We start from the raw sequence: 72,089 nt of genomic DNA on the forward strand, positions 1-72,089 counted from the left end.
ACCTTCAAGAGCAGGGCATGGATACCAGGCACTCCTTCCAGCTCAGCCATGCTCCCCAGCCTCTGTAGAAATCCACATTATTTGTATTCTGTAACCTTTATTTCCTGATAACCTGGCACTGCCAGGGAGATTTAAGCACAGCTCCACGTGGAGTGTGTGGTGAGTGCAGGTCATTGCTAAAATTGCACTTCTTATTAGCACCTGCTCTGCTGGCTGGGCTGAGTGGGAGATGGGATCCTCCTGAGCTGGTCCCAGGTAGTAAAGCCTGTGCAAAGAGCAATTTGATGCAATGAGGTCCCTGTTCCCCATTTTCTCACCTAATGGGCAAAGCAGGGTACTGCTGTCAGCTACAGGAGCAGACACCTCCTGAGGAAGCAGTGGGGCAACTAGATGTCCAGCTCCATGCACTGACCTGTGTATCTACCCTTTTCACTATAGGGAAATGGTTAAAAAATTGCAGGAGTGAAGCCAGGCTCTAAGGCAGGGTGACATCTTCTAAGCGGTGCTGCTCAGGGACTGCAAAAGCAAGAACTGGTGGGGTGTATATCTCTCATAATGCTGTTCCTGGCAGTGCCTGAGGTGTGTGACTTCGCACCAAACTTCCCCAATGACTGCCAGTCCCCTGTGTGTGTTCTGCCTCACCGGGATATTTAGGAACAGCATCTCTTGAGAGGTAGGATCTCTATGGGTGAGGCTGTTTGGCTTGTGTTTCTTGGTATGTGAGGAGACACAAATGTATTGCATACAACTTCTGCTTCCACTGAGGGCCAAATACCAGATCAAATGGCCTTTCAGATGGCAGGAAACGCAAGATGTGGGGCAACGCATGGTAAAATATCTATTTCGCAAAGGAAAATTCCAGCACTCAGAAGGCCATGGTTTTGTTTTATTTCTCCATGGAATTTTTGACTGGCACATGAGCATTGCCTCTGTGTTGGGCAATGCAACCATTGCTTGCAGCAAAAGTTAAAGTTACCGGGTTTTTCAGTTGAATTTTGTCACAAGGGAGAAAAAAATATGTAAAAAGTAAGATAAAACTTTAGTCTATAATAGGATAAATGGGACAATGCTTAGATTAAACCATATTACCGAAGCAGCATTGATTCTGAGTGGGGGAACTGCATGCAGTTGCAGAGCTCAGCAATAGGCAGGCAGCTGTGATGCCTTCGGTTAATGAATACATTCCTGCTGTCATCAGCCCAGGCACTGTCTTTACACTACCCAACTAATAAGGGAGAATAAGGTTGCATAGTTCCTACCTAATGTGTTGCTTCTGAGTTTGGCTTTGAGCGTCAGGTATTTTTCTAGCCTCAGAAGAAAACCATGGGGTTTTGAAGCCATTCCTGCATGGGTAAAAGAGGCCATTAGCGGAGTCTTGTATGGGAGCTGGCATTCACACAGGGTGGTGGCATTCTGCTCATTGTGATGCTGTGAGATCTGGCAAGATAAATCATTTTAATCACAGAGTCAGCAGAGAATGTTGCTTTCTCCCCTCAGATTTCCAGATGACCCAGGTGTAACAATGAAGGAAATAATCCCTTGAAAGGACTTGTAGCTGCTTCAGCAGCAAGATTTAATACACCATAGGATGGAAATATATGGGAAGCATCTGTCAATGTGTCGGCGTTTGAAAACAAGGAGAGGGGAAAAATAAATAACAACCAACAAAGAAACCCCAAGTGGACAAAATGGAGGCTGGCTGAGAAAGACCGTCCAGAAAGTACATTGCTTTGCTTTTGCTTAGATTTGTCAAGCCATAAACATGCTTTGTTGTCCTCTTGTTTTGTGCTAACACCTCAGTGCTTCCAGGAGACTCCGCCCTAGATGTCAGAGGTCAATTTACAGCAGGGCAATTCCAGCAGGCTTTGTAGGAAACCCTGAAAGTGCCCTGGTGGGTTTCGGGTACTTCAATTATTTTCCTAGGTGAGGCAGCTCTCTGTGGAGAAAAGCTGAGCTGAAGTGGTGCTGTGTAAGAAGGCACAGAGGGATTGATAGTAGTCCACAGCTGATGTGCTGTGCACCTCTGGGGAGCCCAGGCACTCGGCAGACACTGTCCCCCATTTTCAAGGATCCTTGCCCACGTAGTGGTGCCAGAGTGAGATCACTGGGAAGGGAGCCCAGCATCCAAATTGTGTAAAATGCTTCCAAGTTTGTGTAGATGGTTGACTTTCTGGGTGAACGTGGGCTGCCTTTCTATAGGAAAAAGCTGGTGGGGGGAAGCTCTTCCCAACAGGTCCACCACTCCTCCTCCCAACCTGGGGCTTGGATCTCTGGTGAAAGGCTTCCTTGATCAAAGGGATGATGTCCCATGAAAGTGCATACAAACCTGTTAAGAAGTTAATAGACCAGAGTACAGCCAGTTACTTCTCCTTTGAGTACATGCAGAGTAACCTGTATCCCTGTAGTATCTATATACCAGCTACTCATCTCTTGGGCATGGCGGTTGCTGGCATTTCTGGAGAATCTTTCCTTTTCCTAAGCTTTTCTAGATGATTTCGTCTGAAGTGAGCAGGATGCAGGTGACCAGCCTCAGGGCTGAGAAACAAGATCCTTTGGGGATCAGCCAAGGAAAAGGACTTTGGTTTCTGGTCAGAAGTTAGTGTGGTCTGGACACCACCAGACGGTTTTCTGCTTGAATTGCATTTAGGCAGTGAAACTCAGCATTGTCAACAGAGAAGCTCTGAGGCCTGCCTGACTTCCCAGAGTTTTCTCCAGTTGTTCTCTATCGGCACATAGATCTCAAAATTGATGGCCTGTGCAGTAAGAGATTTTATTCGATTCAAGTACAGGCAAAAGGGGAGTAAGAAAGGATGTATGTGTGACACAGGCATGCATAGGCAGTGTCCAGGGAGCCATCTGTGGGCCACCTGAGCCAAGGGGAGGATGCTTTTGCTCAGGTGCAGCTCCTGGGAGAGTGTGCCCAAGTAGCTTGCAGGCTGAACCTGGCTGGTATGTCACCAGGTTATTGCTCTGCATTGGCCAAAACTAAGCATACCTTGACTGTCACGCCAGCTTACTGTGAGGTGACATTTAGCACGACCAGTGCCTGTGCTCCATGCTGCATAAAAATGTCAGCATGCCATTTGGCTATTTTGGAGCTGGAGGATCAGGCCCTATGCCTGGGAGATGTAATATATTTGATTTATTTAGCACCTGCACTCTTGCTTTTAAATTTTTTACACTGGTAACTTGTAATGAGTTGAATGAGTTAAAATCAGATTTTCAAGGGTGGCTCTTCACTGCCAGCAAAAGGGAAAAAAATTCATCAAGAGTTTCTTGTCTACTGCTAGAAAATACTTTCCATCACCCCTAGGGAACTATGCCTACTGGAGACTGTGAGTGATTCTGGAAGCAGCAGGCAGGCAAATCACTTATTTTATTAGCTATATTTTGCAGCCCAGTATGTTTGTACAGTAAATAATATTTTGCATAAAGTCAATGGCTGATGCTGTGCTTTTTATCATGGACTGCTATTTTTTACAGCTGCTCTTTTAAGTGTCAGCACTGAGCATTTGTTGGTGTCATCATCTGCACTTTACACTGCTATGTACGGTGATATAACAGTTTCAAAGCTTTGTACTGTGACAGGGGTGTCACAGTTATTTGGGAGAGGTGGAACCACACTTTAAGCATTTTTCACTCTTTGCATGGCCACACTTATGGCGTTTGTAAAATTCTATGCAATTTTATGGTGTTTGTAAAATAGCGTCATTTTACAGCAGTTGGGAAGTGCTGTGATTTAAATGAAAAATGGACTACACTGGTTTCAGTGGGAGAGTTTTCCAATGCCACCGAGGGATGAAAAACACACCCAAACTTTCTGAGCATAGCAGAAAACTCTTCTAAGGACAGCAGCAATTAAAGTGTTTTCTGCCTTTGGCATGTAAGTGATTATTCTTTTTGTGGTAAACAGTACTTGCTGCTTTGCATGATATGTATGAGAAAAGAGTGCAGCAAGAAAACCTCTGTAGTTAAGAATTTTAATAAAACAGTACCTCAAGGAAATTATATATATGTAAAGGAGTAATCACATTCAAAGGCTGCCAAGTCCCTTACATCAATAATGGTAAAATTTAGCTTTGTGCAAAAGGCCAGAGAAGGGGCTTTGGGGCTTGTCTCTGCTCAGTATCCTCCACATTAATTTGTCCCTATTTGCAGGATGATAATGCTCCTGCTTGTCAGAATTAAACAGGAGTGTTATTAAATACTGCAGTCATTTTATTCTTTGCAGCTGTGTAACCTTCAGTAACTATGGACAATGCCTCCCACCTCACCTGCCCTTCTTGCAGGCTTCACTCTTACCCATAATTGGAGAAAAATCTGGAGAGGGGCTGGAGGTGAGGTTTGTTAGAGCTGCTAATTAGCCGATGCCATCACATCAGAATTACAATCCAATTCCTTGGAGAACCCTAGAGCCTTTTCTCGCCAGCTCTGAGACACATGCAGAATTTACCCTCAGAAAAAAGGGGCAGATGATTAGTGCTGATACCCTACAGTTCCCTCACTGAACAGTCTGGCACAGCGTGGTTGGCTTAAGAGCCTTGGCTGGAATTAAAAAGGTCTTTTTTTTTTTTTGTAGTTTTTTTTTGTAGTTTAAAAAAAATTATTATTATTAAAAAGATTCCCAGACTAATTTAACTGAATGTGAAATTTGATGAGGGAAATTTCCTCTTCAGAGCTTCTCATTTTGGGAGGAATGGAAAAACAACAGCAGCTCTGCTGACCATAAAATTCAATTAGAGTTGAACTACCATTGTTTGTTTTGATTTAATTTGTGTTTATCTTTTAATTAAGCTATCCTCATCTGATTTTTAATTTTTTAAGAAGATTTTTTTGTCCTTTTTCTTTATGTGTGATTCAGGAGCAGGTGTTCTGTGAGCCTGAATGAAAAGGTATAGAGCTGCCCCCCTTGCTTACCATGCTGATGGTGAAGACAGCCTTCTAAGAAGATAGGTATTGTTAAGATGTATATTTTACACTGAGGACAGTATCCAGACCACACCTGCTATAGGCATTGCGGAGCCATAGTTGTGTGGCCACATCTGGGCTGCCTGAAATTAGGTAGTCTCCCTATAGACTTTATGGAGAGATTTAGGCAAGCTTGATGTTCAAGAGCCCCTGCCACTTAAACATGGTACATACTCCATCTCAGAGGTGGGAGCAGCCAGCATTGCTGAGGGTATCTGCCACCACCAGCACTGAGGGTGTGATATTTGCTACTGCTGCAGTTGCCAGGCAAAAAGCCATGGCTGGACCTCAGGCCTATTGATGACAGCTTTTATTCACAAGGATCTGTACCGTAAGTTTTCTCTGCCTGGAGGAAGATGGGAAGCACAGCTCTGGTATGGGGTATGAGGGTAATCCCTTTTCAGGCTGGGTCACGGTGCAGGCAGGAATGCAAAGGCTGTGTGGCCAGGAGAGCAAATATCAAAGAGCCCAACCAGGACCTAGTGGTCAGGGTATTCTGCTGGGAGAAGGAGGGCTGGGGTTTGTGTCCCTGGATCAGCATCCTCTCCATGGAAAATGAAAGCACAAGATTAATTTTGCTTCTAGTAAATACTTATACTAAGAACAGTTATTGCATAACAGTGCAATAAAACATTTCTTTGGCTAGTGCTCTGTGCTGCAACAGATCCTACAAGTGCTGAGAAGACTTGGCTTCCCAAAAGAGGAGAGAGGAGTGTGGGAAAATAAGGGAAGACTGGGGGAGGAGGACTGTAAACACACTCAAGTCACGTGCAGCTGGCGTGTAGGGAAACACATATATCATACTAATCGTTGTTTAGTCCTGTGTGCTTGACAACTAGAACATCTGTATTTAGGTAACATGGGCCTGTGATAGACTCAAGCAACCTATTGAACATGCTTGAGACTCCTGCCCTGCTGTGGGAAAGATCAAAGCACAGCGGTAAACTGCGCTTGCGTGAATCCCCAATATACAGGTGAAAACAGCAGGTTTGGCAATTGTCTATCAAGGACCAAGCCCCACAGTGCCTGCATCTCCGCTTGTGTGCCTCTGCCCGGGTGCTGCTTTGGGGGAGCCCCTGGTTTGTGAGGTAACAAAAATAAATTTACTCTTTGAATTTCATCTGTGGTTTTGTGGTTGTTCCTGCGCCCTGCCTCTGTTGGCTCACACATTTGGCATAGTCAGTAGGATCCAGGAACAGCCATGCCATGGCTGGCAAAAAAGTCGGGGACTGAGGAAGCCACAATGGTGGCTCCCTCTATTTGGGGATGGCCCAGTACTGAGCACTGGACCCCCATGGCCACTTTCCCAGCTACATTGGCTCAGCCTAAAATAGATGATGGTGTGTTGGTTACACCCCAGACAATTGAAATGACTATGTGCAGATTGCCATGGAAAGTGGCATCAGGTTCTTCTTGTGAGTTAGTGGGGACATGGGGATGGTTATTAGTTGCTGGTCTTAGAGCTCTCGGCCATGAAGTTGTTGCATTGTGGAGTAAAATAAGAGGATTGGGAAAAGAAGTCAGGACTTTAAAGGTGCAAAGGTGATCATGCAAGAAGTAATTACTACTCAGGCAGATGGTGCCATGGGCTGCAAGATAGAATGGTTGATAGCGTGTATTGCTAATAAACAGGGCAGGGGGGAGTGAGCGAGCGGCTGTGTGGTGCTTTGTTGCCAGCCAGGATTAAACTGTGTCAGTCCTTTTTGGTGCCCTACATGGGGCCTGAAGGGTTTGAGATAACGACAGATTTAATTGATATGTGCTAGATTGAATTTATAGCTGTTATTGCTGTTTAGCTATTAATCAGCAGGCTTCTGTGCTTGCCACAGGGCTTGCTTGCCTTACTGTATGTTAGTCCAGTGCTTGCTAGTGGCTGCTTTTTGCTTTTCCTACTTGCTGTACTGCTGGTCATCTTACTCTGCTGTGCCTGGGAACATTCTGATGGCAGCAATGGCTCACGCGTTGGTTACGGGATCCATCCCGGACAGGGCAACAGGAACGAGAACTATCAACATGCAGTTTTTGAGAGGAGTGCCTGCTCCACTAAAACCCTTGATTATACCAGCACTGACAAACACTATGGGTAACATAGGTGCCCTAACAAATACCTTGAGGGAAATTGGGGCTGTAATTTTGGGACCATCTGTGCGGGTGGTGAATAAAGTAAAGCCGGCAAAACCAAAAGAAGTTACAGCACGGGTATGAGGAAATAAATGTGAAATGATCTTGTACGAGCCAGTGTCCCATGATGAGAAATAAATGATATTACAACCTCAGAAATGTTTCGCCAACGGCAAAAGTTAGTGCCTACGCAAAAAGGCAGGCCGCCCCCGGCCCCACCACCAACTCCGAGCCCACCCTCTCCTCCAGCCGAGAGGCCAGGTCCTGTGCCTTCCCCTCGGCCTCGGGTTCCCGCTGGAAGCCCGGCTGCTCTGGGCAGAGGGCCGCTCCCCGGGGGCAACCACCGGCGTGGGGCGGGGCGGGGCGGTGGGGCGCCGGGGCGGGCGGGACCTGGGCGGGAGGGGGCGGGCTCACAGCCGGCGGGGGCGGGTCTCAGTGGCAGGGCGGGGTCTCCTCCGCCTCAGCCCCGCCCACCTGCTCCTCCCCGCAGGGCGGGGGTCTCGGCGGGCACCATTTGGGGTCCTCCCTGGCCTGGCGGGGGGTTGGAGCACTCCAGCCCGTGTTTGGAATTGAAGTTGTCGAGGTGGTGGTCGGGGCCCAGGAACTGGCTCCCTCTATCTTGCTGTGAAACTTCACCCCTCGTGGGGCTTTGGTAGTAGGTGTTGCAGGTGGCACCAGATTTTTGGCAGGACCCCTGCCCCTGCCAGCCTGCCCCAGGGGGGGCGGCCGCGAGGGGTGGGTGGGGCAGGGCCACAATCTCTTAGTCTGGACATGAAGATTCATGTAATAACCCCTGAGAATGGCGTACAGTCCCATACCCAAGCTGCTCCTCTTCTTTTACATCCTTTGTTGATGTCAGATTCTGAGTTCTTGTATTTCAGGTATCTGCAATGTGTGCCTTACGTGGAGGAGATGGCATTGGAACAGTGGTGTTGCTGCTGTCGCAAACCAAACATCAAAGTTCAGTTTGAAAAAGCACAAGCCGTAGCTCTCCAATCTGTGTGGGCAATTACCCCACATCAAGTTTATCAAACCCAGAGAACGCTGGCTGAAGGAGCTGGAGCAATGGTGATGTATTACTGGAAGGAGATGACCACTCCAGTTTTCCTCCCCTATCCCAGGTTGGCTTGTTGTGCTTTGTAGTCTTGTGCTACAAACACATGCCCTGGATACAATTCCACAAGATCAGTGTGTAAATATTTGGATTTGGTTAGCTTCTACTGTAACTAACTCATCTGCCTTTTTTATTAACAGAAGATTAACAGCTGGAGATCTTTTGACAACGTATTTTATTGGCATGCCAACCCCAGTAGCTGTATTACAGAATTATACTATGCTAAGTGCTTTTGATATTGGTGTTTCTCATTGCTATGTTTTCTCAGTAGGTAATGGCTGTAATGCCAGTGAACATTCCAAAATTGATTGGTGGTGGGCTGTTGCCTCCTTCAACACCATAAACGCTGCTTCAGTTTTGAAGGCATGTGTTGCTTCAACATAACTGATGAATCAGCCGGTGTAGATGACGACATTCAACATTTCCAGGACTTATTGCATCAAATGAAACAATCTCCTGGTGGTGCCTGGCTGGCTGAGTGGTTTAATTTCCCGACAGGATGAATGGGACACCTGGTTCAAAGCATTATTCTAGAGATAAGTTTATTCCTTTTTCCATATGTGTTTATTGTGCGCATCTGTAAATTACTCTGCGCTACACCCTGCAAGCTCAAATGGACACATCCAGCTTTGCCAGCCCCAGTAGAAGTGGTCTCTTGAGCAAGGGGATGGAATGTGGGAAAATAAGGGAAGACTGGGGAGGAGGACTGTAAACACACTCAAGTCACGTGCAGCTGGCGTGTAGGGAAACACATATATCATACTAATCGTTGTTTAGTCCTGTGTGCTTGACAACTAGAACATCTGTATTTAGGTAACATGGGCCTGTGATAGACTCAGGCAACCTATTGAACATGCTTGAGACTCCTGCCCTGCTGTGGGAAAGATCAAAGCACAGCGGTAAACTGCGCTTGCGTGAATCCCCGATATACAGGTGAACACAGCAGGTTTGGCAATCGTCTATCAAGGACCAAGCCCCACAGTGCCTGCATCTCCGCTTGTGTGCCTCTGCCCGGGTGCTGCTTTGGGGGAGCCCCTGGTTTGTGAGGTAACAAAAATAAATTTACTCTTTGAATTTCATCTGTGGTTTTGTGGTTGTTCCTGCGTCAGCTCATACAAGGAGGAACTAATTTTCATAGTTCCTTCAGAACTATCATTCATTGCAACATGAGTACAAATTCAGCTTTATTAAAGCAGCATTTCTAAGGTAGCTCGTCTAAACACAGAAAATAAGAGATGCAACCATGCGCTCTTCTTTTCTTGACAACAGCTTTAATACTGGAAAGCAATAAATTGCCTAGAATGATGTTAAATTGTGCAACGCTGTGCTAATGCTGGTCTGCACTTGAGTAGTGTAAGGAAGCAACTCCCAGTGTACCATCGATGGGCTTCTGGCTGTAGTTTTGTTCAGTGAGTAGGTGTTAGAGTTTTTAGAGTTTTGGGGTTCTGGTTTGGTTTGGGGTTTTTTTTTGTTATTCCCCCCACCTCCCCCCCAGCATAGACTGATCTCTGGTTGTGCCAAAGACAATGGATGTTTTCCTATTTTCCTGCTGATAACAAGAGGGACTGAAACAGACTCCCACAGCCAGACTCACCATCCTCCCTGGAGCTGTCCCTAGCATGCTGTTACAAAGAGCTGAACAGTGGATTTTTACAAGTTATAGATCAGAAGGCAGCATTTGCTACATAGCACCCTACTTGTTTTGTGAGTTGTCATGGGAAATTGCTTGTTTTTTGTGTAGTTTGTGGGTTTCAAGAGTCAACAAAGGCTCATGACACCTGTGGACCATTTTGGATATTTGGGGTTTGAAAATGGATCTACTTTTTGTGTAAGACATCTTGCATCCACCTCAGACTTCAGTCCTCAAAGAATCAGGGTGAAAAGTGGGTGGACTGTGACTACGCAGGGAGGCAGGTGCTTGTGCAGGATGAGGAGATATCAGAATCTTTTTGTTCTGAAGTAGGCATAGGGAGGAGGCTGTGACTGAGAGTTTTGAGCAGAGGAGACAAAGGATAGTCTCAGTCACAGAGGGTTTCTCGTGGTTGGGGAGACACCACAGCTGTCTCACTTCACACAACTCTCACACCTTGACATCGCAAGATGATGCCAAGGACAGAGAGGATGCCATTGAGAAATGACAACATGTTGGGCTGTTTGCCTGAACTGGATGAATGCACAGGAATAACCTCATGCACACAACACAACGTGGAATAACACATGTCGAAAACATCCAGTGCTGATCATCTGAACACTCTGTGGTACTGGGCTGTGTGTTCATTTGGGGTTTGATCCAGTGAGGCTGCTTTTTTGCGCTTTCACTCCCAGTTTCTATAAAATAAGCAGTTTTATCAGTGGACTTCATCTTTTGGCCCAGTAGACTCTAAAGAGTTTCATTCAAGAAATGCACACATACATATACAACTGCATTTAGAACCACACATACACTCATCAGATATATCTATATATTATTCTATTGCTGCCTTTTAGTAATTTATGATATAATTAGGTAATAAAATGCCTCCTAGCCTAGTCAAGTTTTTTTCCATCAGTCAATGAGAGTTTATACTTCTCTGCTCTGCATGGTACAAAGGTTTCTTACTCTCCACACCATTCATCCCTCTCCAGTGGTGCTCTGCAAAACACCACAGGCAAAAGCTGAGTAAAGAAAAAGCTATCAAGGTAGCTAAATTGGGCTGTGAAAAGGGTAGGAAACCCCAAGAGGGTGGAGTGAATCCTCAGCTCCGCCCCTTTTTGTGCTTGCATTGTGACAGAGTCCTTAATTAAATGATTGCACAATGCTTTATTCCCTGTGGGATCAGACTTCATCGAATACAGAGGATGGAAAGACTTACTGAAAAACAGGCCTTAGCTAGGACTTGTTTTATTCTCTTTATTGTTAATTGTGAGCTTTCAGGCCTTAGATGCTGCCTGCTCTGGTGTTAGAAGTATTCCCAGCCCACCGGGCACTCTGCTGCACTCCACCTCAGATGTGTCTGAGCTCCACATACTCATGCCTTGCAAGGGTATACAGTCCCTATATTGCAGACAGGAACCAGGACATGGGCTGGCAGAGGCTGGGAGCACTCCTTAGCTTGGCATGCCACTGACAGATTTTGGGGATCTTATTTTTGCAAGCAGGCAGTGCCAAATAGTGCTGTAGTGTGATCCAGCCAAGCCAGGCACGTGGAAACGGAGCCTTGCATGAGTGAAACTGCAGTTCAAGTCACTAGCTGAGCCTCCCATAGGAACAGAGAGCCAATCCTGCCCCTCACCCCACCTCAGATCAGCTCTTTGTCCCTGTGCAGTTCACTGCTACCCACCCATCCTGGCTCCATGAACCCACTGGCATCACCTCTGGCTGCACTTCCCTGGCTCCTCAGCAGAGTCTCCCACCCAGCCAGCCTCTTCTGCCAGTGCCAGTCCTTGTTCTGTTTTCCCTCTCCAGCCACAACCCCTCCCTGCCATCGCACCTTCCCTGGAGATTGTGCTCCCACTATTAGGCTTGAGGAGGTTGCTCCACTGTCCTGATCCTGCAGTTGAGGTGGTGGGGCATTCAGAAACCAGGGGAAAAGGGATCTGGTGGCTATCATGAGAGTCTGGGCCACGTGTTGTTCACAGCAAGCCAAGAACTAACTTGTGGGGGAAGTCATGCTGAGCCATCGGAATAAACATTGCTAGGGAGCATCAACCGCACAAGGAATGTAATGGCTATAATCCGAAGCACACAGAATAAATCTGTGCAAACTGATACTTTTCAAAGATGGATACTTTTGCCAGACAACAGTAGCTGGTGACAAGGATGGCAAAGAGCACAATTAACAGAAAAGGCTACCTCCATGCCAGATTCCAAGCTCCTGCTCAAAGTTCTGTTCTCAAAAGGGTACCAGAATTTTGTCACCATGAGCAAAAGGGGCCACTTTCACTAGCCTGAATGACTGAATTGCTTAGACTTAAGATTCTGCCTAAGGCAGACAGATAACACAGAAGAATGTTAAATTTTGAATGTTAAAATTTTGTGAAAATCAAAGTGTCTGAGACCAGGGGAATTGCACTAAGGAGTGCTGTAAAATGCCATCAATAAAAGAATGTCCAAACACCTGCAATGCAGGCTGAGATTTAAGACCCCTTGGTGGGGACTTGCTTTTCCTTAGCTATACAAAGGGTAACCTGGGAAACATATGGTAGACCCTGAACACTGGACGCCTATCTACTCGTCCTCCAGGTGAAGGAAGGAGAAAGCCTCTCCTGAGTAGCTCCCTGTACCAGCAGCCATTTCATGGCAGCGAGGAGGTTCTTTGCACTGCCTGGTGCCCCTAGAAGAGTGAGCACCTATTCCTGTCTAGGAAATCCTGGCAGCACTGTATGGGACAGCCCTAAGTTCAGAGCAGCAAAAAGAGATTAGCTGAAGGAATAAAAAGTAACAGTAGCATTTGTTCTGTTAATGTGTGGGGGAGACAAAAGAAAGGAGAGAGAAAATAGCAAGGCTTCAGAGAGTGGAAAATTAGTGATATGAAAGGTTGATAATGCTGAGAGCCCTAAACGTTTTCCTAGCTTCAGCAGACACAAACAAAGCAAAGGGTACCATCCCGGAGTCAGGAATGTGCTTCCTGGACAGAAAGAAAGAAAAGTGTTGAATTGGCTTTTCCTATTGTTGAGGAGCAGACAAAATGTCTCTTTTCTGCCACTGGAAGCATTTAAAACCATTAAAAGCTGACAAGGCCTGGGGTCTGTAAGGCTGTAAATAGCAGCATCTTTATTTAATTGAAGATGATGAAGGATTCAGTAAATTTCTGTCCTGTAAGCACAACATCAATGGTGTGACAAAGATGAGGAATGCAATGGCAAAGAACATGACTATGAGCGTTTTGAAATGCAGAAGAAAGGGCAGCTGCTATGAATTCCTGGCACGCGGTTGCTGGCTGGTACTCTTTAATTCTTTAACAGGCTGCAGATCGTTCAGGTGGCCAACACGTACTGTTTGATATGCTGGTACCAGAAAGGGCTGCAGCACCAATGCAAACTACCCATAAGGGGACGTCCTGTCCTTGAAATGTCTATGAAAACACCTGTCAGAGTAATGAATTATTTGCTACTTTGAGACACAGATTTTTTTTCTTTGAGCTGATTAAAAAAATATCTGTTTGGCTTTCCTTTTAAAGCATTTAATCTAAACCCACCTTGTGGCTTTGACACCAGGTTAATTTTTGATCAAACTCCAGAGTCCTTTCAGAAGCTCCAGCTCCCAATTGCTGGAATGAAAGGCATTTTCCCTACCTGCCCTCTCCATTCTCCTGGTCTTCGGGAGGTCAGGGAGTGAGCTTTTATCGCTAGCCACTTGAAAATAAAATTAGTCTGTGCAGGTATCTTTGGATAGGCACTGTAAATGATGGGTTTCAGCGAAAGCATGAACATGTCATGGAAGAGGGGTAGAAACTGGTCCAGGAACAGAGCAGGTTCGCATGAAGATCCGAGCAAGGAGGAAGTGCCACAAGAGGCCTTCTTGGAAGAGCCAAGCTCTCCTGGTTGGATAAAAACCCACCTGAATTATTTCACTGACCATTATATTTTTAATTAAGTTCTTATTTCCACCCAGTCTTTTTGGTTGATCTCCCTGAGATGCACAGATGTGGGTTCATTTGATCCCTAGGCTGGAAGTGATAACATTTTCTCCTAACACAGAAACACACCGAACTACCAAGCGGCAAAAAGGGAGCAGAGCAAGAAAATAGCAGTAGGCAGTTAGGAGAGACCTGTTGCCCAGTCTACGGGGAGATGTGAGGTAACAGAGGAAGGACACTTTGCAGCCACTTAGCAAAATCAGGGCAGAGCACAGATCAGGAAGAGGATGGACAGCTTGATGAACAAGCATGTAGAAACAGATGTTTGGCTGTTTTAAATAACAGCTTTTTTTGACCCAAGGTCTAGTGCATACCTGTTTGGAATTGCAGAGCAGGCAGCACCTTCCCTGCACTCCCTTTCTGAGTGTGATCAGAGCATGTGGTGATCACAGGGAAAAAAATAAAAACAAAAAAAAGAAAAAAAAGAAACCTTTAAAAGTAAACAAACCCCTCCAAACCCCAGCTCTCTTTTCTAGACACCCTCACAAAACAACAGCAGCAACAATAATAGAAAACCTTTCTAAAGCTTTTCTGGGCTATCTTACTGTGGTACAGTTAAAAGCCATCCAATCTGGAAACTCCAGGTAAGTGTAGAAAATACCTGCAAAATGAGCTTTTGATCAAAACAGCAAACATTGCACAAGTGTCTTCTTGCTCTGCCCACTGGTGTACATTTCAGTCTGATATGCAGCAAGTTTTCCATATTAAATTGTCTAAGAGTCAAGTAGCCTCATCATCCATTTTTTGTGTGGGGTCCTCTTTAGGCCCACATTTCCTCCTGTTCACTCATGCCCTCTTCCTCTTCAGCAGCACAGGGCCCCTTCTCCCAGGTAGCTGGTACATGGGCAAAGCTGGTCCCAGCCCTGCCAATTTGCCACACTCCCTATCCCCTTTACCCCGATGCATATTTACCACCCCCTCTGGACTTTGTCCCAGTCTCTGCCCTCTTGATCGGTGCTAATATACATCAGTTCTTGGACCCTGGTCATCCATCTAATTGTTTTTAATCCAAACGAGAATTTTGCCCTCAATATCTATTTCCCAGAGGGATTTACAAGGAAAGATTAAGGACACCAGATAGCTAGGCAAGCTAAAGAACAATCCAGGGCAGTCTGAGGGGTAAGAGACGTCTGCAGTGTGCAAACATAATCGGCAGGATCCTGTCTTCCTTTTGCCAAAGAGGACTTATTTCCCTGAAATCGGTGGCCTGGCTCACTAAGAAAAGTCAGTGTGAAAATGGAAATCAGGGCTATGAGACGGGTGTGTGTGTGTGTGTGTGGGGGGGGGAATTGTTCAGGTTACAAGGGTTTTTATGGAGGATTAAAGGATGAAACTGTTATATGGAAAATGCAAGCACAGTGTCATGGAGAGCTGTGAGACTGCAGAGGTGTCTTCCCTGAGGGGGCTGTGAGCCCTGTCATCTGAGTCACTTGAAATCAGGTGAGGCAAAACCTCTAAACATCTACCATAAATAATGACCCTTCATTTTTGTCAGGGACTAGGACAAGATGGACCTCTCCCATCACTTATTTCTGAGATGCTACTAGGCTAAAGTGACCTGATCCAGCAGACTGTGGCAACAGCCTTCCAGGAGGTCCACTAACAGGGAGCGCGTAGCTCCACACTGTCACCTATCATTGCCACTGCCTTGGAGAAGTGATTCAGATCCTCTGAAGGAACAAAATGTCATCATGACTGGATTTGAGCCCAAGCTCTCTGCCAGGTCCTTTGGATAGAGAGGACAACCACACATTTTTGTTTGAGAAGTGCGATGAGTCTGCTGGGAGGTCGTCAGGGTATTTCTGGCTGGAACAAGTGTAGCACGTGCTGGGAGATCAGATGGACTGATTCAGTCTGAGGCAGCACAGCTGGAGCCATACACCATCTATGAGAAATCTGATTCTTTTTTTCCCCAACCACCTGCTCAGGGAATGCCACAGACTATTACTTTGAAGTTATTATGAAACTACAACTGCATTTCTATATGTAGGTCTTGCTAGTGTGTGGTCAGCTTCCTTGGATGACTTGTTCCTCTAGCAAACCTTTGGCAGGTTTAAGATACATTTATGCCCAAACCAATCTTATTTTTCTGAAGGACTGTGGAGTTTAGCATGTCCCAAAGACTGGGTGTGTCCAACCTGGCATTTTTTGGAAACCTTGGAGTATAAAACAATGCAAAAATAGTATCCTGGGGACCAGCAAATGATAGAGGAGCCAATGAGGAGAGGTGCTATGCTGGACCTTGTTCTCACCAACAAGGAGGAGCTGCTGGGGAATGTGAAGCTTAAGGGCAGCCTTGGCTGCAGTGACCATGAAATGGTGGAGTTCAGGATCCTTAGGGCACCGAGGAGGGCACACAGCAAGCTCACTACCCTGGACTTCAGGAGAGAAGACTGGCCTCTTCATGGATCTGCTTGGTAGACTACCGTGGGATAAAGCCCTGGAGGGAAGAGGGGCCCAAGAAAGCTGGTTAATATTCAAAGACCACCTCCTCCAAGCTCAGGAGTGATCCATCCCAACAAAGAGGAAGTCCAGCAAAAACACCAGGAGGCCTGCATGGATGAGCAAGGAGCTCCTGGACAAACTTAAACACAAAGAGGAAGCCTACAGAGGGTGGAAGCAAGGACAGGTAGCCTGGGAGGAATACAGAGAAATATTCTGAGCAGCCAGCGATCAGTTTAGGAAATCTAAAGCCCTGATAGAATTAAATCTGGCCAGGGATGTCAAGGGCAACAGGAAAAGCTTCTGTAGGTATACTGGTGATAAAGGAAGATGGTCTAGTGAAAGGTGTCCCTGCCCACAGTAGGGGGGTTGGATTAGATAATCTTTAAAAGGTCCCTTCTAACCCAGACCATTCTATGATTCTGTGATTCTAAGATACCATTGCCAGAAACTGCTCCACTCCATACGAATTTGTTCTGACTGTACCTCAGAATAAAATTATGAAATTGGTGAAAAATAAGGTAATAGTATTAAGTCACTCTGGGATTTGACCAGCTGCATAAGGATGGAGATGCTACACATATTCTGAAAACTAGATATGCTGTTCAGTGGGAAATTCTGAAACTTCATATACACACTAGAAAGCCCAAGCAAAATTGTTCTATATCAAAACAAACCTTCCAAGTATTGAATCTGCTAGCAAAAAAAAAAAAAAAAATTATAAGGCTTTGATTTTTCAAGATTAAGTTGAAATTTGCTCAGCAGCTCTGCTTCTCAGTTCTCTGCTCCAAAACAGGGCTTCTGGAGGACCTCAGAGGCATGAAGCAGAGCTTCCAGACTCTGGACAGGGATCATGATGTGTAGGAGCCCTGCCTGTAGGGTTATCAGACAGCCATGTGGAGTGGACAGAATGTAAACAACCACCCTGGAAAGCTGCTTGGTTTCTGTTAAAAGACTTGTGAAATTCAAACGCTCTATATCCTCACCAAGAGAAATTGTCATGTTATGATCATCCCAGAACCTCCTCTATGCTACACAAATATTCCCCCGGGATAAGCTGTCCCAAAGCAGGTGCTGACTTGCAGCCCTGGTCTACTTGTGCAAAGAGTGATGACCTTAGCTTTAGATTATTAAAATACCAGTGTCTATATACAAACTAATCATTGCATAGGGACTATTCACACCCTGGAAACTGCGCTAATGCATGGACTTCACCTAACCTACAAACCTTAGTATAATCACTTTTTCTTCTTTAAAGTGGGCCCAGGGTGCTTAATTCAGGTGTGTGTGGCTGCAATGCAGTCACCTAAAGTTGCCTGAGGTGAACACCATAGCTAATTCCTATTGATTTTAATCAGTTAGGTGCTTAAACCCCTTTGTTGGAGCTGAAGTTTAGCCCTGCATCTGTACTTTAGATGACAGATAAGATGCCAGGGATGAAGAGGGTATAAACATCCAAGCAGCTGTTGGAAAGAGGTCTTGTCTAAGACCTGTAGGAGGAAGGGCACAGTGTATCTGACTTCTGCTGAATAGCTGTGACCTGAAGAAATGAAACCCATATAGGGTAGGACTTATCTTTTTCCCTAGCTTACAGGTCTCTCAGACCTGAAGTACACGGAAAGCTGGTACCAGCCAGACAACAAGAAAGCTATTTACTCGCTGGGATACACTATTTAACTAACAATTAGTGGCTAGAAGGCTGAAGACCTGGCAGCTGCAGTCTGGTCAGAGGAATTTCTTAAGTAAGCAACCTGTTCAGAGTCATTAACCTACCTGCACTCCTACGTGAACAGGACAGCATCCCCACCAAGCCTTTGGGTCATAATTTGCTTTGCTTTTAGATTGTGTCATGAATGGCCACCTTTACAAGTGATATGTCTGGGAGGGAGGCCACATTTTAATGGCTTTGCTCAGTAGCTTCCCCTGTCAGTGTACAACATGTGCTGTGGCTGCAAGACAGAAGACGGTGCAACCCTTTAAACAGAGCTTTCCAACAGTACTTCCCATGAAAGTGGAGACATCAGTGGAAACAGGATTGGACCCTCAATAAACAGGGGGAAAAAACCTGCCATATGTTGGAAGGAGATGAATATTTTGTAAATAATAAGGCATACAGACATTTTGTAAGCGGGCAGGCTGATCTTATTATTGATCTACAATTAAACCAAACTGTGGGGTCATACCAACCTATTATGTCTAGCAGATTAAATTCAGTTAGGCTGTTGCTTTCATTATTGTTTCTGATGGAGTTTTAGAGCTTTCTTAATTCAGGTCAGAAAATTAGAGGCTTCCTCATAAGCATTTTAATTAACCAGCTGAAGAATTCTCTTGCCCCCAGAGACTCATGGTACCAAATCCAGAGCTCAGCACTGCTACCCCTCTCAGACTGTCGTATTTAAGCTCAAACTATGTTTGTGTGCCTTGATTCAAGTCAAAAACACAGACAGCAAATCAAACCCATCCTCCCCCCTCCACCCCCCCCCATTGACTACTCAGAAAAAAATATCGTGAATGTTTGATTTTTGACCTAAACATGTTCTTTGTCCCACCCCCCAGTGCATGAGGACCAGAAGGTATGAGGAAAGCAACCTAAACCTGTGGAGGAGTGCCCTTTTGGCTGGGCCTTGGGGCTACACACACCTCATCACAGGCATCTTGTCTGCTCCAAGCCATCAGCACAATAAGGTCATCCAGTGTTGTCTCAGGGCTGAGTAAAACCCAAGTCCTTTTGCAGGGCTGCTCAGTGCACCATTGTCCCAGGGACAGGCTCTCATTTGGTCAGCTGGATTTCTACAGAGTATGCTGCTCCTTAGGTCAATGGGGAGCTCCTTCCCGGTCCATGGTGGCTCATTCCCACATTCACTAGGCTGTGGTGACTCGTGGTAGCACTTCTGCAGCAAGCTGGCCTTGCATCACAGGCCACCCATCATCCTGGCAAATTCGTTCAAGGAGAGGAACTGCACACCCCCAATATGATAATGGGCAAGAAAAGCATGCCCCCAAGTCCCCCACTCTCCCGTATCCTCCTTTATGTGGAGCTGGCGCAGATACTGCTCCTTTCCAACTTGTGGGGTAGTGGCGTGCTGTAAGTGGGGAGGACGTTGAAGAGCAAGTATGGTTTTGGGGAGGGCAGCAGCTCCAAGTGGTGGGGGATGAAGGAGTGTGTGCTGGGCAGCCAGGCAGTTGTCAGCTGCCCTTGCAGTGGTGAGTAGTATCCCACGGCAGGGATGGTAGCAGCAAACTTTCTTGGCATCAAGCTAGGAGCCTTTCAAGAATAAAAATGCAGTCTCAGGTGAATCAATACAGACATTTAGTTAGATAGAATTTACGATCAACCTTATTTGTTTCCCTGGTGCTCAGTAATTAAGAAGAAAAGTTTAGAAGAATAGACTCCCTAAAACCCAGTGAGCAAGGTGAAATGCCCTTTGTTCTAGCCATGGAAAAACTCTTGACAGGGAAAGAGCCTGTGTGCCAGCCTAGATAATATTAACTGTCCTGGGCTTAGCAAGGACATGGGTCAATGAGAAAAAGCGCTGGTCAGCCTAACAAGGCTGGACATTGCAGAGAGATACTGTCTATAAAGAAACATGGTTTTGTCACATTTCTTCCTGTTCAGGAAATTTCTGATGGTAAAGATATTTTGGTCCACAGTACAATTTACAGGGAAGTGATTTAGAAGTAAAATGAGGAAGAATCATCCTGCGGGAGACACCTAACAACATATTTACAAAACAGATTTCATTTCATGAAGAAATATGTTACTTGACAATATTTGCTGGGATTTCTCTTCATCATATTGCTGTTTTTGTCTTTTCCAGTCCTTCTCTGGGATAGTCCCATGTGAAGAGGTGATCTGCTGAAGGATACCTATGTCTCCCTCCGTGGCTTTATACATAGCCTCTGATACTCACTGTGATATCTGACTTGGAAGCAGGAATGAAATCAACTTCTGTCAGATGCTGAAGGCCACCAAAGTTGCCAAATTTTTCATGTTTCCTCCACTTTGCTCGCTGGTTCTGGAACCAGATCTGGATACAGGCAAGAAAGAAAAGGAACAGAAATGAACAGGAGGTGCAGAAGGAACTGCTCACATCCAACTACTTTCCCTATTCTCTAAATGAGCATCAGAAAACATTGACCGCCAGCTCAGCGGAACCATGGGCTGAACCTACAGGAAAACATCGGGTTCGACATAACACCTTTCACACTTTGCATAACATGGGGGATGTTCAGACTATCATGGCAGCCTCTTTTCTCTCACAGCTCACAGAAAATCTAGGATCTCCCTGTTCAAGGCAAGACAGTGTCACAGGGTGCAGCAGGTCTTCAAGGGCTCTCCTGGGAAAGCAGTCAAGACACATGGCATTCTGTTGTCTCTAGGAGGTGTGATTTGTTGCATGACAGGGCTCCTTCACTCTGTTCCCAAGTGAATAGACTGGGAAAAGACCCACCTAGATGTTTTGCTGGGCTGCAATAAAAATGAGTCACCAGTGGAGATGTTACTAACAGGGTTTTCCTTATATTTAGCTGGTAATATTTTGAAATTCACGTAAGGGACCTAAGGAAAAGACTCAAGGGGATACCGCCTTCTAAATCACTCAGCAGTCTGTTATCTGCCATCTCTTTTGCACTGTAAAAGAGACAACTGATTTTCTCAAGGGATTTTCATCTGTCAGCTGATTTGACCTTTCTGGCTTCTGGCTGAGGCACACAAGTATTTATTGTGCAGCCACAGTAGTGCATCTTGTTGCATTGCTGTAAAAAGGTGAATCCCCCTTTTGTTGTAGTTTCTAGCTGGCTTAGGAACTTGCAGTTTGAATGTAAACGTTTCTTTCTAGGCAAGTGATTCACATAAATACAAGGTGTTAGTGATCAAAACCAGATGCTGCTGGATGTAAATACGTATGTATTTTAAACCAAATAATGAGCAGCTCAATTATTTGTGCATCTCTTGCCCAGGAAGTAATGGGAAGGTCAGGAGCCCTCTGTTATATTGCTGATAGTTAGCAGTATCTGAGGTTATGGAAAGGACAGTCCTGTTCATCTGGGTTTGCATGGGTTTGAGAATTGCTTAGTCTGTATGAACTGCTCCATTCCCTTTCTACCATGCAGAAGTTACACGGTGAAACAGCACCATAGAAATTACTCCTCTTTAACACTGACAAAGTGATTGAGGACAGAGGGGGACTAAAGCCAAAATTCAACCTCTGAAGTGCTCCTTCCAAAGTCCACACATGGGATAAAGTCCTCACTTCAGGAATTTATTATTATTTTTTCTTTAATAAAGGCAAAGCTGTGTTCAGAGACTGAACTGCTCTTTTTTGCCAAACCATCTCTTTAACACCCTTACCTCTTAATTAATTTCTTTTACTGGGATTTAAACCTATTCCTCGATGCTCTGTCTACCACAGATATCAAGCTACTGATATAATTTATTCTCTGCACACTACTAACTTTCATTTTTCCAGTCTTCCTGAGCTATGGCACTGAGACAGAGCACAGTATTCCCATGTCCCATGTCCACGAATGTCACACCAGTGCTAAAGCCAGGGACAAGTGCTTCTAAAACAGAGTGCAGAGGAGGATGGAGTGCCCCATGTTGCAGGAATGGCACCCATTTGTTGCTTTGTAAGATTGCCCCTTTGTGGTTCACTTGTAGACACATGACCAATGATCCGGAGCTTGCAGTGCTAAAGAATCAGCCTTTTCATTATTTTCCAGTCTCTAATCTTCTTACCATTTCATAGCACGATTATTAAATATTTTACTGATTATGTAGTTCAAATTAATGTTTATGTCAGTAAATGGTTCCTATGAGAGACCACCTTTGAAATGTCCTCATTTGCAATCGGACATCTGTTACAGACCTAGCTTTTTGTCTAGTAGCACATGTCATTTGAGCTGCTGTTTTCTTCATCCAAGCAGAGCGTAGGATCAAGACAAGGTCCTTACAGTGACATGCTATCAATTTTATTACCTTTATCAACCAAATACATAGAATAATGGAATCATAGAATCATAGAATCATAGAACCATAGACTTGTTTGGGTTGGAAGGGACCTTTTAAATATGATCTAGTCCAACCCCCCTGCTCTGGGCAGGGACACCTTTCGCTAGATCAGGTTGCTCAAAGCCCTGTCCGACGTGCATTTGAACACTTCCAATGATGAGGCATCACAACTTCTCTGGGCAACCTCTTCCAGTGTCTTGCCACCCTCATCATAAAGAATGTCTTCTTTATAACCAATCTAAATCCAACCTCTATCAGTTTAAAACTGTCACCAATAATCTCATCATAAAATGATGAGTTTGACATCTATTTTCCATAAACCAATATTGATAAGCGTTAAATATAGTACTCTTTCTTTAATTCTTTGTTAACAGAGACTTATATTGCCTTTATCACTGTTCTGCCAAAAATCAGTGTTTGGCTGACAGGCCAGTCATTATCTGGTTGTCCTGTTTACCTTTTAAATACTGACACAATATTAGATTTCTTCAGGCCCCTGGAATGTCTCTTGTGCCCCAGGACTGATTAAATATCAACACTGATGACCCAAAGTGCTTCTCAAGCAGCTTTTTAAGAACTACTGGAGGTAAGTCACCTAGATGTCTGGATTTAAAAATATCCATCTGTAGCAGCTGCTGTTCAACATTGTCCTTATGGAAAGCATTTCATCATCATTGTGTTGTACTACCACCTTACCTGACATATTTTCAAGGTTAGAGCAGAAATTATGACTGAACACCTTTGCCATTTCTGCATTATCCTTGACAGTCCCACTGTTTCTAGAAAGTAACAGATCAATATACTTGTTCATTTTGTTTTTGTTTGTTCTTAATGGACTTTTATGGAGTTTCTTATGATCCTTAATTTTTCTGATCAAAGCTTTGGCCTGTATCCTTCAGCTTTGCTTATTAGTTTTCATAATTTCTGGTTTCTAATGTTTACTCATCCAGCATCCTTCATTTTGTGTTGCATGTAGGCATGCACACATGCAGGGATATAATCCCATCTATCACTTAAACTGTTTCACAGCAATCATACCTGTGATTCTTGATTGGAGTACACAAGCTTTTTCACAGTTATGAAATGTTTCACTTGGTTACCCAATGGTTACTAACTCTTTTTTTTCCCCAGTTAAATTATCCTTCTGAGGTGATTTGACTTATACTGCTTTTAGCTTTGTCATAACTGTTATTTCAAAATACCAAGAGCATATATGAATTCTCTGCACTGTATTTGGTTTATATATGACAAATGCAATCAATCAAAACTTTAACAACCTGTAAGTCATACCTAAGTTACTGCTAATTTTTAGTTCTGTGGCCAGTTTCCCTTTATCAGCCAAGGTGAGGTCAAATGCAGAATTTCCTGTGTTGTGTGTAACACTGTCTGAATTGGGAATTTTACATCTGCAATTCATACGTGAGGGGCTTTTCACTTCCCTCACGTACATCTCAGGTTGATATTTCCTATGATAAGTCTTTTTCATTTTTCCTCTACAGATTATAAATAATTGTTTTAAACAGAAGATTGTCCTGTTCGTTCATGTGATTTGCTGTTCGGTTGGGAACACTGACTAGTAGACCAGCTTGTGCGTTATACCATTGGAAATGCCTTGTGAGTGCACTGATATCACTAACAGGCATATTGCGGCTATGCTGTTCCAATTCTCCCTGTCACCTAACTATGAAGTAATATCATTTTGGGTAGTTGATAGTCCCAGGCATGTCGTAGTCAATAAACTGCTCTGTGTTGAACTTTGATTGTGAGAGGGAGATATGTGCATACAAGTAGACTAATGACTCTAGCATTATGGCAAATACAGAAACTGTCTTGTGCAAAAACCATCACAACAGTGCCTGGTAAACAAAATTCCAATTCCAATACACAGCAATATGTATATTTTAATGTAGCAGATTTCATAAGCGGGCACATTTGGGGTCAATTTTGAGCACAGTCAGCAAGACTACATTACAGCTGGGGGAATCTGGATTAGTTTCCAGGCACTGAAATTACAGCCAGGGCATTTATAGCCTGTGATATCAAAATACATAACAGTAAGAAAGCATTTTCATTTGGGCAGTTATTTTCACTTTTTTTTGAGACCCTGCAGAAGATGGATACGGATGATAGTTTGTACTGGATGTACATTAGTCTATAAAAGGTTGATAAATGAATAATAAATATTTTCATAAATGGCTGCTCTGTCTCTACGGAGTCCAACAGGTTGCTCATAACCATCTGTAACTCCTCTTCGCTCTGCATTTAGTATGCTTAGGGCTCCTGTTAACCCTTTGATTAATCCCATTTGGTTAGTCTCAGCTGGGTGACAAATAGTTTTTTCCCTATTTGTAAAAGGAGAACAGTGATCCTAGTCTCCTCTGTAAGGTAGCAGAGAGGTCACGTATTTTATTAGCCTTGTCACCCAGGCATAAACTATTAAGAACGTACTCTGAATAAAGAACTGATGCAGCAAGCATAGCCTTTTGGAGACACAGTGTACCTGAACTCTGGCTTCTGGGAGGTTTATCTTTGCTGCCAGTTGATTGCGAATATGGACATCCGGGTAGTGAGTCACCTGGAAAATCTTCTCCAGTTCCTGGAGCTGCTCAGCTGTGAACGTTGTCCGGATTCTCCGTTTCCCTTTCCTCTCAACTGCGAATGAGAAAAGGTGTATTATTGCATTTTATAGGAAAAGGCCACAGAGCCACAAGAAGATTCAGAGACGCAGCAATTTCTGTACATTGCTATGCAGCTGGGATAGCACCGGGTGTCCCAACACCTTCCAGAAATCTACTTACCATAGGTGACTGTCTACTGACTCAGGAGTAAATGGGAATGAACTTCTTTATCATTCAGGGAGTGAGTCAAAAGTGCCCATTTGAAGCTCTAATTCCACTGATCCACTGCAAGTCAACAGCTACAAAACCCTGTGTATTTTAAACACACTGGCCCTGCAACAAGTTTGTCATCAAAGTATTTTAGTGTTGGACCAAACTTTGACACCTTTTTGCTCCTGTTGGTTGCATGTACCTTTCTATTGCTAATTTATAATCCCTTATTATCTATTTGTGAAGAAAACCTTAATGTAAATGGAATGAAAAAGTAGATACACCATTTTGTCTTGGTGCTGTTCTCATGCCTGTAATGAATCACCACCTTTCAGCTCATAAATTTTCAATCCCTATCCTTTCCTGTCATACTGGTCTTACTAAGCTTTTCTCAGGCTCTGAGGTATTATTTTATTCCATTGTCACTCTATCAGTTTTGATGAATTTCCTCCTCTGGTATGCCAGCAGTATCAAAGAGTACCCAAAATGCATGAATGCTTTGGAGGGAAGTCAGCCATTCCAGACTGACTGACTGACTCTTCCCATACCATTCCTTTGGCAGTATTTAGCGATAGCAGTTTCACTGCAGTGTGACAGTGGCATTAAAAATGTTACCTTATAAAGAAAAGTCATGGTATTCTCCTGACTGCAACATTGTGGTATGGGGACTTTCTAGACAAGTTTAACCTTAAGAACTACAAGGCCTTAAAACCCATGGAGCAGCATATGGGGAACTTTGGGCGTTGTGAATTCCTGAGAGGACTCTTACACTGCTCCATTCCTTCACCTGCTGTGGTGTGGCCACACTAAATGCTTCTCTCAGTACCCCAACACTGTTTTGAAAATGCCCTCCTACACCAGGGTATTTTGTTTATCATGGTATCATGAACTTTGTATGCTGCTTGGTGTAAGTTAGAGAAAGGTCTAGGTTGCTCTGAAATGATGCTGAAGGGCCGATGTCTTGCAAGGAGGAGGAGAATGGAGCAGCAGAAGTGAGGTCTAGGGCAGCTGACCTGCAGAATGTTGAGTTCAGCCTCGTCCCAAGGCTGGAATCCTCTCTGATGCACCAATAGAGTATCTTCCAGCTGACATTGAACGAGCAGCGCAAAAAGGCATGGCCCAAGAGTCACAGGGGTTTTTTTGACCGAGCTTGGAAAACTGCAGCCAGATAGGAGCATAAAGATTCTAATATCACTAGTGACTATGATAAGCTTGCTACTCAGTGATCTGAAGTAATTGGCAATGACACTATGTTGCTCGAGAATAAGACTTTTCTGAATAACTAGTTTTGGTCTTCCATGGTCTGATGACAGTTACCAATTCATACTATGTAACTAGATGCATACGCTTCCTAATGGGAACAGTTAACCAGAGAAGGTTAGCTTAATCCCTCAGAGGTTTTGTACTTTCCCCCCCCCCTTTGTTCAACTGTTAGTGAAAACTTTTCATTTTGGCGGCTAAAGCAGTGAAAAAGGTAACTAAACACATTTGCCAATATAAATTTAGCTCTGTGCCAACAGCAAATGGCATTTTTCATTCTGTAATCGAAACTTCATTGTGACTCTGTTGACACAGAAAATAAGGAATAAAAAATTCTGTCCACTGGTTTGGTAGGAAGGTGCCTAGGACACAATATCTGGGGACCACTAGGTAAATATATTCCATTCTGAATATTCCACCTTTTCTAAACCTTTTGGGTACTTTGAAAGGAAAACAGTCATGCATGAATAACTGAGAAGCATCATTTATCATAAACACTGTCAATACTTCCATATCTCAGAAAGAGCCTAACAAAGCTCATGTCCAACACAGTTAAATCCATATCATTAGACTTTTCACTGTCCTATCAAAGTACTACTCATTAGACTGCAGTGCTGGCTTCAGTCCCAAGGGAAAATTATTTACATTAAATCTTGCTGGCGCTACTGGGACAGAGATCTGAAATGAGAAATATTCTTCTGCATTTATGCTGAAGATAGCAATGGGCACTCTCTCCTAAGAAGCCCTGATTACAAAGTTGCATCTACCTGAACCTTCCAAAAAAATGGCTGCAAGGGGAATTTATTGTTATATGGATTAAAAAGGAAATATCAGTGCTGAGAATATGAATCTCAGGACACTGCATCCCCTGTAGGTATGATAGAGCTAACAGTTCATAATGGTGTCTCTTGTCTGGAAGATTTTCGCCTCACACCTCTCGGGGGGGCTGGCCTCCATATCCTCCTGGGAGATACTGCAGACAGGTAAGACTAAGTACGAAGGTGATACTTTGTCCAGCACATCCTGTTCTGTCATACAGTAATGAATCTTTCTGCTATATTTGTATCATTACAATGTATGGTATTTATATTTCTCTAGCACAGGGCAATTCATGTAGGACACCCTGACAATAAGTGAAGTTTGCCTTGACCTTGTCATGGTCTCAGAGATTTGAGGCCTCCATAAGATGTCCTGTACATCGCCATGAACATTGAGTTGAGCTGCTGCCTCTATCCAGGGTAGAAGACTAGCTCCACAAACCTGGGAGAAGTTGCAGTCTACCTCCAATGAGTGGAGCAAGACACCCAAGTTCAAACTGTGACCAAATCCTTGTTCCTGTGGTCTTAACTGTACATAAACATCTGGTATGCTGGCAACGTTCTTGCCCTGCCAGGTTTTGTATGCCCAGGCAGTGTATGTACCTTCTAGGAATCAGAAAGCCATCAGGAGAAAGAGAACAAACGTGCCTACCTGCTGGAAGATTTCTGAATTAGCAAAAAACCCGATTTTTTTTTTATCAGATGTATGAGATTAATGAACTGAAATATCATTTCATGACTATGCAAAGCAAGATTGAAACTGTCTACATTTTAAAATCTAAGATGTCACATAGAATAATAATTAAGGGTATTTTAGTATTCCATCAGAATACAGCAAATAACGATTTAGCCCAGTATAAACCCTTCTGTTTCATACATTAACTAGGCTCTGTAGAAATGGGCTGACTGAAGTGGACCATGATGGGATGGAAGTGAATGCCAAAGACCAGCTAGACAAGATGTCATTGCAGTGGGCACCATGCAAACAGCAATCATTAGTTCTTGCCTGTAAGCATGGATGATGACAGCCATCACCTCCTCTTCGTAATGTGGAATCAAAGCTAAGGCCAAGACCAGAGAATACTACCTAGGTTAGAAAGGAATGGCTTCCATTATTAGGCCATGCTAGCTGCAGGACTTCTCCATAGAGAGTATGTTCATACATACCAGAGGCAGAGACAATGACGTTAATATCTATCCTTGGTTACCAGCCTAACTAATTGTGGGTACTAGCAGGACGCCTGGTGCAGAGTCCTTTGGATTAGTCAGCCTAGACAGACTTAAGAAATCAGCTGTTACAAGCCATGCAATACCATCTCTACAGGGCCAAGGTGTGGAACACTCAGTAGTCAAGATCATGAGTCTAGAAGGAATTGCAAACTCTAGCCTATAAAGAATATATGAGAATAAGAAGACAAATGGTGTGCACAGCTGGTGTAAGTTTGGGAAGATACTTTTAGGTGAGCTGGGACATCTTATGGTACCTGAGAGATGGACCCATTGACTTGAATCACATAGTATTTTAAATTGTGCTGGAGGTGAGATAGGGAATGGATCTGCCAGATAACCTCTTACTGTGCTCTCTCCCCCTGGCAGCCAAGAAGTGTCCAGGATTAAAGACCATGGCTTAAGAGAGAATAGATCTTATATCGGCTTCTTTGGTACGAAAATGACCCAGATAACTTGGTGACAGACAAAAGAAACTCCCTATCAGTTCACTCTTACACCCTCCACTTTGTTTCCTTCATGAAAGGTGAACTGATTTACAGACAAGACTCTTATGTAAGGGAAGGATCTACACAGTGCTCAGAAGTGTCAATCCTACCAAAACCAGATTTTTCAAAGCTGAAACTCATCAGATTAAACAAAATATAATAACATGAGGTCAGCTATGGGCCAGTAGAGACTGAAGGACAGGCTTTGATGTCAACTGGAAATGAAATTAAATTGCTAACAAAATAGACTCCTGTGAACTAATCAAGGCTTTTGCCAGTAGGAAATCTAGAAGAGCGCACTTTTTTCTATAAGTAATCAGTCATTCTGTTTTTTTGTGGTTTTTTTTTTTTTTTAAATATAAAACCCTATAAAAATACAAAAAATCTAGGACTGTATATTAACATTTTCCCTTGCAAGACGAAACTTTCTCTGACTGTAGCTTTGATACTTCACTTTGCCTTGGGACTTTGGCTTAGAGATCCCATAGCAAACAACAGCATTCAGAATTACAGTCTAATAAAGAATGTGGGTGGAAGATATAAGACTAGAAAGTGTTGGAAGTGTAACATTGGCTTTACAAACGTAGCTCTAGAGTCTCTGGGGAAATAAGCCTGTCTGAGTTTCCTGAGCTATTTTCTATGTAAAAGCTGGGGATATTCAAGTGTGCTTTTATGCTCTGTGAAAGTCATTTGCAGGTTAGCTGACTGCTGAAACCAAGCCTGAAAATACCAGGAAGCTAAATATGTCAGAATTTGCAGGTGCATGGAGATACAGGTGTCTATACATTGCCTTACTGTTGACATTGGAAGGGCCAGATTCTCCATGCTGATAAAGCAGTATAGCTCTGTTAAATTCAGTAACAGGCTCCATTTGTCCTCTACAGACCTTCCTTTATTACTAGGTCAGACTTGGAGTAAGTTGAACCATTTGAACTTTGTAGAAATACAGATTCTTCTTGAAGGTGCACAGTGAAAGGATGAGATCAATGGGTACAGGTTGCAGCAAGGAAAATTCTGATTACATAATAGGAAAAAATGTTTTCCCCATCAAGGTAGTCAGATGTGGGCTTGGAGAGTCTAAGAAGTCTCCATCCTTGCAGGTATTCTAAACCTGACTGGACAAAGGTTTAAGCAACCTGATTTAAGCTGGCCCTGCTTCAAGTTGGGGTTGGACAAGATGGTCTCCAGAGGTCTCTCCTGACTTACTTCAGTATGTGATCTCTGACCTCCAAATATCCACATAGTCTGAAGCCCCCCCATCATTCCTTTCCTAAAAAGTAAGGGAATTTAAGCTCAAGGAGTCTGATTTACAATTGCTTATTTACTCGGTTTTAGTTTAGCATATTATGGCTTATTTCTACTGTCCAGTATAACACAGTCACAAGATATTAGACATATGAGCAAATCAATACCAAATACTGCTTTTACCTGAGTTTGCTAAGTAAAAGATATGTAGCTACAGCAATACCATACTCGGGCAAATTCATTCTGGACTGTGGTCTGTAGTAGGCAAATAGCCTATGGTACACCTTGCACAGCTGTCTCTTGGCTGCCCTCATACCTGAACCAGTTAGATAAATACTACCTCAGGGAGGTCTCTGCAATTGTGTCTCCCATTTGCACTTAGCCCAATAACTGTCTAAGACTGTATTAAGCCTACCTGGTCTTATTACAATGTTGCATACACGGGAGGGATAAGCAACTAAAAACCCAAGAGAAGGGCTGGAAGTTAGTGCTGGCATGTTGTTGCTTTGGAGTATTTAATCTAGGTAGATGAAAACTGGTGGGATCAGTTTATCTTGCTGCAATCCTCTGTCGTTTGTGAACAGACACCCTCTCATGGCATGCAATAACCAGATTCAAAGATTTTGCTGCTTCTTTGACAAGAAAAGAGAAAGCAGTCACATGAGCAAGCAAGTGGCTTTAGCTACTTATCTTCAGAAATGCATTTTTCTCTGTGTAACATAGTTGACTGTATAATTTGTTTCTCAGAAAGAAACACAGGAGGGTTGAAAAAGAGCCTCATAATATATGTTTAAGTTCTGGTTTTCCCTTTTAGCCTCTTTAAAGGAAGTTCCTCTCTCTCTTCCTTTTAATTCAACCAGTTACAGACTGTGGGTCTCCCAGCTGGTTCCTTCCCATGGCTTTTCTGAATGTTATTCTCTTGTGGTGACATTCTGCTCATGGCAGTCAACCCGTCAGCAAAAACAACTGCAACTCTACCAAAGAATTACTATAGAGTGCTGTTGGCATCAGGACAAAATGTGCTTGTCTGTGAACAGAGATGTACCCGTGGCAGTCCCTCTCCTACTTAAAGACATGGCTTATGGCTTTCAAAAGAGATTGCACTTCAATATTTGTGTGGGAGTATGGCAGTGTGGCTAATCTTTATTAAAGTGGTTTTCCAGCTTTTGTTAAGAAGAACTGGCATAGCCAGTGGGACTGATCCTAATTGGATAGGTGCAGTGTGCTCCAGACAGAGCCTCCTGGTAGTGAAAGGCAGTGTCTATCATCCAGCTGCTGGCCATTCAGGTACTGCAGAATTTAAGGCAGAGCAGCATGACTTGAACTTTTAAAGGCTTGACTTCCCTCCCTTCAGTCCAAAACTCCTTGACAGAGAGTTGCTTCCACCCTGGTGGTGCCTAATCACCTGATAGCAAGGCTGAAATGCAGAGAGGTACAGACTTTAGGCGGTATGGGCAGGAATGCTAAAAATACCAGTCCAGAAACCTGTTTAAGCAAGCTGCATGGCAGTGGCCAGGGAAGTTTCTTTGCTTGTCAGAGGAGTTGGCAAGGAGTAGATGGTACATATGAAACCGTTCATGTGGACAGTTCATTGCAGAATATGGTGCTCACCATCCACCTGAGAGCCGCAGGCGAATTTAACTCTTAACTCTTCCCATCTTCCAGCAAAGAGATGACAGTGTTAACAAATGCTGCTGCCCTGAAATGGTGTTTTGTGTAACTCTGGCACAGCCAGTGGTCAGCCAAATATCTGGAAGGAGCATGCAGGCCATGGTTTGAGGGACCCCAACTGACATGGGCATGTGTTAGTTTCCAAAATCTGGTGTCAGGTCTGTACCCAGGCTAAGTGACCTGCACATTCATGAATTCCTTCAGGTCAAAGTGGAGTTGGGATAGATTGATGTATAGTTTCCCCATGCAGCTAAATCTGATGCTTGAAACATACTTTCTCAGAATGTTCAGTTGTTGCCAAACTTCACCTTAAAGATGAGAGAGCAGTGACCAGCTCAATCCAATAATAATTTTCATCAAGGAAAACAGGTTCCCCACCGCTGGCGCCACACTTTCTGGTAAACCACCTTTGTCAGAAACAAGACATTTACCCATGCAGGAAGCTGAGCTTATTGCAGGTTACACAGACAGCCTGTTTTCTACTTTATTCCTGCTCTTTTTGGTTATTTGTACCTGCAAACCTCTAGACATCAATCAGGCATGCTTGTTTACATCACTGCCTCAGAGTCTGCTCTCCCTCCAAGAAAGCATAATTCCATCATTATTTTAGTGCATAGTCTTTGCTGTTTCCCATTTCAGCAAAAGCACTTGTTAATGCAGTAGGTAAAAGGCCTGCCCTCAATTTTAAAGAACAGTAATTAAAAGCACCAAATCCCGGGGATGTAATGAAAAGTTCTCAGACAATTTAGGAGAAGCCAATAAGTACTTGTATGACCTTTGAAATAAACTTATCAAGATGTGCCATCAACTTTACAAGTGGTCACATTATACAGGATTTGACTAGCAGGAACAAATTAACCTCTGGGTCCTGTGTAATGTACCCTCTGGATCCAAAATTCCCAGGGAAGAAGGGGCTGCACAAGGAAAGCATTGAATGCTAACATTTGTTTTAACTAAAGAAAACCCCAACACCCACACACCCCCCTCCCCAAACACGAAGAAGCAACAAAACCAGAATATGATAGTCCCCCAACTGTGACAGCTTTGCTTTCTTCAGTGTTTACTTGTATCACTGAGACTTCTATGTGAACACAGTCTGAAGGGTGGGAGGAAAGGATTCAGGTTTCATGCCTTTCATTTAATATCCAGGGTGCGATTATAAAGTCAGTCTTCAAAGAGGGAGAAAAACAAAGAACCAGCCTTCAACAATGCCTCAGGTAAGCCCACCAAAACAAGGTCAATGGTCTGTTGCATTTCTAAATGTATATAGGAATGATGCACTTCAAAGACACAGGACTGCAGGGACTATTCAAACTGACAAACAAAAGACAGATAATGGCAGCAAAATTATATATATAGGCATTTATTTTTTTCCTCCTGCTTTTCCTTTTCATTTAGAATTGCTTCCTTTTGTTCTGCAGGACAATGGGATGCTTATGCCCTTTCTTGCAGTCCTATTGGCATATTCAGGGAAGCCGATATTTATCTGGGATTGTGATTATACAGTGCTTCATTGTCTCTTGGGTGTTTTATGAATGCATTAAGATAAGTCAGCATATTGGGGAAAAGACTGTTTTGTGAGAGATAAACCATGTTGTTTCACAGGGGTACATGGATTTGACCATGTTGTCCATAAATTAACAACACAAATGAATTTATGGCTTCAGAGAAAACATAAACACTAAGTTAAAGATGCCTGCAACTGGCATCAATACTACGGGGAAATGACTTATACTGGAAGTTCTCCTGGACTGAGATAATCTCTGTATTTCCTGTTGTCTTTATGATAATTGCCACCAGAATTTGTCAATATGCTTTAGGATCAAAGATGCTATCATAATAATAAAACTATTAAAATAACAACAAGATCCTTGAGCTCCCAGTCAGCAATGTGCAGAGGATTTCTGCTGTGAAAATATTTGGATGATGTTGACTCGTTATGGCAGTGTCCTCTGCAGTGAATAATGAAGACATGAGCTGCAGGAAATAACATTGCCCAGTTGTTCCCATGGCCTGAATACCCCAGTTTCTGGTGGAATTAGGAGTCAGCTCCATTTATTGAAGCCTGATCTACCTTGCCTTTGAATTATTGCCCAGAGAAGTAATCCCACAAGACCAGGCATCTGCCAGTGTCTTAGGGTAATGCTGCTATCTGGCTTCGCCAAGCCACTGTCTGCTCCCCCACTGGAGCAGAGGACTGGAACCGTTACCCATGTGCGGTGCTGGGCACACTCATCCACTGCCTTTGGATGTAAATAATTACAGTGCACATACACAAATGTGTAGGACCAGACCCGGCATGTGTAAAAGACATTGCAAAAGAATTGCCCATGAGGATCTGAACCAGGCTGGGATCTTGTGTGTGGCAGTCTCCAGCAGGAGCTGCAGACAGGCATGGGGGCCTGTAATCCTCTCAGGCTTCAGTGCTTGGCTGTCGTGAACTGGTCAAGGCTCAAGGGTGTCACTCAGAGCAGAGAGAAGGAATTAAAAGGAAAGTGGGAGCTCAGGATTTAACTTGGGTGTTACATGTTGCTGTGATGCTGACCACATGCTGCCACAATAGTTTTCCCTGCTTGTTCTTAAGTTTTGAAGACCCTGGCAGTGATGGTGGTTGCACACAGCAAAATTGCAGCAATTAATCTTTTCACAGAGAGCTGGCCCAAGCAGAGTTTGTACCCACAGCTACGAAGTAAGGCCTCTCTCAGAACATTCTCCTTCTAAAATGGGTTTTAGCAGCGCTGCTTCCCAAGAACCAGGTGTTCCAAAAAAGTTCTGAGCTTTTCATGCAGAAGGCCACAGGTGAAAGCAAACAACATTCAGAATGAAGGCTTCCAAATTCAAATGGGCGCCTAGCAAAACTAAATACCACTATCAGCATATCTCTAACATATGAGGACTTTTCTCTTTTTTTGCTTCCAATGCAGCCTCTAAGTTCAAAGTGCAAGAGGCATTGCTTCCTGTAAATGGTTTGTGATAAGGGCATAAATCTATTTAGTTTAAATGACACTGCATTTCTAAGCCACTTAGTTGCAGAAGACATTTGGTGGGAAAAAGCAAATTTTTAGGAACACTACAGTGTTACAGGGTTTTCTGCAAATATGCTCCAAACTCACACTCAGGGTCACAGTCGGGGTGCTCTTGCTATCACAGACCACCTGCCCATGACGAACATATTGCCATAGCCTTGTCACCATCTTTCTCCTCCTATCCAAAAAAACACCAGACAAACCCCAGCCCTCCCACCTCCAAGCTGATTGTGTAGCACACTTGATTTCTTCTGCTTCCTGACAACTATACAGATGTGTATGCTTACCCGGAACCTAGTGCCCTTCCTCACAAATTATGCAGGTGTTTTATATAGATAGAGGCGGGCTCTGGGAAGGGGGTGAGAGAATGCCCAGCCAAGGACTTCTGATGTCTTTCAAATGAGAAAGCTCTCCTGCTGCTGAGACTGGTGCCATTCCTCTGGGTGCTTGTAGGCATCTCGGTGTGGGTGTGAGGGAGGTCATGGGGACACCTCCATGGCATATGCTGTGGGCATTTGGCACTGCCCGCGTGCTTTGTTAGAGGACCCATAACCAGCCTATAGCTACCATGCCAAAAGCGCATCTGAAGCACCATAGAGTCAATAGGCATGGAAACAGAAGTCCATTTGCTATCAGCTTGAGCTGTAAGAATTACAGACTGCTCCCAAGGATGGTGCCAGTCTACCTCTCCTGCAGGTGCTGCTGCCAGTCTTATCTGGGAAAGGTGACTCCAGCCACAGCCAGAGGCAGGAAAAAAAGAGATGCTAGCTTTTCCCCTCTAACATAAAGTGGAGGAAGGAGGCTGAAGCTTATGGTGTTGGAAAGGATTTTAAACCCAGGCCTCCAGCCCTCTGCTAAGAAAGACACAGTGAACGGGATCTGAAACATCATTGTTTGTGCACTGCAGGGAAAATGCCAGTCCAGTGCTTTAGGATCCTCCCCCCTCCTTCAACCAGTTTCTATCAAAGGCTCAGCAACTGTGGGGACCAGTAGCCTAGAAAATGGCAGATCATTAAACCTCTGCTTGGTTTCAAAATCCCACTGCCACCAGGGAACAGAGGGATTTTATTTAAAATGCCTTTAAAATATAAGTTGTCATTGAAAGGGCCTGCTCAGCTCAGCTCAGTTTTGTGCAGATAATTACATGCTTTCCCCCTGCTTTGCTGATGAGGCTGGTACCGACCACTGCGCTGGTCAGTGAGGCTAAGTGCTGAGCTGGGACACCCACCTGCCCCCTCTGTCACCCTGGGAAAGCCACCTTCCAGCTTCGGTGAGACCCCCGTAGCTGGGGGCTCCCTCCCACATGAAATATACTCTTTTTAAGCACTCGCAGGCAGCTCTGAGTACCAGATACATACTGCCCTGGCTCTTCTGCGAGGAGGCAACATGATATTGCCCAGCTGCCATCATCTGCCTGCAGCTTACAGGGTAGAGGTAGGCTAAACTATCTGGTTATCTTACAAGGCTTCTCTCTGCATCAAGACAGTTGCTATCTTGTGCAGGAGGAGGAGGTGACAGCAGCTTGTCACAAGACTCATGTATACCGTAGCAGCAGCAGCAGGAACAAGGCATTTCTTTCAAATGTATTTCACAGAAAGGAATGTTTCCTCTGACAACGTGCAGTGTATGGGCTGAGCAAGGTGTGTGGCTCTCAGTGAAGCCAGCTGAGTAACCCTGCATCTGCGGTCACGCAAGCCCATCAGCAGTCTTCAGTGGACTTAATTGAAATTGCTTCCCCCCCCCCCCATAAAGGAGTGAATAATAACAAACTATGCAGGAAACATACTTACTGCTGCTACTGAGAACATGTTTTCTGGAGTGTAGTATGATCATCTGTATTAACCTTTCCTAAAACTCAAAGAACCTAAAGCACTTTTTGGCACATGCTACTAATAAATTGCAGTCAGTGTGTTAGGAACATGTCTTGTTCAGGTAACATGCATCCTGCTTAGCTTAAAGTCTCTGTGCAACATATTGGCAAAGTATGTTGGTATTGACCTGTTCTTTGGCTAAGCAATGGAATGCTGTTTACCAGTGCTCACAACTAATGAAATTAGCAGACCTACCAACACGGCCAGGCTTGAAAATTATGCCTGACACATCCTGCATGCCAGACCTATTGCACACCAGTGGTTTGCGTGTGTGCATGCTGATGACCTCTTCATCACCTGTGCAGTGGGTCCAAGGTGTACAGAACACATCTAGCTGATTCAGCATGTTCAGCAGCCTCACTCCCCATGTTGTGCAACTCTGTAAATTGCCACCTCAAGTAGGAGGGCAATAAACACCCAAAGTAGTCCCTATCACTAAAATTGGTAGGATTGGCAGGCCTGAGCTCAAAGGGTGGGTCTCCATGTTTTCGACAGTGAGACTGAAGAACCATCCCTGTGACTCAGTCAGGAGCTTACCAGTTGAAATATTTGTGATGTCTGTTGCTAGGTATTGCCGTGTACATAATTTTAAGATAACAGCTGTGTTTTTGGGTACTCTGGGAGAAAGTTTGGATATAGAGGCACTCACCATGAAGTGGATGGTCCATTGGGAAATCACATAGCTGATCTTCCTCTTCCTCGTGTTTTCTTTTGCTTTCCAGGTGTTCACATCCTGTGTCCTCCCTGAGGAGGGCAGCTGGGCTGTCAGTAGGTCTCCTGCAGTGAGCTGCCTGCACTTTCTTTGCCCCGGCCATGGGTGTGGCACAAGTGGCAGGGAGAAGTGTTTTGGCTGAAGGTAAGTCACAGTCTAACTGACTGCTACTGCTGGAATCTGTGAAGGACACAGCACGAGACAATTTTGAATAAAGCAACTGTCGTTCAGTGCACCTTCCAGTTTGTGTGAAAAAAAAGAAGCATGGGTGTGGTCTAGATACTTTACCATTCAAACCTGAGCATATATGAAATGGCCTTAATCTTTCTGTGCTGTGTATCAATGCCAGGATCACCCCATGTTGCAGGGGCATGATGCTCAAAATCTAGCCTGTTCTCTGCTTTCTTTCACCTTAAAACTTTCAATTGACCTCGTGGGAGATTTAAAAAAAAAGGACTGTAGAAGTAAGGAGACACAACCAAATGATCAAGAAAGCTCACCTTCCCTGTCAGTAACCAAATTGGTGGCTGTCTTTTCTGAAGAAGTCAGAAGTACAGTAGATGTGAGGCTGCTCTGAAAATCTGTCAGCGAGATCACCATGGAATTTGCTGGATGCCAAATGCTTTTAAAAATCTGGTCCTTTCTTAAATGTCCCTGTAGGTACATCTACCCTACAGGAAGATGGGCCAGAGAATAAGCTAAAGGTCAGTGTCTTCCCCAATTCAGGTCCATTTGTACTTTCTTCTACATCTGGGCTTCCTGACGCTCAGATTTAGGCATTGGATAATTCTAAAGGCAGCCTTAGCCCAGGCTGCAAATATTTTGCATCTGCCTTTGTGACAGGTGACACTGGTGATATCTAGGAAGGTATTGACAGCCAACTCATCATGAAATCACCTGCACGCTCTTGTTGACAGGACAAACATAAGAGAAATGTATATTGGCCCATTTTCATGAAGTGCAGCCTTAAAGGTTAGCTTAGATTTGAGCATGGGGGTTTTGAACAATCTCAGTGGGAGCTGAAGTAACTTCAGCAGTAACTAGTCGTGATATGTGCTAGAATATCTGACCCTGAGTGGTGATGGAATTGGTCACAGAAGCCACGATCTTTCTTCTGCCATGGCATTGTTTTATTACTAACACCATCATCGGATGGTTACAGAATTGATGATGCCTATATCCTGCAGTAATGAAGAACATAAGGGTACCTGAGCAACATGCTTTTATGGGCAGTGATTAAAGCTTTCTAAGAATGACACTGGCATTTTCTAATTTACAGAAGACTTTTCACATGTCTTCATGCTTTGTACACAACTTTCCTCCCCAAAATTTTTGTCTGAGATGCTCACATACCCCACTGATGAGCACAATTTATGTATGAGAATAATTGAAGAAGAGAAAACAAGGAGGGAATGGAAGACCTCCTAAGCAGATGGGAAAATACCAATGTCTCTGTGAACTGGTGAAAAGGAGTGGAAGGATCTGTTGATTGAGATCGAAGAAGCACATTAGAGTGGCATGAACCTTAAAGAGATGCTGGAAAAATCAAGGAAGTTTTCTGGAGGGTAAGATTGACGGTAGGTGCTACTGAGTTTAAAGCACGTATTTGAGAGTTAGGAGCCCCAAGGTCTATGCCTGTTTGCATTGTAACCTTCTCTGGTGCTTGCTGTCCTGAACAAGAAAGGGCACTCTCTGAAGGGGTAGCTCTTTAGGCCAGCCAGTATTTTTTGATGCATATTCATGTGACTCCAGCAGAAAGCTCTGAAAAATACCTATGAGTTGGCATGGGGTAAAATTTCCTCCAGGAAATGCTCTTTTCTTTTCTTTTCTTTTCTTTTCTTTTCTTTTCTTTTCTTTTCTTTTCTTTTCTTTTCTTTTCTTTTCTTTTCTTTTCTTTTCTTTTCTTTTCTTTTCTTTTCTTTTCTTTTCTTTTCTTTTCTTTTCTTTTCTTTTCTTTTTTCTTTTCTTTTCTTTTCTTTTCTTTTCTTTTCTTTTCTTTTCTTTTCTTTTCTTTTCTTTTCTTTTCTTTTCTTTTCTTTTCTTTTCTTTTCTTTTCTTTTCTTTTCTTTTCTTTTCTTTTTTCAGGAATGGCAGTGACATTTCAGTCTGGCATGACATGACATGTTTGTTATTGTCATGCACAGAAATGACTTGTGGCTCAAAATGGTCTTTTTGACTTGACTTTTGATTGCGTAGGAGAGGATGGGAAATTTCAGGCAAGATAGTAAGATTTATTTTCAGAAGCAGGAGGTTACTTTAGATAGTTCCATTTAAGCCTTTTTCTGTAATCACTGGAGAGAGAGTCAGACCTGTTGTAGGCATAAGGCTTATGACTGTAGTGACTTACTAAAGCCGTGAACAGGGAAGAGTCTGTCACTGGGAAGTGTAAGCAGCTTTTTATTGTGCTGGTTTTCTCTTGCTTCTATACTTTTTTTTTTTATTTAGGTGGATTGTTTTGCCTTGTAATAAGCAGGGTGAATTGGTGATATTGGCCAGGTGGTATCTGTTCAGTTATATTCCTTCAGCTGTTTCCTCTTTTGCAATAAAGCTGGGTGGAGTGTTGCTAAAGGTGAAATAAACAATCACCATATTGACATTTGTGTGTGAAGCAGCAGTTGTATTCCTATTAATTTGCATATCCTTAACATAATGGGGCATAACACAGGCAGAACGACAAAATTGCTGTATCTGTTACTGCTTTTACTATTAATTTCCCAGGTGTAACATCCTCATCCCAAGCTCTCCTTGACTTGATAAAGGACCTCCTGTTGGTGAAACCTCACAGGCAGAAATCAGGGGAGTAATGAACAATTATTTCAAATGTACTTTCAAGCGCGTTGAAATCAAGTTCCCAGGAATTTCAGAAGAAAGATTTCTTCTGAAATAGGCCTGATAGTGTTCTCTGTTTAAAAGGAAAGAGTTGGCACTAGGGAGGAGATCAGTACTTGTTGGGTGTTTATTTGTGTCCCTTGCAAAGGCCGTGGTTACCCTTTCTAGGCACCGTGACAAAAAGAAGAGAGGGAAAGCATAGACTGAACACTAAAATGTCTTTTTGTTAACTATTCTTTTTTTTTAACTTGGTAAGAGTCTTTCAAAAATTAAAAAGTTTCATTAGACTTCACATTAACATCTGCAGTTCCAGGTCATCTAGTAGCTGTGTTTGTGCAGTAAACTCACAAATGACTAATACTGCAAGTGGGAAGTCACACACTCCTGTGAAGACTGCACACTCCTTATTCCAAGTCGCACTGGAATTGCATTCACAAAAACCTGTAAACTTAGGAGTCAGGCCCAGAGAGATTTCATACATGTTCAAGTCCTGCCCCAGCTTTCCATGAGAGGCTGGCACTATACATCACAACACCTTTTTTTGTCAAAGAATCATAGAATAATTTAGGTTAGAAGCAACTTCAAAAAGTCACCTGGTCCAGCACCCCAGGGTTTTCTTGGGAAAGGACTCCAGGGTAAGTTTTGTCTAGGTCTCTCATTTCTGACATTCTGCATCTTCTGGTCCGACCCATATCTTCAGCTCTTAATGGGTAGGTTTAGTATTCAGGTACCTAGAGTGCCTAGATCAGCAGACAAGCTGGATGATAATTTCTGGCCTGAGAATTTACCTTATGATAGCCACCAGTATGTGCATGGTGTCTGTTCTTGCTCTCATATGGATCACGGCTTGGCTCAGATACATACTGCATGGGATGTGGGAAATGTTCTTAAAATCCATAATAAGATATTACTCAGTCTGACCTGTAGTACTTCCTTCTTTGCTGCTGCTGAACTGTTCCGGGAGAGCAGCTGGATTTGTGTCCCATCCAGGAATTTCCAACAAGTTCCCTAGCTCATTTCAGTTCACTGACCTTGGCCAGCCCTGATCCAAATTAGATATGGCTGACTATTTACACAGCTTGTTTAATGCCAGTGTTACATGGCATGAAGTTGAAGGACTCTGATGAAATACAGCAATTATCCCAAGATGTACAGCATAGGGTATTGCATTTCTGAAATAAATTAATCTTATCTGCAAAAATAGGCAGTTTTGCTGGGAAAGCAAACAGTAATAAGCTTAGGTATCTCTTTGGTGTTAGTAAGAAACCAGCAGTGAAAGATCTTCATTTTCATTCTGTATTTTAAACATCCTTGCTCAATTGCAAAAGCAACGTACAAGACATTTTGGAATATCTCTACATCTTTCCTGTTTTCCCAGCTCCAGTGACAGTTAAGTGAACCTTCATATGTATACACTATTTTTGTTAACATTTTACGATGCCTTATGTATATTATTCCAAGCTTGCTTTCTACTAAGGGAAAGAAGAGTCACTATATCCTCTTGCTATAGTACAATCTCTCTCTGGCAAGGTGACGAAACGAAGTCAAAGGCAAGGCCTGGCTGTCCTGCCTGCGTTGCTTTCAAGGTGAAAAAGTGACTGTACTCTCAGGTGGAGCAATTTGGGATGAGGCGGTACTGGCAGTGCAGTAATGCAATCCTAGGAACCCACCGCATCCTGCATACAGATTTGCCAGACCTTGTGCTTGGTGCGGCATGCTTAGCCGAGACACACAGTGAAACAAGGCTTCAACATATCATATCATGAAATAGACTTAGTATAAAAGGTCCTGTCTCTGCCACGCTTCTCTGTTCCCAGAGAAGAGACTCATGTCGTTGAAATGCAGTTCTGTGGTCCATGTTCTGACTTAATTTTCAGTGGTGTTATCTGTCTCACTTTGGATCCTGTGGCACAAAGTGACTGCCATGGGCCCTCTGGAAAGGACTTTCGGCTCACAGAAGCTCGCTCCCACAGAGCTCATGCTGGCATTTCCCCACCTTGACAAGCTGGCACCTGGGTGCCTTTGGCAAGCAAGCCCCATGCACCAGCAACAGCTGTGTTCTTGTCCACCCCTACAAACCACCAAGCTCTTGCTTGTTTCAGGACTGTATTTAAAGCATGGTCTGATTCTGCTGTTGTTAGATCTGCTGCACGTGCAGCTTTAGGAAACTTCTAAATGTGGCAGTCCTCCAACAGTACCAGTGATGAAATAATGAAGCAACACTAGCTATAGCCTTGAGCAACGTCATCTATCTCTAAAGCTGCCCTTTCTTTGAGCAGCAGGCTGGACTTCCAGATGACCTCAGGAGGTCCCATCCAACCTCAGTTATCCTATGGTTCTGTGAAAATTCAGCAGCATGCTATCCCTCTCCCCCAAACACAAGTTTCCTTGGAAAGCTGCTGGTGGTGGCACAAAGGCAGTGGCTGTATACTCAGCCCCAATGCCTGGGTGTCCAATGGCTGTGACATATGTTGTGAGCTGGCTCTGCCCCATGGTCAGGAAACAAGCTCTGTACAGAGACAGTGGCCTTACCCTGTGCCTGATGTGAACAACAAAGTGCGAATCTTGTGCAAAGCATGGCTGAGAAGCAGCGTTAGTGGGACTGGGCTTGAGCCCAACTGGTGACTAACTTTACACTAGTGAGTGTGGTGCTCACTTCACTCTAGTTTCCTTCCCAATTTGTTTGCTTTCCCGTCCAGATCAGTATTCAGTCTGGACATAAAAAGAGCTGAAACTATGCGAATAAGGAATGGTTAGTTGGACTGTCAGGTTTTTGGAAAAAGACTCTCTCCCTTATGACTGTGTGGTTCGTACAGTGTCCTGGGAAATGGAATCCTGATCCATTGAAAGATCTCTCTGTGTTACAAGAAATAAAGTGTAGCATTAAGCTTTGTTGAAAGCAGTTGAGAAAGAGGTGAGTGAAAATTTTCTGCCAAAACTACAGGTCACTTTTCAGTTAAGTGGATGTGTTTGTATACATAAAACATCTCCTTTTCATGGAAGATGTAGATTAAAAAAGAAGAAGAAATACTAAGTCCAGAAAATGTTGGCCATTGGTCTTTGTTTAAGGAAAAAAAAGAGAGTTTCTGTGGAAGTAAAAGTTTACTCAAGGCCAAAGTAACCAAACTGAGGAAACAAGTCAAAAAGGCTAATACACTTGCTGATTTGCTAAGATTGAAGTCATGCTAATTTCTACTAGCTGGTTTTAGTTAGTTCATGAAAGGACCTAGTGTCCCTGATCATAAGGAGAAATGATTAAACGCAAATGCTTTCTCTTTTCTTGTTACAGCAATTGAGTACTAACACTCCTTAGCTACCATTGCCCTTACAGATCATTTCTCCTGCTTGAGGGAGAGTGGTCAGATTTATCAGAAAATAGTACTGGTATGAGATTTGGCTGTAATTCCAGACAATAGTCAGCTCTTGATATAAGTGAAGCTCCAAAACCTTCATTAAGTTGCAGCAGATTCAGGCTAGCTTCCTGAGTTTGAATGCCTGCCCTTCCTTATGACAGGCGTTTTTGTTGTTGGTTTTTTTTTTTTTTTTTTTAAATTAACAAGAGTATTGTTTTTTTAAAGCGAAAGAGACCAGAATGTTGTATTTGTTTACGATAAGCACTTCTCACCATTACTGAAGAGAGCTACCTGTAATAGCTCTTCAGGTTGCACACCCACCTCTCCAGTGATGCTGGGGCTTCATAATGTACAAAATCTCACCAAGGACTGGCAACAGACCCCAGTATACTGCAAGGTTGAAAGCAAAGTATTTTTTAATGATTATTTCTATACATATAATGAATGATTTGCGCCTGATTAGGGAAATCCCATATTCCTACAAAAGCTAAAGAGTAAAAAATCTACATAATGAAATGGGATAGCTCTAGGGGTTAAAAAGAAAGGAGCACTTTCATTAAGTGATATAACAGGTACTTACCAACAGCCAGTGATGACCCTGCTTTTAGGGCTGGAGGTCTCTCAGCGTAGTTACTTCTCTTCCTCGTTTCACTGCTTAGGGCAGAAGGTTTCTTTAAGATTTCCTCAATGGAAAAGGACAGGCTGGGCTTCCCCTGGCTGGCACATGCCTGGGGGTCTGTCATCTTCCTGCCAAAGTGGCCACGGGGCAGAGTCCTCTCCTGCTCTCCCAGCTCTCAATGCACCCCAAGAAACATGCAGCTGGGAAGGTGTGTGTCTCTCCCCACCCGTGCCTGGCTGACCTGCAGGAGTACCGGGAGGAGAAACAAAGGTGACCCACGAGTGAGTACACGTGCCTGATCCTCTCTGCTTATCAGCTTGGGACCAAGACCTGCACTCCCGTGTCTGGGGAAGACAGAATTAGAAGTGGGGGTGAAAAGTCTTACCAACCCCACCCACTGCCAAACATCCGCCAGCCAGTACAGATTTACAGAGCACTGAACAATTGCGTGGCTTTCTCGGGAGGAGGTGTGCCCCTCACAGACCTGGGCAAAAAAATGCCCTAGGAAGGGTTGTTTGCTGTTCATAAATCCTGTCTGTGTGGCAGTTATGCTCCATTTCTTCTTTCAGGCTGAAATCTGTGACAAGCCCACTGGATTTGTACTATTATGGAGTTAAGAAAATCATTGGCAGGATGAATACTTGTCCCTTATGCCACTCACTAGCAAGAGAGACACCCTGTAAACTTCTCTCACATACAATGAGGTGTCACACATGGAAACCTCCCTCACCAGCAATTCCCAGGTTATTCTTCAGCCATCTGCTCCAGCCATCAGCTTTGGTTCAGATTCTCTTTTCTTCTACTTTGGAAACCCTTTGAACTTTCCAAACAGGTGCTTTTCAACATCATCCCATCTTATCAGTCACAAGAGAAAAAGAGATGCCCCTTGCAACATGCGTAGGAATAGGAATTAGTGCCCTCTACCCCCTACCTGTACTCCTAAAGGTAAAACATTATTTTCTTTCTCTCCTAAGCCATGAGGCAAGCTAGTTTGATAATCACCACCACCCTCCTTTGCCTCCCAGTCAGGCATCCACCGCAGGGGGAGAAGATTTGCCAGATAGTGTGGATGAATGCCAGTGATTCCTCTCCTGAGCCACTTCTATCTTCTCATTACTTTTTCTTTTGGGAAGAATGTGTGGTTAGATACACTCCCATTCCTTTCCCTTTCCCTGCCCCCACTGGCATTTCTTGCCTTGTTCTGGGATTGCCCCTCACCTTTTAAATTGCTATGGTTTCGTCTCCCTCTCCTGCTGGTTCTCCTCCGCGGCTTCCTTATCTGTCTCTTATAATTGTATTGGCAGGCCCTGCCTTATTTGTCCAATGAACTGACAGTTCTTGAGCTGATATCCCATCATATGACCTCTTCATGGAGCAGAAACCAAAATTACTGTGTAACCAGGGGGCAATAAACAACACCTGATAAGATGAAAGGCTTTCGGCTTTTTCGAGATTTGAGATACTGGAAAAGCAGTGGGGGCGGTGGGGGAAGAAACAATGAAAGAGGTAAAAAATGATGTAGCCAGTCATGATGAAGAATATTTAATTATCTGATTTTATTAATCACACTTCTCCCCAGGCAACAGGGTAGACAGGCGAGTGTCTTTCACACTGATGAAATGCATGGGGCAGAGACTGGGAAGTGCTTGTCTTTGTTCCCTTTGCATCCCTCTGCCTAGTGGCTCAATGGACCTGTTTGTGTAAAGGAGGATCTCACACCTTCCTGGTGTATGATGAGGTGGCAGCTGCTCTGTGGGTGCAAAAGGTCTTGTGGCCCTCTCCACAAGCAGAGGATACCTTTCTGTTTCAATCTATGTGCGCAGGGGGATGCCACTCTGGACAAGCTGTCCTCTCCTGCTTTGCTGCCGGTGCCTGTAATTCTGGCTGGACACACAAAGAGGGATGTCTTCCCCTTCCCTGCTTAGGCAGAATAAGAGATTGGGTAATTTATGGGCTGAGAAGAGGTGAGTGTGCAGTCAGTATGCAGAGGGAAGGGAAAGACAGATGCTTTGAATCTACACCCTGGATTAAAACTGCCTGTTTAATAACACGGTTCCCCTTTTCCTTGTGATTCCTGGTTCAAAACCCATGAAAAGTACAAGGAGAAACTTGACGCGTTCCTTTACAAATGCCTTACTTTCCCTACTCAACTTGCCTAAGGCACTAAAAAAAGGGCCACTCTTCTTGCTTTTACTGGCTTCCTATAAAGCAATGGCTTCAAATCTTACTCACTTCCCAGAAGTCATGAGTTGAACGTCCTTGACTCAACCTCCAGTGTATTCATTTAGCATATATGACAGTGCCTGGACAATCTGATGTTCACTGTGCTACCGTTTGTCTGAAAGCTTTCAGGCACAGGGCAACGAGCTCTAGGGACCAGGAGCCTCTGTTTTTTAAGCCTCCCCTGCTGTCCATTTTTCCAAAGGCTCTATGTAGGTGAAGGAGTGGAGCCCATGGATTTGTCTGCTTCAGTTGCCAAGTGAAGCCCAAGAAAAGACACATTTTCCTTTGCTGTGGAAAGATTTGGCTTTGGTTTATTAAAGCCTCTTTGTGTCCAAGGAGCTCATTTCTTGCTGCAGGGGGAGGTGGAGGAGGATTTCACTGGAAAGTCTGATAGGCCCTAACCCTCCTTATGAGAGGACTCGTACCTTTGAAGGTCACTGGCTGGGTAATTTAGCCTAGAGACTTTCAGGGCAAAAAGTACAACTCCTATCCCTCCTTTTTGCTCTTGCTCCATTTTTGTTGAGTTAAATACACACCATTTTGAAAGCAAGAAATGTAACATCCCAGCACTTATGTCTCTATGAATGCTCACACCAGCTCCCAAAGAAATCCCTGTGCCTCCGCACTAAAAATTTTCTGAAGAAAAGAGACCTGAGACAGGCACACTCCAAGTTTTCATCTCAGTGAAATACCTTTATTAAATGATCACATTGATGTAAGTGAAACCAGCGTAGCTCCATATTCAGAGGGTATATGCTGCCTGTCTCTACCGCCACCAACTCGCTCTGCGTAGGCACCTGCTGAGACAACACTGTAGTCCCATGTCAGAAAATCAAACCGTGCATGTTTGTATAACTATTCTGTCCTAGTCTGTGACTTTAAACCTCCTTGCTGCTCACAGGGACACGCTGATTTTCTGTGTGCGTTTAAATGAGATGTGCACATGCAAATTTACAGCTTGAAAGCTTCCTTGTGAAGGCTTTCTTTTTGTTCCACCTTATTGTATTGTTCTTGTTATTAAAACTGAAGGCAATGCCAACTAAGAAATATATTTTTGTTCTTCTATATAGAAAAGCACAACAAGCAGTAAAGTAGGAAACAGGGTGAATAAGTGACAACTCTTGAAAGGGGGGATTTGAAAGCAGCAGTGTAATGATGCATAAATTCCACGTTTTGTGTACAAAAGTTTCTTCGGAAAAAATACAATTTGATATAAAAATGTTTAAGTAATACTAAAAGACTTGAACATTTTAATTTTTTAAATACAAAAATGGAAAAATAGTGATAAATACTATTTCATTAACTAAAAAACATTAAGTACTTTCTTTGGAATAACTACTAGTTTGGAATTTCTTTGCTTTGTATTATGTTAAAATAAAGATGAGTGGCAAAAAATAGAAGCTTGAAACACAAATTAACATTTTGCAAATTAAAATAGTTCAGTTGACCCCCTTTTTAAAATGATCAAGTTGCTGAAATGTAACAAATTATTTATGTTCAAAACAAGAACTGATTTACTTTTAAGTTACCAAAGGATGAAGAAGTTATTTTTCTGCCAAGTTGTAATATGATGGCTTTTGTAGGGTAGTTTGGGGATATTTTTACATTTCTGCTTGACCTGGAAATGCAGATGATTCTCATTTGTTACAATTATTGTGCTACCTGTCTAATTTAGTCTATAAATTTCTTGAGGCAGGAAACAAATCTTCCCCTGGGGTTGCTGAGCTCTGAAGGCAACTCTTTACACCAGAAGGCAGCTGTCTAGAACAAAATCATGCTGTGTTGATTTTCTCAACTTGTCCTGCCGGTGCCAGGCAAATCTAGAGGTCTGCAAAGCCTGTGAGGTTTTTAAAATATGGTGTGCTTTCAGAAAGAGAAAAATGCTGGATATGGGGACTTGAAATCAACTTGGGATCATTACTGGGGAATTTTTTGTCCTATATTGCTTGTCTTGAAGAAGAAGAATAATTGTATTTATGCTATCAGTCAGGAAGCATGACTGTCCCTGCCCCACTGGTCTCTTCCTCTGGATAAAGATGATAATGGGATGACATTCCACCCGATGCCCCTGAAACATCTTTAAGCTCCCAGTTTTGTATGTGACTTACAGTCAGAGCTGTCCAGGGTTATGTACAGCATGGATGCTGCAGCTCACAACACCTCATCTCCAAGGGCTTGTGCTCAGTGAGCTGTTGAGAGCAAGGCTATGAGCTCAGGCAGTCAGGGGCTCCGGTGCATAGGTGCACCAGCAGTTGCCAGCAACAGTGCAGCTGCAAATTGCCCACATCACCTCTGGAGCCTCATGTCCTTGTAAGTTGTTTTCCGTCCTTTATGCCTTACTGGACTCTGACAATCTCCCCAGTGACAGCTGAGTTGCTCTGATCTTCTCAAAGTTCAACAGCTGGCAATGATCTAGCAGAAAGCCCATGCAGCCTGCCTTCTGGAGTAATTTTAACCTCAGATTTATTAGCCCTGTTGTCTCCGTAGATTTCTCAACGAGCTCATAATTTAGAAAATTAATAAAAGGGACACTGTAGGTTTAAACTGATAACATTTATTATGGTTTTCTTTATGGCACAATTATTATCAATTGACATTTAAAATGGCATCATAATCCATCAAGGTGAAATGGACTCAGAAAGATATTTCTCCCAGGCCAAAAATAATAACAACAGCAGCAGGACTGCAGGAGAGGAAGCACACACTCAGTTTGAGTTCAGGTCACCGATTACACAGTTTAGAGGTGGTTTTTAGCAACTTCACCCTCTGTTTAATCCATTCTTATATTTCATAATGCTTCCTCTCCCCTGCCAGGCCTCTCAAGACCTTTGTAGAGGTTTTTCTATGAAAAATCTTTAGTTAATCCATGATGGGGAGCCTGGCTCTTTGCTTCAAACAGAGCAGGAGCTGTTATATGTGGGTAGGGCTGGAGAGATCAAAGGTTGTCCTCTTCATAGCAATTCAGGCCTCTGAGTGGCAATTCCCATGGAGAACTGTCCGGCACGGCTATAAACTGGCTTTGATCCATCTGCTGTCCAGCTGACAGAAAGTTAAAAATAAAGAAGGAATGTGCTTGATGTAGCCCATCCTTGCAAACATAGGAAGAACGACAGTTCTCTCCCCACCTACTGAAGAAGGCTGTAAAGGCTACATGTACAGAAATAAAAACAATTTTTCAGGGATAAAAAAGAAAAGCTCCAGGAATTTATAACAGGGTAAAACAGAAAATCCATGACCTCTAGCTCAATATTTCAAATTGGTTGAGGCTTGGTAGTGAATAAGTGTACATAGTGATGCATGAAAGTGAACTTCTCGTGTCCCAGAATGGTTCTTCATCACCTAGATGTGGAGAAGGCACTGAATCCTCCCGTGAATCACTAGCGCTATGCTGAACTGCTGTTGTTTTGTAGCAGTATCTGCAATTAAAGAATTAGGCCTTCACTGCATTTTCCATTATGGAGATGCCAGGCAGGAGTTAATATTTTAAACAGTGACATGGAAAACTGTCTCATTTGCCAATGGGGAGGAGGCTGGCACTTCCAAATGGGAAGTGCAAGCTAGTCTCAGGTAAATGCCTGAGAGAGGTGTTCCTAACCTCCCTCAGGAGGCACTTGTGTCTACATTTTCAAGAGAGAAAGCCTCAAGAAGTAGTGTAGATATTAATATTCTGAAAGTTAGGTGCCTAGAATACAATACCCTGCCCAGCCTTCAAATTGACCATGCAATGCACATATTGAGAATGTGAGACTGACCTTTTTTGTCATGTGTTCTTAACTGTGTGTGCAGTGGGCTGGGTTTTTTTTTTTTTTGGTAGACAGCTTTTTCAATGTGCTTATATGACAAAAAGCGCACACAAACCAAGTGAGCCTAGCAGTAGGAAGTCAGTGAGGATGACCATCAGTGTCCTGGCTGTATGGGAAATGTTTAGGCTATACTAAATGGGGTGGAGCTGCCAACCATTGTCTCATTCCTGAGATGACTGGTCTAGAGTCATTCACCTTCTGGATACAGTTTCATGGGAAGTTGCCTTCTCGTACTGGGGGTATTCTAAGATTTCAAGAGATGCTCCTACACCAAATCAGAAGAAAAAGTCAAACTCTCAAGGACTACAAAAAAGGGATTTTTTCAGCTTATTGGCCTCATATCAAGAAAAACATTTCATTTTAATAAAAATAAAATGCTTTGTATTGCTTTCAATTATTTTTTCACCATAATTAATATATTTTTAAATAAAGAAGTAATCTCAAACATGGAAAAAGAACCTTTTTAAAATGATTGGAACAACAAGTTTCAAGAATTTCATAATCTTTGGTTGGTTTTGTATGTGTGTGGGTTTTTTTTGTTGTTGTTTGTTTTTCTTTTAAATGAATAGTGAATCCAAACACCACCATTCCGGTGGTGTAGTGCTCTGCGTGTGCAGAGCAAATGTATGTGCTTGCCACTGACCCAGTTTTCTGGTCCTCTAGATGCAACTGGAAAAATCAGTTGTTTGCTGACAAACATTCAGGAAAAGTTATATTTTGTATGCTTTTTCTAAGTCTGCTGTCTGTTCTGATTAACAGGAGGCATAGTTAACAACCTAGTCATATTATATTTTTACACCCACTTTTTTCAAAGGCTTTTTCACTATTTGCATAGCTATTTTTCTCAAATCCAGCAGTCTAGTCTGTGAGGTATCCAGGAAAGCAGTTATTGCATAGATGATTTATGTGGGAATAATGAATTCTGTATTGCATACTTACCAGGGCTTTTATCCATCTGGGATGGTCACAGAATTCAGTGTGTACAGGTTTGCCAACCTTAACTTTCTCTAAAATTGCTCTGATTTCCACAAGAAAAAAGCTTTACTGTGTCATAAAGTTCCCAATTGGCTCTGAAAGTCTGCATGGATTTTAACCAGTCCACACCTTTCACATGATAGGCTTTGCAATCAGTATTGTGAAACAGTGCTTTAGTTACTGGCAATTAATCCAGTGTTCAATGACCAGTATTAGGTCATCACTCCTTGAACCATTTCTGCCTCTCAAAGCCAAGCAGGAGAGGGCAGCACGTCCTGTGGGACACCACGCCAGGGCTGCAACAGCTTGGGTGGGGAAGTGAAAATTGTTTCATCCTTGTCTTCCACTTTGAGTCATCCCCATGGTGCATGGTGAAAAGATGTCACAGAATGCTAAGTGGTACTCTTATCCACCTGATTTCCATGCAAAGGTTCTCCTGCAGTTACTTGACACAGTAAATCCCGTGATTTGCAATCCAAGAACAACCTTGATTTTTTGCATATATGGGCTTCTCCAGCTTTGCAGGGTGGGAAAGAATTACAGAAATGAAATGAAATGAAATGAAATGAAATGAAATGAAATGAAATGAAATGAAATGAAATGAAATGAAATTAATAGAATAGAATAGAATAGAATAGAATAGAATAGAATAGAATAGAATAGAATAGAATAGAATAGAATAGAATAGAATAGTTCAGTTGGAAAGGATCTACAAGGATCATCTAGTCCAACTGCCTGACCAATTCAGGGCTCACCAAGTTAAAGTAAGTTATTAAGGGTATTGTCCAAATGCCTCTTAAACATTGATAGGCTTGAGGCATTGACCACCTCTCCAGGAAGCCTGTTCCAGTGTTTGACCACCCACTTGGTTAAAGAAGTGTTTCCTAATGTCCAGCCCAAATGTCCCCTGCTGTAGCTTTGAACCATTCCTTTGTGTCCTATCACTGGATACCAGGGAGAAGAGATCAGCGCCTCCCTTTCCACTTTCTCTCCTCAGGAAGCTGTAGAGAGCATACAGTATCTATAAAAAAACCCAGTAAATTAAAATCAGTTAAAAGTTGGTCACTAAAGACCTTATTTTCAGGTGACTTATTCTAGAAAGCACAAGAGAAGCTGAGAGTTGTCCTGCCTTCTTTAGACTTCAGACTTTGCAGCACCTGGACATGCAGTTTTAAAAAAATTAATAACGGGAAAAGTGACAATCATTCATGTTTTTTCCTGTCAAATACTCTAAATGCTACTTACCTCACACAGTGTAGGGAACGAACTGATCCTGATCCAGGCCCTGCTGGGCCAAACAGCATCTTGCCTGACAAAACCTGAAGTATTATTTCAGGATGAACTGGGATGGTTTGTATTATCGAATTTCTCTTTCAGGTTCTGAACAGGAATGGCAGGAGAGCATACAAAGGGAATCCCAAGAGAAGAATAAACTCTTTGTTGACAGAGGAGTGGGAGAAGTAGAAAAAAAGTCTTGCTAGCAGGAGAAGATACTGGGCAGGAGCAAGATACATCAGCAGAGCAGACTCGAGATATTATCCTTGCAACCTGTGCTGTCAACCTGTCATCTTTGTCAGTGCTAAAATTCAGGTCAAACTCCATGAAGAGAGAGTAAGAGATTGCACTGTAGTGGTTTGTTAGTTCTGCTTACAAAACTTGGGGAAAATGTCACTTCCAAATTTAGACAATACATGACAATTTCAACCTCTGCCAGGGACAGTCGTGTCAGGCTGGCCAGATGGCAGAATGGCAAAACAAACAAACAGTTCATGGAGACCCTGCAAAATCTTGGGAGAGCACAAGATATCTGTGTACAGACTAGAGAAGGAAAAATATCACCTGCAGGCACACAAAGGAGATGTTCACCCACTTTCTGAGGAGATATGAGCCCCTCTCTCCTGGCAGTACTCTCCGCTCCTGAGCCAGCCCTCTCCCAGGCTCCTTCCCTCCAGTTTGGTAGCATTGTAACTTTCCCCATCCTCTCCCTGGGAATCCTGAGAAAATGATGAAGTGCACAATATTCCTAGGCTTTCAGCATTTTGTTTTGTTTAATAGGCTCCAGTGGGAGCTCCTATTAATCCACTCTAGAGAGAAGAGCTTTTAGGTTGTTGTTGCTGATCTTGTTGTTTGCCCCCTTCTTCCTGAGGCAGGCCATGAATTATGTGCCTGATGCTATTCCTCACTCCTGGACTTCCCTGTGATGTCCCATGGGGACCCATTAAGAGCTTCCTTGCTGCCTCCCTCCAGAGAAGGGCTAAGTGCTGAAGTGGCAGATGCAGGGGAAGAGAGAGGCTCTTGTGGCTCAGGGAATTACAGGATCTTTGGAGGGGAGTAGCAAGTCACCATTAGGGTTTGGTTAAGGGCAGGACATCTCCAAAGCTACATGGGCATGTGGGGTTCTGCTGGGGGGCGAGATGCATACAGGAATAAATCATCCGAATACAGGGCAGAAGTATGGTTTGGGTGTTTTTCCTTCTTAAGGTGCTCTCTGAGTCATGGTATTTCCACTCGCGTATTGGCACGAGAACTCAGACTTCAGGGAAATGGACAGTTCTGACCTGCAGCTGACTGCAGGTCTTTCTGTGGTCTGGCCCACAACTACACGCTCTTGAGCCAAAGGTTAGCTCCAGCTGCTAAAGCTGCCTGTGCCTTTGGGGCAGAAAAGCTCTAGTGTGGTTCCCCTGGGTGACACCTAACATAGCCGCTTTCATGTATTTCAAATAAATTTGCAGGAAGCTATCCCATGTTTTATGACCACAGACATTTTAAACATATTTCTATATTTTCTGATGTGCTGCTGCCACAGACTATGGAAATTGTTTGGCTATATTATGTTTTTGGTTTTTTTTTCTATTTTCCCTTGCAGTTTGTAGTAGGAAAGCAACTTTTCTGTAGTTGTGTGCCAACCTGGCCTCTCTTCAATTGCACTGTCTGCTTTTTATCCATAAAATCACATACCGGAAAGTCCGTCTGAAGAACATTATTAGCTGAGGCTGCAGAGTCAAGTACTGGAAAGCTAAGGCAATGCCAGACTTGAGATTGCTTCTGCTCATACATTAAGAGACAGATGCTCTTTAGGACGTACTAAAAGCTTTTATAAATGGTTAGACTCCTGCAGAAGGTGGGAGGACCTGTCTTACGGGCAGAACCGATTAATTAATTGAAAAGTGACTCATTTGCGTGAACTCTTTCTTCCTCAGCCGTGGCCCCAACCCCCTTTCCTCGGCTCATTTTGGTCCATTGTCTGTGTCCTCTGTAACAACCAGAAGGTACTAAAGCCATGGTGGCCGTGGCACATGCCACTGCAGTCTGCTGCAGAGGAGGAGGAGGAGGCAGAGGAGGTTTGCCTGTTTCAGGCAACGTCTGAGAGGGATGAAAGTGCATTTTTCAGCCCAGAGGAGAGAGGGGTTTTGTGGCTAATCCTTCTATGCAGGAGCTGCTAGGTAAATCGCTCCTCTCTCTGTTTTGTTCCTGGCTCATTCAGCCTCCTTTGGTGATGAGCTGTCAGTCACTGCTGGCGAGGCACTGAAAAAGGGCTACAAAGTAGTGCTATTTTCTGATCCAGTAAATGTTTTCATGGCCCACCCTGAGGAAAAAATGAAAATTTACCTCCTCACCTCAACAGAGTGTAGAGCAGCTGAGGTGTGCATGGTCAAAGCAAGGCACTGAGAAGTCCACTTGCTTAGCCAAAGAGACAACTGGTCAAGGATGGGTGAGGGCTGTTAGGGTCAGCTGGTGCAGGGTCTCTCCCCCTCCCCCACCCCTGCCTACACTAGTGGTAGTGTAACAGGGGCAGTGAGTTTCCTTTCTGACTGAATACTGAAGCTTATTTGCTGTTTAGGTTGCCAAAAATAAAACTAATTGGCTGAAATGTTCCATTTAATTGCATTATTATGAGAGCAAGTTTTGAAAAATGAAAACATTTTCAGATTGTCAGTGCTCTTTTTATGAAATTCATGAAAACAACATTTTTAAAAATGAAAAATCTCTTCTGTCTCCTTTATTTATTTAGAAAAAAAAAGTGCCTGTAATTTCCCTTTAGCTTTAGGTACAGTCCTTCCCTCTGCTGGACGCTGACAGCAGATTCATGCAGATGTTGCTCTATCGGTGACACGCAGGTTGGCATTTCCAGCTTTCCTTCATGGCCAGGAGGGCTAAAAGCATTTCTCAATAATGAAAACAGAGATGTTGTTGCCATCAAAGTGGAGCTGGAGCCCCAGGCACATGCCTGTGCATTAATCTGTCCTGGGCATCATGTAGATTTGTTTCTCTAGCTCTGCAAAGTCAGGTACAGCCTTATATGTGCTTTATCCACAGGAACTTCCCTGCAGAGACGACATACTAATTGCCATCCCTATACTGTTGACATGAGTATGTGAATACACAAGACAGTCACTGTCAGCTTCGGTGTTTTCTTTTTGGAAATACTTTTCTAAATTTTGTTTACGTGCTAGTACACTAATGGTAGAGGTGAGATGAAGTTAAGTATCAGTTTATAATTATCCATCACTTCCTATTTTAAATAATAATTTTCTTTTACTCCTTTGAGGAACTATGAAGAATATGGAGTGCAAACTCACATTATTTTTACATCTGCAGATCTGTCACCTTTAAATCAGTGCTCGGTTAACAATACATGTAATCTGTCACTTGACTAACAATAGTGACACAGGAAGTATGTCTAGATCCCTTTACATATTCTGGCATTGGTATATTAGAAATTGCACTAAATAAACAAAACTCTACTGCCAAGGAATTTGAATGCCGTGATCAAGCATCTTCCTGCTTATACGTGAAGATCTACAGTTTCACTTAAACATTTTTAAAATGTTGAAACATTGTGTGTTCAGGGCCCAACTTGGCTCCCATAAAAGTCAAATAAAAAGTTTCTTTGATTGAAATGGTGGCTGGATCAACCTTGCAGAACGTCTGTGCTTTTTCATTAATACCCAGGTGTTAGAACTACAAAATACATCTGAAATATTAGTTTTATAAGACTGTATTTTGAATTCAAGAGTTCTGAAGATGCACATTTTGGACTTGGGTCTTATAGTTTATAATAAAAATATCACATTCCAATAAAAATCCACCTCAGGCATAACAAGTTAAACAGCTAAATATTCATTTGGCTCCACCTTAATACATCACAACTACCCAGCAGTAAAAAAATTGCACACACACACATAAACACAGAGTCATACATAACCAGGGACTGTTTTCTCTTGATAATGCAAGGTAATAGTGATACAGATGGCATAACGCAATTCACAGAAAGCAGTAAGACAGCTGGCACTGAATGCATTTGAAATAGGGTAGAGAGCATACAGGGAGGGTGCAATAGAGAAGAGGATGTGGTGAGAGACCATGTCAGTGCAGACATGTTCAAGCCAATGTCCAGCAGAGACAATGTCCCCCTTGGGACCATGCAGCACCATGCAGATATCCTATCTGGATGTGGAAATAGTGTAGCTACTCATGTGGTACATCCACAGGTGACTCTGCATGGTTAATATCCAGCCTGGATAATGGGCACGCAGAGAATCAAGGAGAGCTGCAGCGTAATATTTTTATTTCCTGCTTCACCCTCAAAAAAGACAGTTTCTGCCTTCCACAAAAATCTTTCCATTAAGAACTGTTCACCATGTGTAACTGACTTAATCAAGTTCAGGTTAGTTCAGTCCAAAGAGAGTGCAAGAGTCCTTAGTTTGTGGACCATGCCAGGCTCCACTTTTTTTATATCAAAGATTAATCCAGTTTGCATATCTCTTCTATTTGCAGCTGGAGCAGGGAGAAAGATGGGCAAACAACATCTTAAACCTCATGTCTCAGCTGGTTGCTTAACCTGACTCCCAGTTTGCAATTGCTCTTTAGTGCTAATGGTCAGCTTCTCCTCCCCCTTTTGTCTTCCACAGTGAATTGTTGATAAATGTTCCTGGAGACCTTTTAGAAGACCAAATACATAAAGAGTGTTTTAAGGACAGAGAGAGAGAGGGAGAGAGAGTTTGCACAGGCTTATGTCTGTGATGAGGAAACCGTGATGAGTGCAGCTTAATAGTGTTTTTATTTACTTCCTGAGAGAGAAAGAGAGAAAAACAGTCATCTGCTTAGTGACCTTCTGCATGACAAAACATGACCAACAAATGATCTGTGTACTTTTATGTCCATGCAGCCAAGATTACTGCCTGGGGTGCTGGCTGAATATCCCTGGACCACAGCTCAAGCACCGGACTTAAAGTGCACTCTCTGCATTGCTCATGTAGTCTCACTTCACGGCTGAGAAAAGCACCAGGGTTTGGCTCACTTCAATAGAGCACAGTGGGGGTGTTTGGAGGAACACAGACAAAAGGAGTGAAGCTGTTTGCAATTTGCATGATGTACCTGATTCATGTGTTGGCTGGCCTGGAATACTGATCAGGTGAGGTTTTGCTTTTTGGCTTACAATTATAACTCTTACAAAGCATCCTGACTGAGCATGGTTTCATGTCTCATTTGACACCTGAAATTTCACCCAGGCCAAACAGCACATATACTAGGCCAGAGGAAAAGGGAATGGCTCTGTGTCTTCACAGGCCCTCCTTCACATCATGGCTGCATTCAATCCTGCAGTAGGCCCTCTTTATGCAGAGTCCAAACATGTGGCCCTCAGACCAATAGCCTGCAGTCACAAATAAAGGTTGGGAGCTGTAGGCTTTGGAACAGGCTTCAAATTGATGTGATTTTCTACTAATGTGGGGACTGCAGTCATATTCACTAAGTTCGCAGTCTGTGTTTTTTAATTCTCCTAAATTTAGCTTTCACCTGGAATTCTCAAGGCACTCGACTGAGTTTACAGATCACCTCTCCTTTAGCACCTAAGAGCCTCTTTGTGCTAGGTGCTGTAAAAGTATAGAACAAGGAAACATTTCTGAGTGTAAGAAAAGTGCCCAATTAACACAGTAGCCTTATGAAAACAAAAATGTTACAAAAATCTTGTTATGTCTTCATGCTGCCCTTGGTGGAATGGGCTGCACTAAGATGAGTTAACTACTGATATAGTTCGAGCGTATGTGTCTGGGCTTCCTCTAGGTGCATCAGGGCATGTCAGCACCAGGCGACGCAGAGATGTACGGGATAATTTCAAACATGTTGGTTACTCCAGGTAGGATTGTACTGAACTTTGCTGTACTGAGATGCTGCTTCTAAGGCACATGGAACTATCTGGATTAGCACAGAGTCCCAAACACCCTACTTAGTTCTGTTCTGGGAAGTGAGCCTGGTGAAGGAGTTATCTTTTACAGCACCAGCTTTTGCATCAACACACAGTGCTGCCCAGAGCGAGGGAGATGAACCCTCCATTCTCAGTGCCCTCTCTGTGAGCAAGTGAAGAATTAACTAGAAAGCTACTTCTTTCTCAGCTGTTCTCTGTCGGCACTGTACAGCACAGATGGCTAGTCTGCCAGCAGCTAGCAGCGTGTTAACAAAAGCACTGAACTCTGAGTTATGGCAGATAAGTTCCCAGATGAAAAGTACTACCCTAGCAGGGACCCGGGCTCCCTGTTCATTAGCTATTCCTCTTCAAGGGCTTCAGTTTAATTTTCTTCTCCCACCTCCCTTTGGGGAAGATGTGAATAGAAGACCAAACAGGATTCCTTTTTTTTTTTTTTTTTTCCTGTAAAAGCATTCATCTCCCACTGTTTCTGGGACTCTCATAAATTCTAAAGTGCTGTGACAGCACCATGGCTTGGGAAAGAATATGTCAGCAGATACAGCAGGGAATGATTGGCAAGGCAGGCAGGGATCAGGGGCTGTAGCACTAACAAACAGCTCTCCAAAAGCTTCAAACTTCAAGCACCGGAGTGTTTGCTGGATCTCGCAGCCATCGCTCAGCCGCAGGTCTGGCAGCCTCCCTGCCACCTTCCTGCCGAGTAGTCTGTTTCCTGCTCGCTCCGTAAGCAACGCCGTGGCGCTGCCTGTGCCGACCCGGCTGAGGGTACAGCCGGGCAGCCATGACCGTCGGCCGCCGCCAGAGGGAGCCGTGCGCGCGGCCGCGCCGCCGTTCCGCCGATGGGCTGGTCCGCGCCGCGCCGCGCCGCCAAGGGCACCGGGGGCTGGGCGACCGCGAGGGGCTCTGCCGGCGCGAGGGCGGGAGGAGCTTCTCCGGGCGTCTTAGGCGGGAAGTAAACTATGCGCGCCTTGCCTCTCGTCGCTGGGCTGGGACTAGGAGGCCTGGCTCTCGGAATGAACAAAGGGACTTTTAGTGTGGGAAGAAGGTGTGGATGAGCATAGGTCTCTAGAAGGAGCAAGGGAAAGCCACATGGCCTGGGTATGCCAGAGATACAGGACAGTTTGGGGACTGTCAGGGCACCCTGGTGCTTTAACAGCATAGAAGGTAGCGGCAGTTTCGCAGAAGAGGGAAGTTCATACAATCATGGAATTATTAAGGTTGGAAAAGACCTTTAAGATCATCAAGTCCAACACCACCATATTTCCTAAACCATGCCCTGAAGTGCCATGTCTACACATTTTTTTTAACACCTCCAGGGATGGTGACTCCACTATCTCTCTGGGCAGCCCTTTCCAATGCCTGACCACTCTTTCAGTAAAGAAAATTTTTCTTAACATCCATTCTAAACCTCCCCTGGGACAGCTTGAAGCCATTTCCTCTGGTCCTATCACTAGTAACTTGGGAGAAGAGGCCAACACCCACCTCTCTACAGCCTCCTTTCATGTAGTTGTAGAGAGCGATAAAGTCTCCCCTCAGCCTCCTCTTCTTCAGACTAAACAACCCCAGTTCCCTCAACCTTTCCTCATAAGACTTGCTCTCCAGATACTTCACCAGCTTCGTTGACCGTCTCTGGACACATTCCAGCAACTCAATGCCCCTCTTGTACTGAGGGGCCCAAAAATGAATGCAGTATTCAAAGTGCAGCTTCACCAGTGCTGAGTAGAGGGGCATGATCACTTCCCTACTCCTGCTGGCCACACTATTCCTGATACAAGCTAGGATGCTGTTGGTCATCTTGGCCACCTGGGCACACTGCTGGCTCATGTTCCGCTGGCTGTCAACCAACACCCACAGGTCCCTGTCTGCCAGGTAGCTTTCAAGCCACTCTTCCCCAAGCCTGTAGCATTGCCTGGGGTTGTTGTGACCCAGGTGCAAGACCTGGCACTTGGTGTTAAACCTCATACAACTGACCTCGGCCCATCAATCCAGCCTGTCCAGATCCCTCTACAGAACCTTTCTACCCTCGAGCAATTCAACACTCCCTCCCAATTTGGTGTTGTCCGCAAACTTACTAAGGGTGCACTCAATCCCCTCATCCAGATCATTGATAAGTTGTTGATGTAGTCCCACAGGCACAGCATGCCTCTGAATACTCTCTTTAGTAAAGAGGTGAATAGTGAACTGGCATAGCCAGCTGCTGACATAACATTATTTACAGCAGTCAAAGCTAAAACTAATTGTGAAAGCTTGCAGGAGGAGCTTGGGAAGCTGAGTTATTGGTTAATAAAATGGCAGATGAAAATAAGTCTCAATAAATGCAAAGTAATGCACATGGAGGAAAACAACCTTAACTATATGTTCACAGTGATGGACTCTAAATGAGCTATTACCACTCAGAAGACAGTTTTGGGAATCATTACATATAATTCTTCAAAAACATCAGCTCAAAGATAGTGGTCAAAAAGACAAATGGAATATTAGAAATTATTAGGAAAGAAATAAAGAACATGATAAAAGACACATACTTTTTGTTACCATGCAAACCTATGCTGTGCTCACATCTTGAATGCTGTTTGCAGTTCTGGTCCTCTGGCAGAATAAAAAAAAGTATGAGGTAGGTGTGGAAAATATAGAACTAAAAACTTCATGAAGAAGATGACGTGGTTCACTGGAGGGAGTGAAAAATTTATTAGACAGCAGTTTTAAAAGAAGCAGCGTAAGTATTCAGTGGCACTGTGGAACTCATTGTCACAGGAAATATTGAAAGACCAAATGTAATGAAGTTAAAACAACAACAACAATTACATAAAGCTGTTGGCATTAGGCCAAAGGCTGTATTTTTTCAGTGATGTAGAGACAACTACAAGCTCAGGAAATAACATAGTTTCTAGCTGCTAGAAAGGCACAGGAGGATGGGGATAATCACTCTACCCCATCTTTGCTTCTAATGGTTTGTTTATTTTTTTTATCTGTTGGGCTGCACAGCCGTTAACCAGCAAGACCATACTTATATAATTATGCTAAAGACATAGAAATATTTTGGTCCTAAGGAAAATCAATGGAAGAATTCATCGATTTAAAGAACAGGGAAATCAGTTCTGCCTCTACCTGGGTCATCTCTCACTGTGCGAGGTGTTGCATTGATTGAAGCGAGACTGCTGGCACAGCATGAGCAGCTTATAACAGGTAGCTTTGAGCTACCCAGAAAGTAGCAGTGACTACAAGTGGGATTCATTTCAGCTAACTTTAGCTGGTGTTGAGAACTAGGTGCTTATTCTTTAGGCAACTGAGATACTTCCTCCTGTCACAGTGTTTCCACAGTACCAGGTTTGACAGAGGAAACAAGGACAAAATACGTATCATGTTGCTGGAGAAAAAAGCAACTAAAACATCAAAAGCATAAGTCACCTTGCCTGTTTTTCAGTACCTGAAATAGGAAATGAAGATGAAGATGTTTGGACACCTTGGGGTAAAGACATGAGCCGAGAGCTTAATTTCCCTGAGGAAAATAAATACGATACTGTTTGCCTTTGGGATGTAAGAGAGTACCCATACTTTTGAGGTGTCTCAGTGACAGAATGAGTGAGCAAAACGCAGAAACAGTATTTGCATTAGAAGCATAAATATTTCTGTTGCAGGATTATTGAATAGGGATCCCACTTTAGGTCATTAGTGAACTGCTGCTAGAAGTTAGGAGAGCTATAACTGCTTTGTCTAGCCAAGGTTTCATCTGCTTTTATCGGAGAAAGACCTGCCGGTGAAGAAGCATCACTCCTCAGAGCTTGGTCCTGACTACTGGAGCAACCATGTTTTAGATTAGTAGTAGGCAAACCCAAAGCAGAATGTTGCAGAAGGCAATACAAATGAAAGAATACTTTAAGCTGTACATTTTAGGAAGGCAGGGGTCTAGGTGCGGGGGAATGTCTTCCAGGGATATAGACTGTCTCTCTCTAATTTTTTTTAAACTCCTCATGTAGCAGCTGATCTCCAGTTCTTCCCCTTGCACTGAGTCTTTTTCTGTTTTCAAGAGAAAAGCTTGATGGATCAGAGACTTGAGCAATAATGAAAACCTAGTATGTTTGTTCCAGAAATAATTTTTAAAATGGCAGACTCCATTTTAAAGTCCTGAAAATTTAATGGATTAGGAATATTCTTCTCATTCTCTCCAGATTCCAAACTTTATTTACCTTATTTTTTAAAAGGTCAATTGCTGAAGTTTTTATGTGGAAAAGAAATATGCATATACACTTATGTATTTATAAGCAGCAAGAAAAATAAAGGGCTAGTCATCCTTTCAGAAGTGGGTACATAGGGCCTGCAGTCAGCTGGTTTCTCTGGTACACACAATTAATTCATATTAATTATCATGTATTGCAGTGGTGCCTAGCAGCTGCCACTGAAACTGAAGCTCCCTTGTCCTGTATCTGTACAAACACCAAGGAAGAGTCCTAGCCTTGAAGCTGTCAGTGCTTAACTAGACAAGAGAAGCCATGACAGGAAAGAGGAGACACGTCCCCCCCCAGTTAATTTCTCTGACTGTCGTCATGATTTGTAAAGGAACATCCAACCAAAGCAGTGCTTGGTTAGAGACCTCTGACCAAGCTTGTGCCTTGAAATGTCCCAGGGAAGTACTATGCAGAGACCCTAGAACCAGCCCTGGACCCAGAAAAGCCTCACAGATGGGGCGCTGTGGCTGTGCCAGAGTCCCTCCTCTGACCCACGTCAGTATGGGAGAGCTGACAGGCTGGTGTGACTTCCACCTCCAGAGCAAGTCTGTGCAGCATTGGCAGAAGAGCCATCACTCATCTTGCCTTGAGTGACAAACACACAGTGGCTTAGCTGAGGACACACAAAGGGACAGCACTAGAATAAAGTTCAGACCTGCCTAAATCTTCCAAATGAAGAGCTCCCAGTCTAGCAAACCTTATCCGCAGGTGTGGTCACATCTACTTCCATATTCTTTACTGCCCGTGGCACATTGTCTCTGGGAAGAATTATATGTTTTTGCAGTGTACATCAGTTTTGGCTACATGAACTATTTCAGTGTAGTTCCTGGGTTTGGCCTTTCATTTGTTAAAAGAAAAGAAAGAGTTGCCATTAGCTCTCAGTGTTATTTCAATATGATAGTAACACGTGCATTAAAAATACATAGGTAGATTAGATATTTAACATTCAGTTGGGGTTCTGGCACAGTCTGATGGCATGAACTGTAGCCAAAAATATATGGATTCTTAAAACTGTTTCCTGTGCTAAATCTCAGCATCAGCCTGTCCATAAGTAATGAGAATAAGGATGATGTAAAATAATGGTATTCTTAAAATACTGTCACCCCTCCCTCCCCCACATTTTTTAAATAAATATATTGCAAAAAATTCATAATGCACCTGGCCATCTTTCTCATGTCTTTCTTTCTCATCCTGATGGAATCAGTGCTTTATATTACTCCTTAGATTCAAGCGATTATGGCAATCTTCTCTGTTTTTTCATTAGTTGAGCTGATTCTGTGCAAAAGCTGTTTAAGATTCATGAGTGATTTTGCCTCTGCAAAGAATAGGAATGCAGCTGAGAAAAAAAAAAAAAAAGAAGAGGTTTCCAATATTCTAGCCTGACCATGAGATACTGATGAGAAATATGCACACAATTAACTTGAAATAAAAATTTCTTCCTTCAAGACTGTCCCCACAAACTGAGGTGTGCCCAGCTCACTGCATCCAAACCATTTGCATCCTCCCTCTTGTGCAGACTGATGTTGCACAGACATTCTCCTGCTTTACTGGGTTTCTGCAGAGCCATAAGCTCCCAACATCTGTCACAGATTTTTTCCCATTCTGGGAACCCTGAGGTGTGTGGTGTCTGTGGCCAGATCCCATTGCTTCAGGCCAAAGGTTCTTATTTTCTCACACCAGAAGGCTTACAGACTGGGTAAATCAGATTCTGTTGGTCATTGATCCTGAGAAGCTGGAGGGAGATGAATCCCCTCTCTGCCCAGAGATGAGCTGCATATCCCATCGTGCCTGGGGCATGCTCTATTGACACATGAACAACCTGCCAGACCCTGTCAAAGGGTGAACTTGGGCTTGGATAATTCCTAGGCTCCACATCTGCCTGTAGTTCCCACTTCACACCTCTCAATGGATGCAGGGATCATTTCAATTGAGTAATTTTAGGCTGATTGTCACAAACAGTTATTGGGAAGAAAAGCAGAACTAGTAACAGGGTCCTTGCTCCAGTGAGCTTATGCTTATAGGTGCCAGTTACAGAAGTTCAGTGCAGTGCAGTTCAGTACAATGGCTTTGTGCCTCTTGATCCTCAAGGCAATTAAGGAGACCGATGTGAATGATTCACATACCCTGGATCTGCTCAGGAAACCACCGCTCCAGGTGCTGTGTAATGTCAGCTCTTCCACACTGGGATCTGTTTGTCAAAAGTGTTTGCAAATAACCATCTCCCTTCCCTCCTGGCTTTCCCATCCTGTTTCTGCAAGGTACTTGGAACAGGAGCATGGCATTGAACACAAGATAGTCTGAAGAATTACCTTCAGGCTTATCCTTAGGCACACGTGCTTCATTACTTTCTTGGATCAGGGCCTTAGCACCCTGGAGTCACCAAGTGAACAACCGCAACGTGAAGCCAGTGCCAGCTTTGAGTGGCTAAGCAACAGAACTGGCACATTGTATTGATGTGCTTCTTCATTAAGAAAGATGATTCAAATATCATTATTTCTTGAAAAGCATCCAGCCTGTGAAAAGATTCAGCCACTGTTGATCAAGTTACCATGGATTTCTTTTGAGACATTCAAGCTATTAAGAGCAGGAATGTTTTGTCTGAAATGCTATACAGAAACCTACTGATAGAAATAATCACTTGCTGGCTGTTACCTTTCATCTTTTGTACATGAGTAGAAGTTTACCGTGTTCCTAATTACAGTGAATTAGATTAATTTGTCCTAGCAAATCAGACCATTCAGAGTGTGAAGATTTTCTGGAAAGGGAAGAGCAAAAAAGACTTCAAACAGTGAGTCCAGAAGAAAAGATTCTGAAGATGGGCAGACATGAGTCATAAAGGAGGGATACTGTAGGTGTCCTTCATACCTCTGCTTAATGTTTTTTCTTCTTATACAAAGAAAACTAGTAACGTCGTAACATTCAAGGACATAATTTATTGGAGCTTCTTGAAGAGCCGCTCATTATCTTATATAAACTTTATATGATTGGGACAGAAACCTTCAAGGCACCCTGGAACATGCAGGTTCTATCAACCACAGGAAGGTCATTTCTGCTCTCTAATCCATCTCTAGAAAGTTTCCCAGATGAACTCTGTAACATGACTGTGACTATAGAAATAATTTTTTTTCACCACCTGTTGCAAAACAAAAGAAAAGAGGGACTGATCTAAAAAAATGTATACGGCCTTTTGTTCTTATTTGCAGAAAGGTCTTTTTACAAATGTTGGCAGTGTAGAGCTGAGTGGGATGTGGCCGCAATCCAAGGAAATGGGAAAAGAGAAGCAGCTGCCCCACAACCTGCAGCTAAGAGTCTGAGTGACATCCAGTACATGCTGTAAGCAGAGCTATAGCCCCATCAACCCTCCTCCCTATAAATCTGTCCCTGATGTAACAATGAGGGAAAACTGTGCAAAAATAATATTTACTTTCACCTTAAGGTCCCACTCCATTGTAAGGGTAGTGGAAATAAGAATCAGCATCTATATATATATAAAAGTGCTACTTGTTACTATAAGCCTTTGCCCTGTCTTCCTCAGGGTTACGAGGCGTAACTGTGCCTAGTAGCACAATTGCAGAATCTCTCTCTGAAGCTGTCTGAGGTTTCAAATTGTTTAAATTCTTCCCCAGGTTATGAGAAAAGTTAGCACAAATATCTCCTCTTTAATTTTTAATCCACAGGATACTGACACTGAGAGCAGCCCAAATTTCACTCACACCTCAATGCAGCTAGTTCTGGGGCAGAATACCGTCACTTTTTGACAGTTGCTATCATAACTGCATAATTGGCTGGGGCAGGACAGGAGATGGCTAAAATGTAAGAATAACTCCTTGGTGGATGTTTCCTGCCCCTCTATGTAATAGGGAAGAATCTGTAAGTTCACTGCAATTCCTTGGGAATCAAACAGCTGCAGAGGAGAAGCTGAGGGGAGAAAGAGGTGTCATATTCCTGTACCTCACAAAGGAGACTTTGAGATTCATTATTTAAGCTCTTTTGTTCCCACTGGGACTCGGGGAGGATTATGACCTGTCCTCACTGCGAGCAAGGTGACTTTAGTTAATACTTTCTTGAGTGGGTCTCTCAAGGACTGCACTCCCTCCCACCCCTCAGCTCTCCAGCCTGGTCTCTGCTGATTTGGATGGGGGTTCCCAACCTCTCTGCAGCTGAGCTTCACTTGATGAGAAAGTTGCCGGTATGCTTCATGTCTCACTGGGCACAGCTCCTCAAAGACGGGGATGAGGAGACTGGGTCATCTCTCGCACAGGTGCTGCTATTTTGACATGTCACCATTTTGACACATAAGTATTATTAGCAAACACCGCATGGCAGCATCCTCAAACAGCTGGGGCTGGGCAAAGGGGAGAGAGGAGAAAGTCAGACTGAATCGTCTCCTAAATGAGAAAGGCTACAGGATTTTCTGTTTGGAGTCACTGACTGAAAGAGAACATGTGTTACAGGTGCAAATTTTGCATCCCCAAATGTAGGACAACCAGTGCTTTTGGGACCAGTCAAGCTTTCTATGTTTGCCATCCAGATAATGCTGCCACATTTCTGACTGGGATTTCCTGGATGGGAACACACCACACATGAGGAGCTAGATGCTCTCTGGTTGCATCACAGCTGCTACGTGTGTATCTTGGAGGCAGAAAAGACACTTCTTTCTGGACGGATTGTGCTAAGCAATGATACTTGCCTAGCAATGTTTGTCTGAATCCCTCAAAGGTCAGAGGTACAGCATTTCCAAGCAGAGGAACAAAGGATGTGCTGCAGGTGCTGTGGATAGTAGTCATACACAAACAATGTATTTTCATTCATGGCAGGTGAGAAGGTTATTCAGGTGGCATGAGATCAGCAGGTCAGACTTGCAGGAATGACCAGTGCAGTGTCCTGCATTCTTTTTTCCCTCAGGACCATGAAAGGATGAATTAAATCTGAACTGGTTTTTTGCCTTTGTTTTGCACCTGAGATTCTTGGTTCTCTTCATCAGCTCCCAGGCTGCTTCCTGCTGGCCATTCATCCTTGCCTTGCTGACCAAAGACTGGTGCCTCTCAGGACTACAATCCCTACTGCCACCTCCTATTTAAACTGATTAAACTAACCTGGGTAATTTTACTTGGCACAATGAAGGAATGCTGACATGAACTGCTGTATGGGCTGGTTTGAAAGGATGCTTAGCGCTATGGGAGGGAAAGGGCAGAAAAAGGAGGACAGGGGATACAACAGATGAGCAGCGGTACCATTCAGCAGCACAGCTGGATCTGAAGGAGGATGTTTGTCCACAGACTCTGAAAGCAATTAAACTGGAGCCTTGGGTGGTCTGGCATATCTGAGAATAAGTGCTAGTTATTTTGTTAACTAAATAGGGATTAGGATATTTGTCCTTATTTCCAGATTGTAATGTTCATGGGCTTGTGTGTGCTGTGTGGGCACTGAAGATTTGGCTGCTTTAATTACTGGCAACAGCCCCTCCATTAAATGCTGTGTGTCATGTGAGAAGATGGTGGTGCTGATTTCTAAGGTGGAGTAAGAGGAAGGGTAGTTTTTCTGAGACTTCCATCAATCCACGAGGTGCCTTTTGTTCCAAATCAGGCTGTCTAAACTCAAAATGACACAAAATTTCTGAAGAGTTCAGGTTTGGAACCTGTTTTTTTTCTGTTTTCTGTATAATCCTTGCTTTCCTAAGGTGCCTTGGGAATGCTTGTATTCAAGACTACTCATGTCAGGGCATCATGAGGCTGTGTGAAGTGCAGCAACCAAAGATAGCGGTCCTTCAAACACTACTATAGACATTGAACTACACTGTGGTGAATTGTTTCTTCAATATCTATGATACCTAAGTGCATAGTCCCTTATCCAGGTTTGTGAACTTTTCATTACGTTCTTTTCATAATATTTCCTTCAGGGAAATGCAGAAGTTTTCTTTTAGAAAACAATAATTTACCTGAATCAAAGTATTTTTTTTTTAGGATGTATCAATTTCATCTACATCACCTTGTGTGAAATTATCTAAGTCAGCATGATGGAAATGTTTTGGTTCAGCATTATCAAAAGAACTTTTAGCTCTAGTCTAATAGCTAAGCTGCACCATTTTGGCTTTTAATATTGAAAGTTCATCTCAGCCTGCCATACAACATTGAAATTATATTGTCAAAATAGCACTATTTATATATAAATATGATCCTTTTCCAGTTTACCTGCAGCTGTGGTTACACTGTCTGAGGTAGACCTGGACACACATTTCCCAGAAGGGAACACTAAAAATAACTGCACTGGCTGAACATCCTGCTAGTGGTTTGTACTCTGATGTCAGATGCTCACATCTAAAACATACCAAACCAAGGTATGCAAGACAATAACTTGCATGTTCCTTAATACCCTAGAAAAGGGGCTATTAATTTCCTGCTGGACAATTCAGACATCTCTGCTGTGTCTTCCAAGTTACTATATATATTTTCAGCATGGTGTCTGGTCCACCAAGATCCAGTTCTTCCATAGCTTCAGGCATGGTGAAGCTGGTAGCCCAGCCCTGCAGGCACCCATGGGAAGCTTTATTGGGAAGTGATTAAGCAGTCTCCTTGCAGCACATAGCAGGACTTGCTGGAGGCCTGTAGAGAGCTTGACCATGCACAGAAACCTATCCTTCCACTGCTTCCAATGCCTGCAACCTTTGCTGTCTTCCCTCAAGCAGAAGGCCAAAGGGCCAATGCTATACATCCTTTTTAAAATTAAAAATGGGCAATGTTACCTATAATTATAACATTCTAGTCCATTTTTATCATTTACAATGCAGTTATAGTAAATGATTTAATTGTGTGGCACCTCTTTGCCCCTCACAGCAAGCACATAACACTTATTAGCTTCAATAGGAGTTATGTGCACATAACTATGCAAGAAATGAATATACCCCTTTGATTACAATAAGGTTATAAGCAGCAGGAGTCCATTATGATTAGCAGTAAAATGAAGAATTTTTCATAAATCACAAATGTTACTTTATAATTTCCATTTCTCCTTATCCCTTTTCTCTGTGTGCATCTACAAATTTATATTTTGTCCTAATTCAGACACTTTGCAATCATCCCAAAAGCTGTTATTCATTATAACCCGAAATGAATTTGCTGAATCTTTCTTTCTTAATTTCCAAAGGATCAATTATACCAACAAGAAGGGGAAAAAAAAAGACTAAGAACAACAAATGTCTTAAAATCACTCAATAATATTTGCCTGAATTGACATTCTGCTTCTCTATCCTCGGGCTAGATCTGACTTGAATGTCACTTTGCGTCCTTACAAAGCCTGCCACATCCTAAAGTCCTCATATTCCCAAATGGTAACAGAGGCACTGTTAGTATCACCCTAGCCACTCCAAAGCAGTACAAGGACTAGCAGGGAGGAAGAAAATGCTACTGGCAGCCGTACTGTTATGGCTGCTACCACAGTATCTGCCTAAGGTGGTACGGTGTGACTTTTTTTATTTTGGTTGTGAACCTGTGTTCTGAAAACGTATTTTCCCTGCCATCCTGTCACCTAGCAGTGATTATGAGTGGCCACAGTTTGTGTAACGTAAGAAGGGATGCAGCAGGGTGTGAGGTCTGTGGTGCTCATGAAAGCTTTGAGGCAGCATTGGAAGAAGGGTGTAATGGTTCCGAGGTGAGGGTGGGACTGGGACTCTCTCTTTAGATATAACTGTGCATCCATGGCTGTTGGAGTTAGGACAGTGGACTAGACAGACTGCCACTCTACTGTGTCAGCTCCTGTGTTGCACACATATCTGCATGAAATAACAACTCAGGCCAGTGCATATGCTGTGCAAATGGCCAAGAATTACATCCTCCTTTGACATTACAGAAGACATTTTTGCTGTGAGAGCAGGGAATCAAAAATCAACAGAGAAAGTCTTTGGCACTTCAGGTGGAGTTACAAAGAAGGTGGAATTTCTCTCCTGGTATATGGAGCAAATGAAGGTAAGTTTTGTTTCCCAGGAGAAGATTTAGAATTATAACCTCTGGTACTGTGTACTGACCAGTCATTAGAAAGGACTGTTAAGCTTGTTGCCATTTCTGTTGTTTTTCTATAGTTGCTTTGGTCCTGGCTGGGAAATTGCATCTGGCGGGAGCTGGAGTTTGTTTGTGGTTCTGGAAAGAGGCCATCCCATGTTTCCAAAGGACCAAGCCTTCCTATGGAGCAAATCTTCTGCCACAAGGAATCACGCTGTACCTTCCATTAAAAGTTAAACAAGAATTCCTACCAAATACTGTATGGGTTCACAGCAGGTAGCAGGCACAACATCAACTTGAAGGAGTGAAGCTATCGTGACCAGAGGGCTAAAAGGTGTGTTCAGCTATGTGTATACAGACACACAGATATAACCTCAGATTGCAACATCGAGCCAAATCCTGCTGTGATTAACTATAGCTGTGACATGTGTAACCAACATACCTGTCCACATATTGCTGCCATTTTGCACTACTTACCCTGCTACTCCAAGCTTTCTCTGCAAGACTGACCACTTCCCATTCAGTTGGTAGGAGGCTTTCCACTGACTTCAGCAGGTGTTAACTAAGTCTTGTGACTAAAGAAAATAATTTAGCTGGAACACTGCAGCATTTAAAAAAAAAAAAAAAAAAAGATTTAATTCACTTTGAACACTTACCAGATGGAGTTCGGCGTGAGGATGAATATTTGCTTTCTGTAGTGGTTGTGGGACTTTTTTTCTGAGAGGTGGAATGCTGGCTTTCCTTCTAGAGTTTGAGGCACTAGCTTTTTGCTTAGCTGTCGGAGTTGATCTTCCAAAGAATCTTTTGCAACACAGCAGAGACCTGTGCCCAAGTTGAAGAATATGGTTTGTGACGATGGGATCTCTTGTTTAGCATAGGAAAAGGCATGAGAAGCTCCTTTACATTTATTACTTTAAAAGTCTTGCAAGATTGTAGCACAATGATCCCACTGTAAAACCAAGTAAGCCAATGCCTTATTGGTTATTCCAGCACCTGCAAACACTAGTACCTTTATGCTTCTTGTGCTTCAAAAGTGAATGGAAAAAAGCCCTGAATTTTAATCATGTTGCTTCATTCTTTTTTCTTCCTAAAAGTCTTAAAAGCCTAGAATCAAGGCAGTAGATGCAAAATTATGTTATCTGCGTATTTATAAAACCATAATACCAGGTATTAAAGTACGTGACAACTAACTCTATATTTAATATGGCAAAATGTTTTTTATTATGAAACCATATTTTCCAACAGTTGTAGCTTGAGAAACATCCACCTTATAGGCTAAAATTTGTCATGCTTGGTGAATAGTTGTGAAAAGTTTACATATAAAGTATTCAGACCATTTTCAAGTGAGAATGAGAAGCAGAGTATATTTCTCCCCTTGTATCTTGTGACCCTTTTCAACAACTCTTATGGGCAAAATGGCTGACAGTTGAAAACTGATTTGCCA

At 43.3% G+C, this 72,089-nt stretch overlaps 1 protein-coding gene across 1 annotated transcript; it reads right to left on the bottom strand.

The window, feature by feature from the left end:
- Nucleotides 1–18,775: 18,775 nt before the first annotated feature.
- ISX (intestine specific homeobox) lies at nt 18,776–44,523 on the bottom strand. The gene is made up of 5 exons (XM_064460948.1): nt 44,182–44,523; nt 37,357–37,599; nt 24,774–24,925; nt 20,175–20,291; nt 18,776–19,528 (listed from the first exon to the last, which is right to left on the bottom strand). The coding sequence occupies exons 1-5, from the start codon at nt 44,342–44,344 to the stop codon at nt 19,292–19,294; spliced, it is 912 nt and encodes a 303-aa protein (XP_064317018.1). The 5' UTR covers nt 44,345–44,523; the 3' UTR covers nt 18,776–19,291.
- Nucleotides 44,524–72,089: the final 27,566 nt, after the last annotated feature.

This window comes from Phalacrocorax carbo, chromosome 1 (genome assembly GCF_963921805.1).
Source record: "Phalacrocorax carbo chromosome 1, bPhaCar2.1, whole genome shotgun sequence".
Lineage (NCBI taxonomy): Eukaryota > Metazoa > Chordata > Aves > Suliformes > Phalacrocoracidae > Phalacrocorax > Phalacrocorax carbo.

Bases quoted from the DNA above. Each gene is read 5' to 3' on its own strand.
- ISX (XM_064460948.1), bottom strand. From the start codon at position 44,344: ATGACAGACCCCCAGGCATGTGCCAGCCAGGGGAAGCCCAGCCTGTCC. The intron at 24,926-37,356 runs GTGAGTGCCTCT...TCTCATTCGCAG, and splicing joins AATGGACCATCCACTTCATG to TTGAGAGGAAAGGGAAACGG. The intron at 20,292-24,773 runs GTACACTGTGTC...GCCTGTATCCAG, and splicing joins TCCCAGAAGCCAGAGTTCAG to ATCTGGTTCCAGAACCAGCG.